Raw genomic sequence first — 72,089 nt, forward strand, 5'->3', positions numbered from 1 at the left:
TTTTGAACCAAAATTTTGCATTTTCATAAGAATAACAGGAAAATTTGCATAATACAATTTGTTGCTCAATTTTCCTGAGTATGCCAATACTCAATATGTGGGGAAAAACTACTGTTTGGGTGCACAGCAGGGCTTGTAAAGAAAGGAGCGCCATTTGACTTTTTGAATACAAAATTTTCTGGAATAATTTAGGGAATTTCATGTTGCATTTGTGTCTAAACAGTGGAAACTGCACACAAGTGACCCCATTTTGCAAACTAGACCCCTGAAGAAATGTATCTAGAAGTGTGGTGAGCTCCTTGATTCCCCAGGTGCTTTACAGAAGTTGATAATGTAGAGCTGTGAAAATAAAAATTCACATTTTTTCCACAAAAATGTAGTTTTAGCCCCAAATTATTATTTTCACGAGGGTAACAGGACAAAATGGATGCAAAAAATTGTTGTGCAATTTCTTCTGAGTACAACAATACCCCATATGTGGTCGAAAACTTGAGGTATAGTGAAAAGGTCAGAAGAGAAGTGCCATATTGGTGTTCAGATTTTTCTTGACTGGTTTTAGGGTGTCATGTCACATTGGCAGAACACCCTCCCTTACTATAATGACCTCATTTTACAAACTACACTTCTCAGCGAATTCAACTAGGGGTGCCTTGATCATATTGAAACCATGGGTGTGTCACAGAATTTTATATCATCAACCAGTGAAGAAAAAATTAATTACTTTTTTACCACCAAAATTTAGTTTTAGCTCCAGATTTTACATTTTTTTACAAGGGAAAATGGGCAAAAATGGAAGCAAAATTTGTTCCACAACTTCTGCTGAAAGTATAGATACCATGCTGCTTAGCCATATGGCGAGAATTTGGAGGGACAGGGTGCCATTTGCCTCATGGAGTGCAGATTTTCCCAGAATGGTTTGCAGATTCCACATTCAAAGCCGCTAAAGTGCTAGAAGAGCAGAATCCCCACTCAAGTGACCCCATTTTGGAAATTATACCCCTTTGGGAATTTATCCACAAGTGTAATGACTATTTTGAATCCATGAGTGTTTCCCAGAAACAAGCAGCAGTGGATATTGCTGAGTGAAAATTGCAAACTGCCCTTGTAGCGAACAGAACATTGTTCCCAGCTCATGCTTCTGGAGACAAGCACCTGTAAATTAAGTTGTCTCTCAACCCTACAGAAATGCCAAATATGTGGACGCTAAATTTGGCTTAGGCACACTGACGCTCCGGGGTCACACTGGCGAGGAATACGGCAGAGTGAGAGGCGCTAAAAGCACGCATTAGACACGGACCAATGATTCTCTATGGGGTCCCTCGCACCAGCCGTATATTTCTCATCCGTATTCTACGGTCCGTGCCAATCGCAGCATGCTGCGATTGTCAGCGTACTACACCCGTAGTACGCCAATGCAAGTCTATGGGTGCGCAAAAAACACGGATTACACACGGACCACACGTGTGACCTGCGCGAAATACGCACCAGGTGTCTTTTAGCAAAGCCGGCAATTCAGTGCGCTATACAGTAAACTCACACTGACAGTTTTAATAAAGAAACGAATTAATAGATATAGACACATAGAATACATATATATATATATATATATATATATATATATATATATATATGCATTCTATGTGTCTATATCTATTCTTTGGTTTCTGTTAGAAACCCTGTCATAGGGCTCCATTATATGTCCATTTTTCATGCCTGCGAGAAAATCTCGCCATACGGATTACATACGGATGCTGACATGCACAAAATACGCGACCACACCTTGATTACGGATGACATACGGAGCACTGTTTAGGGGCCATTCATCCGTATTACGCACGTAAAATACTGACCGTATTTTGCGTCGGTTAGTGTGACCCCGGCCTTAGAAGGGAGACAGGCAGTTGGATTTGGGAACACATTATTCGCTGGATTTCTTTTGGGCGGCAAGGAGCCATTTTGCTTTTCCAGAGCCTTTTTACTACCAGTAACGTGGAAGCCCCCTATATTTCCATGATGACGGACCTGAGTGAGGACTTGTTTGTTTTTTTTTTAGATTGATTTGAAGCTTTTGCTAGGAACATTTTACATAACATTTGGGATCACATTTATCCAGCACTCTATGCTGAACACTTACTTTGAGATTTCCATCTAAATCTCCAAGTGATCTGATTCAGAAGAAACCCCTGAAGGATTTTTTCACTAGAATGAGGCAGCAGTTACTCTGGACTCTGTCTGGCCTCTGTTCAGGGATGTCATTTTTTTTTCAGAGGTGCACAAAACTGTGGCAGACCACACTTTTATGCATGCCTAAAAAGACAGACACAGTCGGATCATAGGCCAGAAGATGTCCACAGTGCCTCCATCTGCCTCATTATAGGGAATGTCCCCCCTCCCCGGGAGTTCTGTCTAAATCGCTTGTTTCATAGATTTACACAGAAATCCAGTGTAAGCGCTCAGTGTATAGCACAGGATAAATATGCCCCGAGCCTTACTTTGGGAGGTAGAATGAAAAAATCAACAGAAGGTGAATAATTAGTTGTTTTATTTATTATTGACGCCGTTCCTTGTGCAGTATAAGAGATTAGTTGACTTTATTCTTTGGGTCGATGCGATTACAGCTATACCAGATTTATGTATTTTTTTTAATGTTTTGCTGCTGTCACACACTAAAAGACTTTTTTTTGTGTGCATAGCTATATTTTTTGAGAACTGTAATTTTTCCATATTTCTGCCAATAGAGTGTAGTAAGGATTTGTTGTTTGCTGGGCAAATTGATGTTTTATCAATATCATTTTCAGGCTCATGACTTTTTTTGATCGCTTTCTATTCCAATTTTTGTGAGGCAGGTTGAACAAACACCAGCAATTCAGGAATTCTTTTTTTTTTTTTATGTCGTTCTGTGTACAGTAAAATTGATAAGGCAGCTTTTATTCTTTAGTCAGTATAATTCCAGACATGCCACATTTATACAGTTGTTTCTTTTGTGTGTTTGTTTTGGCGCCTTAGCGCAATAAAAATTGCATCGCTTTATTAGAGCTATAACTTTTGTTTATTTTTCCGCTAATGGAACTGTATCGCAGCTGGTTTTTGCGGGACAACATGACCTTTTCAGCGATACCCTTTTTATTTGCATTCATCTTTTTTATCCTGTTTTATTCCACTTTCTGGTAGGCGGAATGATGAAAATGCATCACTGTTTGCTTGTTTTATTGTTTTTTTCGGTGTTCACTGAAGGGGTTAACTGGTGGGACAGGCTTTTTTAGGTCTGGTCATTCCGAATGCAGTGATATCAAATGTGTCCCTTTTTTTATTTTTTTTTTTTCAGAAAAATATTTATGGGTCCCACTTTAATTTTTTTTTCTTTATTTTGTGACATTTAAAAAACTATATATTTTCATTATTTATTTATTTATTTTTTTAACTTTCTTTGCTAAGTACCTCTATGGGATTTTCACTCTCTGCATTTCTAATGCATTACAATGCACCAACTTGCTAGTGCCTGGTGACCGGGATCTCGTCATGATGACATTAGGTCAACTTGGCAACAATCAGTCCACCGCGATGAAGTACAAGGGCAGGCTAGCCTGGAAGCAATTCAGGGCTCTCTCCCTCAGCAGATAGGTTGTGCAGTCTCCTTCCTAGCACTCACTTGAGGTACATCCAGTACTGAGTTACACTGGAGTTCCTCCTTATTATCCTCTCTCAGAATACCTCGTATGGCAGACAGCTGTAACCGCTATTTCTCTCTTGGCTCACACCGTGCTGTTGTGCCTCCAATCACCACTGGGAGGACTGGTCGACCTCCAACATACTTGGTTCTCCAGTTCTTTGGGATTGGGGATCCTATTCCTGGGGGCTGGCCCTCTGCCCCAGGGGTTGCTCGTTTAAATGACAGGACCTGGCTATGTGGCCTGTCCGGCGGCATTTACGACAGATGGGACGTCCGTCCTGGTCATAGCGGTCGTTGTTCCTTCCTCGGAGTGGCAGAATCCTCTTCTTCCAGAGCCATGGGACATCCTCTGGACTGGAAGCCAGCTGGACCTTCTCCTTGGAGGACACCTACAGGGACTGCAGAGTTTTAGTAAGTGCAGCCATTCCTTTGGTCAACTCCTGGACCTGAAGACGTAGATCTGCAGATGGGTCCGTATCAAGAGTCTCTGCATCAGCCTCCACAGGGATGGAAGGAAAAGATGTTGCTTCCTGGTGGTAGGTGATTGCTGAGCGCCTAGGGAGCGCTGGATGGTTGACAGTTGGTTCTTGCAGTACCCGAATAGCCCTGTCCTTGAAATCAGCAAAGTCCAGGTCAGGGTTTTGTAGGGTTATGATGCGCAACTGCGCTCTGTGGGTACTGGATATGAGTCCTTCAATGAACTGATCCTTTAACAGTTTGTCTTCCTCCTTCACACTGTCAGGATCAATTTGCTTAACTGCTCGCAGTGCCTCCTGCAGGTTAAGAGCATAGTCCCTTATACTGTCCTGCACTTTCTGTTTGCATCCAAAGAATCTCATCTTGATTTCAGCTGCAGCGCGAGTGTCAAAGGTGCTTCTCAGCTTGGCCAGAATCCTTTTAACAGTCTCTTTGTCAGCGTCCTGCCAGGCTTTTACTTCCATCTGTGCTGCACCTATTAGCTGCCCAATCAGGATGTTCACTTTCTGGCTTTCAGACAGAGGGTATACTTCAAACAAACTGCTCAGTCTCTCTTTGAATTCACTCAGGGTATGTGACTCCCCCGAATACCACGGTAGCCATGCTGCTCTCGGAATGTAGGGCATGGACAGCGGCATTATGGGGATCGCTATCGCATTATGGGCGCTATCGGAGCCGCAGCCATATTGGATCCATCATCTTGTTAACGTTAGCCAGGGCCGGGGGCTGAGCAAGCTTACCGGCGGCCGCTTCGCAGGCTCGATGCTCCGGGCTGTAGGCCTCAGCTCCTCCCACTTGCGCGCTTTTCCTCTTCCCGCGCGGGACTTCACTGCTTTGCGCTCTCCGGCAGGCTCCACCCACGAAGGCCCACCTGTTATGAGCTCATTTTCTGCTCCACCAGTTGAGAGTTCCCCTTCCGTTCTCCCTCTGGGGGTGATGGGAGGTGGTGAGGTTGGTTTGAGTGGTAGTGATCTGCCACCTGGTGAGGAAGATAGTGATTGGATCTCTGGAGTATCAGACTGGATATAAGACAGCCGACGCCCTATCCTGTTGCTGGTGATTCAGTCTGCTTCTCTGGTCTAGGACTCAGCTCTGTTCCAGTCTTCTCAGATAAGTTTGTTTTTTGCTAATGTTCACACTTGCTCTTGTTGGTCTTTTCAGTTTTTTGTGTGGTCAGCCAGCCCGGCTGGGCTGTGCTGAATTTCCACTCTTATTTGCCAAATTGCCTTTTTTGTCCCTTATTAGATTGGCCTCTTTTTGCTCTGTCTCAGAATATTTCAGAGTGCTGATATAGTGGGAGAAGTCCAGTGACTTCAGGGTTAATTTTACTATCAGTTGTGTTGGACATTTTGTAGGGGTTTTTGGCAGACTGCAGACAGTGTCTTTCCTTTCCTGTCCTTTCTAGTTAGTTATGCCCCATTGTTTGCTCAGCCTATTTTCCTGCCTTTGTTTGTGTTTTCATCTTTTTTCACCGTCAATACATGTGGGGGGCTGTCTCTCCTTTGGGGTCTGCTTTGGGGCAGTTTGTTTTCCTCTTTTCCTGCTTTAGGCTTATTTAGTTCTCCGGTTGTGATGAGGCGTCTAGGACCACTGTAGGAACACTCCATGACTGCTGCTAGTTCCGTGTTAGGATCAGGGGTCTGCAGTTTGCATAGTTACCAACCTCTTTGGTTTTCTGAGACTTAGCTTTGTTGTTTTTTATTTCCTCTTCGGCTACCCGTTCATAGCACCCACCTCTTTCATTTCCCGCTTGCGCCAAACAGCGGCATAATGGTGGAAATTTCACAAACAGTCTATAGCACAACACAGTCTCTGGCACACAGGACCCGGGGATACCGGGCTCCGTAATCCTGTTCATGACGCCAAGTTGGGTCGCCCTTCCAGGGCTGTGGGGTACTCGGTACCGGTCGGGTAACTCAGAGGGGAAGGTGTCACAGCAGCGGTGACCCGGTCCGTGGCACTGGGCGCCCAAGTGAAAGGGGATTTGCATTGTGGAATGTAGTTGATTAGATGAATAGTTTGTGACACCACCTGTGGTGTTCGGCAAGGGAGTTGTTAAGCCGACGCTGCATGCAGATCCTCTGGGACTGATGGTATGGTGCAGCAAAGATGTTAAAGCTCCCCACAGGTGAAGCTGTAGTCCGAGGGCAGTGTAGATGTGCATTGTGGGAAGGGTGCAGTGGTAGGCACAGGGATGTAGCGGTGCCGGGAAAGTAGCAGGAAGGATGCAACAATAGGGTGCAGTTTCTTTACCTTTTCTTGGCAAATGCAGTCCAGGGTCCTGATTACAGATGGTACAAGGGCAGGCTAGCCTGGAAGTAATTCAAGGCTCTCTCCCTCTGCAGATAGGTTGTGCATTCTCCTTCCTAATGCTCACTTGAGGTACATCCAGTACTGAGTTACACTGGAGTTCCTCCTTATTATCGTCTCTCAGAATTCCTCGTATGGCAGACAGCTGTAACCGCTATTTCTCTCTTGGCTCACTACGTGCTGTTGTGCCTCCGAGTCTTAGGTGGGAGTCGAGTATTTACAACTTCCTACTCCTCTGGTGTCTGCTGCAGGACAATTAGCATCCATACAACCATGGAGACCAGGCTCCAGATCATGCGCTGTCACTGGAGATGAGCCTTTCCTCTCTGCTCGATCTCCCAGCTCCTTCTCCACGTCTGCACACTTCACCCTCCTCACACTAACTAACTGTCCCCTTCCTGGCCCTCAGAGAGGACTCCTCCCCCAATCCTGGTTCAGAGCTCCCTCTGTTGGCCTGGAGTGGGAACTGTGTTGCATGTATAGATAAACTGCTGGAGAGACCCTTCCTTGCTTCCAAGCCTGACATCACCCTCCCAGGAGGAAGGCAATGCCATTGTGGCGACCATACCCCTGGGGGCGCCACACGAGTATGCTCGTTGCTCGGGTTTTCCCAAGTATGCTCGGTGATCTCAGAGTGTATGGAAGTGCTCGGAGATTTAGTTTCTACTGCCACAGCTGCAGGATTTGTAGCTACTTGACAGCCTGAATACATGTGGGGATTTCCTAACAAACAGGCTTTCCTCACATATATTCAGGCTGTCAAGTAGCCGCAAATCCATGCAGCTGCGGTGACAGAAACTAAATCTCTAAGCACTTCCAAATACTCAGAGACCACCTGAGCATGCTTGGGGAAACCCAAGCAACGAATATACTTGCTTCTCACTAGTGCTGAATAGAAGCACGCACAGTGTATTTAGTATATAGCATAGAGCCATCCGCAACACTGTTTATTCTTTTGCACTATTGTTAGGCAGAACTAAGACACTGTCCTCCTGAGTGATACTGCCTTGGTGTCTGCAGCTGGTGCCTATGGCCCTTATTCCTAACATCTAGACCAGTGTGTGAAGTTGGTCAATATAAAAATGCTGAAGTTTAATGATTTAGGAATCACCAGCAAGGAGTGAAGACTGACTGGTACTGCATGCTGGTTTCTACTAACCTGATGCTAAGGAAGCGCTCAGCACTGCCAACATCACCAGTGCCACAGGAGAGGTGAGTGTCGTGTTGATCCTGACATCTCTGAGCTCTGCCTGACACCACTTATGCCCTGAGTGCTGGTACTAGGCACAGACTGACTGCTATTGCCAAGAGCGCTGCCTCTGAAGAGTGCTGTCACTCAGGACATAAGCCACGTCAGCATCATGCTCAGCAGATAGTAGTCAGTCTGCGCCCGGTGCGGGCACTCGGGGCATTAGCGGCATTTTTTTTAAAACTTTTTCATTTGAAATTGCAATTTGCATCTCCGAGTTGGCGCTCTAGGTAGATGCCCTGCTTACACCTTGTCCCGCCCCTGCCTGAGACATCAGCATGGTGCTATCATAGACCTGTGTTCGATTCAAAGGGATTGTGCCAGCTGACTATTCCTCCATTTGTCATTTTATAACAACCCATACCTATTTTCCTATTTTTTTTTTTATCATTGAGCAATCTTTTTAAGGGCTTCTGTAGACAAGCATGTGAGAAATGATCTAAGTTCATGCAGAGAATTCACATGGTTTCTTTCTAATTTTCATCCGACTTTGATTTTCCATCCAACTATCATCCGTGTGTCTGTTTCTTGCAGCCATGTGATGTCCATGTGCAATTAGTTTTCATACATCTTCACTAAAATACAAGAGGACTTAAGTCGGCATGATCCTATGATCTGGTCAGCTTTACAACGGTACTTACGGGCTCTAAAACATGGAGCCTGCAAATGACACGCTCTCCTCTCCTAGGAATCCGGTCACTCGGTCTGCAAGTTGGCTGGTAACCAAGGCAACGTGTTTTAAACTACTGAGTTAAAAGTCCATGCGTTCTTGAATGATGTGGATTTTTAATAAGATGTAAACTATGAAATTGCTTATTTTTACAAGGACTTTGCAATTTAAAAGAAGGTATTCCCATCTCCAAGCCTCTATCCAAATATGTTGTAGGCGTAGTAATGTTAGCAAATTTCTCCAATTAGAAATGTAGTAGTTTTTCTGATTCGCTATGTCTCTTTCCTCATGTGCAGGCATTGCAGGACCTTGGTTACCCATGTTTCCATCCACTGAAGAAACTAGTTAGTTGCTAGTGGTCATAACCATTGATACCTAAGGTCCTGCAATGCCTGCACAAGAGGAAAGAGACTTAATGAATCAAAATAACTACTACATATGTAATTGAAGGAATTTGCTAACATTATTATTACACCTACTACATATTGAGATAGGATCGTGGAAATGTGAATACCCCTTTAAGAACATGAGACATTCACATTTAAGGTTTGATTAATAATTTTTATATTTAGATTTTTTTATGTTTTAGATATTGATGTGCATAAGGTTTCTCAATGTAACATCGTTGCTATAGTCTTCCTTATATAATATTTGTTGCCGCTCTACCAATGCAGAAGATTATGATTTCACTCATCGTAAAGAAAAATCCTGACCTAAAAATAAAAATGGTGAAAGCTAATGGAAAAGACAATATGTATTAAAAGGAAAAATGTCCAGATTAAATTGCTCTCGACGTGTACAACAATGATCCAATTTTGTGACCTTGAGGACAAATTCAGATCTGCATCAAGATTTCAGCATTGGCTGTCGGCTACATTTACATTATAAAATGTCTTTTTATGCATAAAGAAAGTAAAATGCTCTCGATAATAGCACATAGTCGATTTCCTTACTGACAAGATGAATAAATCAGAAGACGTTTACACTCTGAGTCTGAGTTTTGATACATTTTAGATATTTTTACATGTAATGTGCACAATATAAATGAATGACTCTTTATGTTTATGTTTACCCCCAGGAATACAATTTGTGAAGCTGATTTAGGAGCTTACCATTCCAGAATGTATTTTTGGATTATAACTGTTTCTGCCATGATTTTTTTTTTTTTCATTTCAGTGGTCGCTTGCTTTAGAAATCTCAAATAGCATATTTTTGGGGGTTTTTTTTTTGGTAAGGTTACTTGTAGAGTTTTCTACAGGTGTATAATTTAATTAAGGATTCTTGTGGTCTTTCTTTGGACAGTGTAGACATTTGATCTTTGATTTTAAGGGGTTGTCCAGGTTTGACACAAAAGTCTGCAGACTTGTGAGTCCTCACAGCGTGCATGGCACAAGCTGTCGGTATTCTCCATTGCTGACACAGAGACCGGATGACTATATGAGCCCAAGTATGCATACTCTTGGCCACATTACGACTAGACATGCGTTGCCTTGCTCCCTATGCTCTCACTCTTCAGATTTTTTTTGTTTTCCCTCTGGGCCCTTAAACGAGAAGACTGAGTCTCTGGCTGCACTAATGCAAGGCCTCTCGAGGAGGGAAGGGGTAAGCATTTAGGCTGAAAGGATAACTGTATTTTCAAGAAAACATTTTAGAATAATCAGTGTATACACATAATAAATAACGCTATTTCTAGTCATGATTTGTACCCTGACTTTTCACATGTTCTCACTTCTCTAAGCCTTCTTTTAATCTGCATTTTACTCTGAGCTGGTGGAAGGAGACAACCTAGTATGATTGCTCTCATACACAGTACAACCCACACAGATGGATTCCTGCTCAGTATTCCTTAGTAGGCACACAGAGAGAAGAGGCAGCATGGAGAAAACTGTACAGCAGTACTGAGCAGTGAAGAAGTGAATCAAGCTCTGGAGTGAGGTTAAACACTTGGTAAAAAGCTCAGCAGTGAGCTGGAATTTCGTCTTATCTGAACAAGACTGAAGTGAGCTGTTTTTTTCAGAGTAAATGACCAATTTGTGGCACCCCCAGGAGTATGGTCGCCACAGTGGCATTGCCTTCCTCCTAGGGAGTGAGATGTCATGCTTGGAAGCAATAAAGGATCTCGCTAGCAGTTAACCACAACACACAACACAGTTTCCATTCCAGGTCAGCAGAGGGAGCTCTGAACCAAAACTGGGGGAGGAGCTACTCTCTGGGGGCCAGGAGGGAAAATTAGGAGGGAGTTTGTGTGAGGAGGGCAACGTGTGTGAACGTGGAGGAGAAGAGCTGGGAGATTGAACAGAGAGTTCAGGCTCATTCCCAGCTATAGTGCATGATCTGGAGCCCGGTCTCCAAGGCTGTATGGACAATGATGGTCCTGCAACAGAAACCGGAGGAATAGGAAGCTGCAAATGCTCTATTCCCACATAAGACTCAGAGGCACAACAGCGACGTGTGAGCCAGAAGAGGAAGGCTACAGCTGTCTGCCATACGAGGGGGTTCTAAAGAGAATAAGCAAGTGGGACTTCAGTGTAACACAATACTGCAAATACCTACAAATAAGCGCTAGGAAGGAGACTACACAACCTATCTGCATAGAGAGATTCCTAAGTTGCTTCCAGGCTAGCCAGCTCCTGTGCCATCTGTAATCTGGACCCAGGACTGCATTTGCCAAGCAAAGTAAAGGTAAAGAAACTGCACCCTGTTGTGTCCTTGCCTTCTTCCTGCAACACCCCCAGCACTGCTACATCTCTGAGCCTGACACTGCACCATCTACGTTTCTCCCCTATCTCTTCACCTACACTGCCCTGGGACTACTGCCCTACCTGTGGAGGGCCACATCATTGCTGCACCACACCATCTGTCCCAGAGGATCTGTCTGCAGCGTCGGCTTAACATCTTCATTGCCGAACCCCACAGGTGGCGTCACGAATCATTCACTTATAAACCTTATTCCCTCCCTTAACCCCTTTTACATGGGCGCCCAGGGCCACGGACCGGGTCACTGCTGCTGTGACATTCCCCTTTGAGAGACTGGCCCGGTACCGAGTACCCCACAGCCCTGGGAGGGCCACCCAAGTTAAGGGGGAGAGGAAGAAATGTCTCCTAACTGGAGAAGGATGAAAACCCTTTTCAAGTAATGTTGTCATTGGGTGTTGAGCAAGCACTGCTTCAGAGAATGTCTTGACGCCAGCATCTGTCTGCAGAACAGGGCATGTGGTGTGCAGGAGTTGTCTGTTCACTTGTGACTTCAATTTTTTTTTTTTTACAGAAAAAGAATGTTTTATATGTCGGGAAACCGAGAAGGGACAAGAACGGCTAGAAAACATTTGTGATTGCACCGATTTATCTGTACACCACCAGTGTTTGCTGATATGGATACATAAGGTGAGCAATTTATTGGCATATATAAGAATGCACCTCTTTATGTGTAAAGATGCCAATATCACTTAAACTTCCAAACCTTGGTTGTACTATGAATGTGCCCTATGTAGAAGCAAAGTTACTCGATTTTAAACCCCAATCCCCCCTCAATATACATTAAACTAATGTCAACTTTACTTGCCAAAGTTGAAGGGTTCAGTTGCCACTGTAATGGGTTTGGGGGTGGGGTGGTCAACTGTTGAGAGACACAGTATGTCTATCTGGCACATCCCTTTTTTGTCACTTTGTTTTATTCTCCTGGAGATAAGCTGCCACTGGAGATGTTTATCAGCAGTTTTCTCCTATAGAGCACAGGAGCACCTGGCCAAATACATGCTGTTGTGGATGGGATCGCTGGCTGAAATTGCTGCTGGCTGAATGAAAGGCCAATGCATCTTTCCGATGTCATCCATCTAATGTGCATGGGGGGCTTTAACATGATGTCATAAGTGTTTTATGATGATAACCACTTGTTGGAGGCCTCACTAATTAATGGGTACAACTGTTTTCCTTGACTAGGTCATTTGTAGCCTTTTGGTGGCGGAGAATTGGCTAATCATTACTGAACACTAATATACAACAATGCTATCATAAAGAATGCAAATAACTTAGGCATGCAGTCCCCAAATAGTGCTAAATTATAAGAGAGAAGATAAAGGGAAGTTACTGTAGTAGAAGAGTTCTACAAAAGACTATGACAGCATACAACCTAGATTGGATGACACCTGGAGTGGCAGGGAAGACCAGGCACTTGTCTTTATAACTAGGTGTACAGTTGTGGCTACAAGTATTGACACCCCTGCAATTCCGTCAGATAATACTCAGTTTCTTCCTGAAAATGATTGCAAACACAAATTCTTTGGTATTATTACCTTCATTTAATTTGTCTTAAATGAAAATACACAAAAAGAATTGTCCTAAAGCCAAATTGGATATAATTCCACACCAAACATAAAAAAGAGGGTGGACAAAAGTATTGGCACTGTTCGAAAAATCATGTGATGCTTCTCTAATTTGTGTAATTAACAGCACCTGTAACTTACCTGTGGCACCTAACAGGTGTTGGCAATAACTAAATCACACTTGCAGCCAGTTGACATGGAATAAAGTTGACTCAACCTCTGTCCTGTGTCCTTGTGTGTTCCACATTGAGCATGGAGAAAAGAAAGAAGACCAAAGAACTGTCTGAGGACTTGAAAAACCAAATTGTGAGGAAGCATGAGCAATCTCAAGGCTACAAGTCCATCTCCAAAGACCTGATTGTTCCTGTGTCTACCGTGCGCAGTGTCATCAAGAAGTTTAAAGCCCATGGCACTGTGGCTAACCTCCCTAGATGTGGACAGAAAAGAAAAAAGACAAGAGATTTCAACGCAAGATTGTGCGGATGTTGGATAAAGAACCTCGACTAACATCCAAGCAAGTTCAAGCTGCCCTGCAGTCTGAGGGTACAACAGTGTCAACCCATACTATCCGTCGGTGTCTGAATGAAAAGGAACTGAATGGTAGGAGACCCAGGAAGACCCCACTTCTTACCCCGAGACATAAAAAAGCCAGGCTGGAGTTTGCCAAAACTTACCTGAAAAAGCCTAAAACGTTTTGGAAGAATGTTCTCTGGTCAGATGAGACAAAAGTAGAGCTTTTTGGGCAAAGGCATCAACATAGAGTTTACAGGAGAAAAAAAGAGGCATTCAAAGAAAAGAACACGGTCCCTAGAGTCAAACATGGTGGAGGTTCCCTGATGTTTTGGGGTTGCTTTGCTGCCTCTGGCACTGGACTGCTTGACCGTGTGCATGGCATCATGAAGTCAGAAGACTACCAACAAATTTTGCAGCATAATGTAGGGCCTAGTGTGAGAAAGCTGGGTCTCCCTCAGAGGTCATGGGTCTTCCAGCAGGACAATGACCCAAAACACACTTCAAAAAGCACTAGAAAATGGTTTGAGAGAAAGCACTGGAGACTTCTAAGGTGGCCAGCAAAGAGTCCAGACCTGAATCCCATAGAACACCTGTGGAGAGATCTAAAAATGGCAGTTTGGAGAAGGCACCCTTCAAATATCAGGGACCTGGAGCAGTTTGCCAAAGAAGAATGGTCTAAAATTCCAGCAGAGCATTGTAAGAATCTCATTGATGGTTACCGGAAGCGGTTGGTCGCAGTTATTTTGGCTAAAGGTTGTGCAACCAAGTATTAGACCGAGGGTGCCAATACTTTTGTCTGGCCCATTTTTGGAGTTTTGTGTGAAATGATCAATGTTTTGCTTTTTGCTTCATTCTCTTTTGTGTTTTTTCATTTAAGACAAATTAAATGAAGATAATAATACCAAAGAATTTGTGCTTGCAATCATTTTCAGGAAGAAACTGAGTATTATCTGACAGAATTGCAGGGGTGACAATACTTTTGGCCACAGCTGTACATGAAACCAATATTGGAGGGGACACCTTTACTGTGTGGGGCTAAAAAGTCACTAATGGTGTGGGCAGAACTCTCAGGTTGGGAGACCTAATTAGAGTGGGATTACTATTAGAGTGTAGGACACAAATGTAGCTATACCTAATGGCAAGCTGACTCTGCCAATTCATGATGGGTGTACCTACAACTTGAGGCCACCTTTTAATTTTATTTTTATGTTTTCCTTTAAGCTGACGAACTTTGAATCAGTAGGGGTCAAATGTGCCATTTCTTTTAAAGCATTGTCAATCATGCTGAAAAATCATTTCAGTGTACTGATACCAAAGTTAGATGGTGGTTTAATTTTTTTTTTTTTACTTAGATAACATGTTAATTGAGTGGACATCAAGGAAGCAGATTTTATGCTTAAACTAAACCGATGAACACATGTTATCTTCCCAGATGTTGCCTAGTGCATATGTATTCTAGCAATCTACTCCTTCATTAAGCAGCCACTCATAACGTAACGGACCCAGATGTTACAAGTTCATCTTCTGTTGGATAAACTACTGAAATGCTCATCCTTATGTCAATTCCAAATGTAAAGGTGATCCTTTTACACCTGTAGGAAACTACCATATAAACCCCATAGAGGGAAAATCGTATCTTGCATGTTTTAAAATGAATTTATTTTTGGTCAATATGGAAAACTATTTTGACATGAAAAGTCATATCTTCAATCCAACCATCTCACCTACCGTGTGGTAATAAAACTATTGGTGTCTAAGGTGACTTTGGGGCTTTAACACCTGCCCAGATGCATTAGCACCCCATGTGTAAAGGTTCTTTCACATTGCATTTGTGGTGGGACCATAGACTGTAATGATGCTGACAGAGCGAACGTGCTCTTTGACGTGTATCATTTTGTGATGCACATTCGATCTGCCATCGTCATTACAGTCGATGGCTCTGTTGGCGTTTTGAGGGTGGGTACAGCTGTATGCCCCAACAGGACATACAAATGTGAACGCACCCTAACTGCCACCTCTCAGACCCAGAACCTGCAAGATTTGTCATTAATAACTACTAAATAAGGTCCAACATTAATCGGACATAAAAAAAGTTAACTTGTACTATTTAATTCCATTCAATACAGTATATATTTCATAAGCGTTATTTTTTTTTGTATTTTAAGACACTTTAAAGAATATCTTGTTAGCTTTGCTGACGAGCAAATACCAAAGCAACATTTTGTGTGAGCCGTCTTCAATGTGATTCTTGGACCTTTCTCCAAAATGCCTGACCACAGTGAAGAGTCAGTTATCCATTTGACATGGTATATATTTATACACTAGATGTGTGCCCAATGCTATCGCATCGGGAGGACAGTAACATCACGATGGGGGTAGCTTTGTGGCGCTGGGGCCACGGCCCACCCACTTCCGTGCAGTTACATCCGGCAGGAAAGATGGCGTTTTGCGGCCTGTGCTGGCGATGGTGTGCAGCACTACCAGAGGGTGGCCGCACCCAATCTCCAGCACAAGCCTCAAGCTGCAGTTTTTCCTGCTGGCTGTGATTGCACGAAGGTGGGGGGGCAGGCAGCGGTGGGATCCGGCGTGTGTAGTCAGGTGGTGAGTCCTGGCGGGGGTCCGGCGGCAGCATCCCTCTCTTTACACCCCCTCATTACACCCTCTCATTATACCCCCTTCATTACACCCCTCTCGTTATACCCGCTCTTTACACCCCTTTCACAGCCTCGTGATCACAGCGGCGGCCTGGATCCGAGAGGCAACTGGGATCCGAGCGGCAGCTGGGATCCAAGCATTGGCCGGGATCCCAGCGGTGGTCGGGATCTCAGCAGCATTCGGAATCACAGCAGCAGCCTGGATCCGAGCGTAAGCTGGGATCCAAGCAGCGGCCGGGATCTCAGCGGTGTTCGGAATAGCAGCAGCGTTTGGGATCGCAGCAGCGGCCTGGATCGTGATCTCAGCGGCGTTCGGAATCGCAGCTGCATCCTAGATCCGAACGGCATCACTTGGATGTTCCAAAATGGCAGTCGGCGTAATTCCAGTGCGGCGCGGTGGATTGTGGGATTCGGGACATCCAGACAGAAGTGGATGACAGACAATTTAAGACAATTATATATATATATATATATACAGTATGTTGTTTTTTTTCTTTTTTTTTCTTTTTGCTGTATTAGCATTTTTTTTCAGTAGCCACTACAAAAATCCATGTTGGTTCCAAATTTAAGTATGGTACCTTTTTGGAAATTTTTGTTTCTATTGCATATAAAATGAATACTAGCATAATTGGATATTAATGCAATTGTCTGTTAACTGTAGAACATCGATAAGAGCATTTTGTAGAGCAAGTTGGCACCAAAAGTATGTTCTTGACCACTGTACCTATGATTGGGTCAGATCTGTGGACATCTGCAATGTTATTGATGCTTGAGAAAAGTAATCTAAATTTTGATAAAATATTATGATCTTGTTTAATTTACTTTTCCTATATCAGGCTGACCACATTTTGTGTACAAGGCTAGTACTGAAATGTAATAATGTTTCTGGGCAAGTGCTCTTCACATGCCACCAGGGAATACTTACAAAACAGATCTTTTTTAAATGAACTGAAATGACAGACACATTTTGGGAAAATAATATGTTTTGGTTTGCTCAAACCAATGGAATCTAGAAAACATGTTTTTGAACAATACTACTATAGATAAGTGATTATATAAAGTGTGTCATATTAACCCCTTAGGACCGAGCCACTTTGTACAATAATGACAGAGCCTCATTTTCCATCCCTGACCAGCGTCACTTTATGAGGTGGTAATAACTCTGGAACGTTTTAACATGTCGAAGTGATTCCGAGATTCTGTTTTCATTACATGTTGTTCTTTGGTTTAGTGGTAAACTGTGGTCCATATGATTTGTATTCATTTATGAAAATTGGACAAAATAATTGAATATTTTGCAATATTTAATTTTTATGGCCTTAAATCAAACAGTTATTCCACACAAAATAGTTAATAACATTTCCCATATATTTAATTTACATATGCATAATTTTTTTAAAACTTTTTTGTTAGGAAGTTAGTAGCGTTAAAACTATTTTTTTAGGGACCATATCACATTTAAAGTGACTTTGAGAGGCCTATTTGACAAAAAATAACCAAAATTGACACCCTTCTAAAAACTGCATCCCTGAAAGTGCTAAAATCACATTTAAGCAGTTTATTAACTCTTTAGGCTCTTCATAGGAATTAACCCCTTTCTGACATATGAGGTACTATCCCATCCATGTGCCTTGGGACGTAATTCCCAAGGACGGGATAGTACGTCATAGTGATCATTGGCGCCCCCCGGGGGAGCGCCGCTGATCACTAAAGGGTGTCAGCTGATTATCACAGCTGTCACCTGGCACTATGTGTCAGGGGCAGTCACGGACCCCCCGGCACATTAACCCCTGGCACACTGCGATCAAACATGATCTCAGTGTACCGGGGGCATAGGAGAGAAGCGTGCAGGGAGGGGGCTCCCTCCGTGCTTCCCTGCGACCCTCAGAGCAACACGATGTGCTGCGTCGCTCCGAGGGTCTCCTCTCTGCTGGCCCCCGGATCCAATATGGCCGCAGAGGCCTGCAGAGAGGCGGCTTCCACAGTGCCTGCTGAGAGCAGGCACGAGGAAGCCTGCAGCTGCGCCTGTCAGATCGCTAATCTGACACAGCGCTGTGTGAAGTGTCAGATCACCGATCTGACACCTTATAGTGATGTCCCCACCTGGGACAATATAATAAAGTTTAAAAAAAAGTGTAAAAATAATTTATAAAAAAATCCCCAAATTAAAAAAAAATAAAAAATTCCCCAATAAATTCTTTTTTTGTAAATAAAAAAAGATGATAATGCACATATTTAGTATCGCTGCATCCGTAACGACCCGCCCTATAAAACTATTCCACTAGTTAACCCCTTTAGTTAACCTCTTAAAAAAACAAAGCAAAAAACAATGCTTTATCATCATACCGCTGAACAAAAAGTGCAATAACGCGCGATCAAAAGGACGAATATAAATAAACATGGTACCGCTGAAAATGTCATCTTGTCCCGCAAAAATGAGCTGCCATACAGTGTCATCAGCGAAAAAATAAAAGTTATAGCTCGCAGAATAAAGCAATGCAAAAATAATTTTTTATATAAAATTGTTTTCATTGCATAAAAGCGCCAAAACATAAAAAAAAGACATAAATGAGGTATCCCTGTAATCGTACTGACCCAAAGAATAAAACCGCCTTATTAATTTTACCACACGCGGAATGGGGTAAATGCATCCCCCAAAAGAAATTCATGAAATGCTGGTTTTTGTTCATTCTGCACCTCAAAAATCGTAATATGGAAAAATTATAGCTCTCAAAATGTGGTGATGAAAAAACTATTTTTACAATAAAAAGCGTCTTTTAGCGTGTGACAGCTGCCAAGCATAAAAACCTGCTATAAATAGTAAATCAAACCCCCTTTATCACCCCCTTAGTTAGGGAAAAATAATAAATTTTTTTAAAAAAGTATTTTTTTCCATTTTCCCATTAGGGTTAGGGCTAGCGTAAGGCTGTGTGCACACGATGTGGATTCTGCTGCGAATTTTTCCCTGCAGATTTGGCTAAATCCGCAGTTCAAATGACCTGTGCTTTACCTGCGGATTTAGTGCGGATTAACCTGTGGTTTTCCCCTGCGTTTTGACACCTGGTAATGGAACAGGTGTCAAACCGCTGCGGATTCCGCACAAAGTGACATGCTGCGGATTTAAAACCGCAGCAAATCCGTGTGGAAAAATCGGCAGCATGTGCACTGCATTTTTCATTTGCCATTCAATATAAAGATACTGTACAATGCAACAGAAACTGCTGCGGATCCGCAGGGCCAAATCTGCTGCGGATCCACAGCAGAATCCGCAATGTGTGCACGTACCCTTAGGGTTAGGGCTGAGATTAGGGTAAGGGGTGTGTTGGGGTTAGAGTTGAAGTTAGAATTGGGGGGTTTCCACTGTTTAGGCACATCAGGGGCTTTCCAAATGCGACATGAAGTCCGATCTCAATTCCGGCCAAAATAGTCAAATGGCACTGCTTCCCTTCCGAGCTCTGCCATGCGCCCAAATAGTGGTTTACCCCCACATGTGGGGCATCAGCGTACTCAGGACAAATTGCACAATAACTCTTGGGGTCCTGTTACCCTTGGGAAAATAAAAATTGGGGGTGAAAAGATCATTTTTGTGGAAAAAATGTTTTATTAATTGTACGGCTGTACGTTATAAACTTCTGTGAAGCCCTTGGGGGATCAAAGTTCTCACCACATATCAAAATAAGTTCCTTGGGAGGTCTAGTTTCCAAAATGGAGTCACTTGTGGGGGAGTTTCCAATGTTTTGGCACATCAGGGGCTCTCCAAACGTGACATGGCATCCGATCTGAATTCCAGACAATTTTGCAGTGAAAAAGTCAAACGGCGCTCCTTCTCTTCTGAGCTCTGCCATGCACGGAAACAGTGGTTCCCCCCACATTTCAGGTATCAGCGTACTCAGGACAAATTGCACAGTAACTTTTGGGGTCCAATTTCTCCTGTTATCCTTGGTAAAATAAAAAAAATTGGACCTGAAGTAATTTTTTTTGTGAAAAAAAGTTAAATGTTCATTTTTTTTTAAACATGCAAAAAATTCCTGTGAAGCACCTGAAGGGTTAATAAACTTCTTGAATGTGGTTTTGAGCATCTTGAGGGGTGCAGTTTTTAGAATGGTGTCACTTTTGGGTATTTTCTATCATATAGACCCCTCAAAGTGACTTCAAATGTGATGTGGTCTCTAAAAATAAATTGGTGTTGTAAAAATGAGAAATCGCTGGTCAACTTTTTACCCTTATAACTTCCTAACAAAAAAAAATTTGGGTTCCCAAATTGTGCTGATGTAAAGTAAACATGTGGGAAATGTTACTTATTAAGTTTTTTTGTGCCATATCTCTGTGATTTAAGGGTATAAAAATTCATAGTTGGAAAATTGTGAAATTTTCAAAATTTTTGCCAAATTTCTGCTTTTTTTCCACAAATAAACGCAAGTTATATCAATGAAATTTTACCACTAACATGAAGTACAATATGTCACTAGAAAACTGTCAGAATCACCGGGATCCATGGAAGCGTTCCAGAGTTATTACCTCATAAAGGGACCGTGGTCAGAATTGTAAAAATGGGCCCCGTCATTTACGTGCAAACCACCCTTGGGGGTTAAGGGGTTAAAGGAATGTGGAAAGAAAAAATGAACATTTTACTTTTTTCACAAAAATTATACTTTAAGCCCCAATTTTTAATTTTCACAAGGGTGATTTGTTGTGCAATTTGTCCTGAATATGTTGATACTCCATATGTGGAGGAATACGACTGTTTGGACGCTCAGAAGGGAAGGAGCACAGTTTGACTTTCTGAATGCAAATTTGGCTATAATAAAGAACTGACACCATGTAATGCTTGGAGAGCCCCTGATGTTCCTTATGCAGTGGAAACGATTCCCCCCCAAGTGACCTCATTTTGGAACTTAGACCCCTTAATGAATGTATCTATATGTGTTGTGAGCAACTTAAATCCCTAGGTGCTTCAAAGAATTTTATAATGTTGAGCCGTAAAAATAAAAAAATCAAAATTTCCCACAAAAATGTTGTTGGCACAATTTTTTTTTTTATTTTCACAAGGAGAAAATAGACCATATAATTTGTCATTTGTTGTGCAATTTGTTCTGAGTACACCAATATCTCATATGTGATGAATTACTGTTTTGGATGCAAGGTTGAGCTCAGAAGCAAAGGAGAGCTATTTTGACTTCTGGATTACAAAATTTTCTGCAATAGCGGACACAGCATGTCATGTTTACAAAAGCCCCTGATGTGCCTAAACAATGGAAACCCCCCACAAGTAACCCCATTTTGGAAACTACACCACTCAAGGAGTTAATCAAGAGGTGTTTTAAGCACCTTGATCTCACAGGTGCTTTGCAGCATTTTAACACATTGGAGCATGAAAATTATTTTTTTCCCCCAAGAAATGTCGTTTTAGCAAAGCTATTGTGAAAGAATTATGTGGACATAATTTGTTGTGCAATTTCTCCTGAGTACTGGGATACCCGATATGTGCTCAGAAATTCTTGTTTGGGCACACGGCAGGGCTTGGAAAGGAAGAAACACTTTTTGATTTTTGAGTACAGAATTGTCTGGAATAGATTGTAGATGCCATGTAGCATTTGGAAAACCGCTGAGGTTCCAGAACACACAACTGACCTCATTTTGGAAACTACACAAAGAATACTCAAATAAGTCCTATAGAGGTTTAGTGAACATTTTAAACTTGCAGGTATTTCACAGAGTTGTATAACTGAAAATAAAAAGTTAAATTTTTTTTTCTACTAAAATGTTGTTTGAGCCCCAAGTTTTCAATTTTCAAAAAGGCTAAGTGTGTGGTGATTTTGACTCCTGGGTGTTTTCCAGAAACATGCAGCAATGGAAGTGGCTAAGTGAAAAAGCAAATATGCCATTGCGGTGCCCTTTCATTGTGCCCAGCTCCTGCTTTTGGAAACATGTACTTCATAAATTAAGTTGGCTCTCGTCCCTGCAGTAATGTTAACTGCAGATTGGGTACACTGTGGGGCTCAGGAGGAGAGGGCATTTGGACTTGAGGGTGCAGATTTCAGTGGATGTCTTTTGGTGGGAGCCACGTCACTTTTCCAGAGCCTTTGTGCTATGTAGCCATTTTGAAACTGCAGAAAGTTGCAGAGGTCCTTCATCTGTGCCCACTCTCCAAGCATGATTTGCATCATGTCCACACTGCGTTAGCTTAGGCTATGCAAAAAGGCACAGCATAGGGCTGCCACCAGGTTTGAACCGTGATTGCACACAGCCTACCCTGGCTGCAGGCTCAGTGGAGACAGCCATTGCGCTAACTCTGCCTGAATAGCTGTGTTTGCTCATCCAGGTGACTGTGGTGAAATGCATTCTAGCAGGCACAGATTTTCAGGGAATGGTTGGTTATCTGTGACATTTTGGTGTAATGTAGGAACAGCTTTCTTAGAGAAGTAATAGGCAACTGGTACTGGGGGACTGTGACTGCCATCAACTTTTGCAAACCGCCTGTATAATAATAAATAATACATTTTATTTCAATAACGCCGACATATTCCGCATCACTTTACATTTCAGAGGAGACATGTACAGACGATAGACTTTACAGCATAACAATAATCACATCGATCATAACAGATACCAAGAGGAATGAGGGCCCTGCTCGCAAGCTTACAGTCTATGAGGAAAGAGGTAGACACGAAAGGTGGGTGGTAACAGTTGCCCTGATTGTATGGACCAGCCATAATGTTAAGTGTGTAACAGTACAGACACAGAGGGCTAATGGATGCATAAAGCATGTGGGAACATGATGCGGGGAACCTGTTTATGGTAAAACTTTTGGCTGTGCCACACAGGGATAGATTAGGTTAATGTGTTGAGGCGGTAGGCCAGTCTGAATAAATGCGTTTTCAGGGCACGCTTACAATTGTGGGGATTGGGGACTAATCGTATTGACCTGGGAAGTGCATTCCAAAGAATTGGCGCAGCACGTGTAAAGTCTTGGAGACGGGAGTGGGAGGTTCTGATTAATGAGGATGCTAACCTCAGGTCATCAGCAGAACGGAGGGCGCGGGTAGGGTGGTATACTGAAACAAGGGAGGAGATGTAGGGTGGTGCTGAGCCATGGAGGGCTTTGTGGGTGAGGGTAATAAGTTTATACTGAATTCTGGAGTGGATGGGTAGCCAGTGTAATGACTGGCACAAGGTAGAGGCATCGGTGTAACGATTGGTGAGGTATATGATCACACTTTTGCCACAATCTTGACCTATGGTACTCAATGTGTGGTAGACTTTGCAGCAACCGTTATAAAATTCCGGATGTAAGACATTCAGATTCCCCTCCAGGATTTTACCACATAATTTTGCTCCCTGTTGCGGACTTTCTCCACAACATCTGAATTTTGTTTTGAGAAAATTTGATCATATCTTTTGTTTATACTGGTCAGCTATGAGGTGAATAAATATCCATGTGTATTCATGGAAGAGTATCTAGACCGATTTGAGAAAATGCTCAAAAAAAAGTAATAAAGGTGCCAACTGTCAAATGTGAACCAGATTTTGAAATAATAAAACATTCATTTCTCATTATTTCTCTGGCGAGATGCTTCTCTTGCACTGCCAGAAAAAGGAATATTTTTTGTATTCTTCCTTTCTACAGAAAAATGATTTTATGTATTAACAAGATGTTTCTTTAACAGGGATCCGGTAATGAAAATCGACAACAATGTAGTGCATGCACAGCTAAGGTAGGTGAAAAGTTCCTTTTTGTGAATGTTTACTTGGTTCTATTTCATTCTAGTCTCCTGTATTATTGAGCGTAAGGCAATGTGATAACTTTAGTCTCTAGTGGTCTCATACTGGAAATGTTGCACCTGGAATAAAGCTGCAGAAGAAATGGGTTACCCTGCCAATGTCTGTGTTCTCCAGCCTAAAACTGTTGCCATCTCAGTTTTCGATATCCTACTGTAACAAAAACAAAGCTGGCCATACACTTTAAATGTCGGCTGAACATTCGCTCTCTGCTCATGAATCTATCCAAACTAGGGATGAGTGAGTAGTGAAGTATTCGGACTCGCTGTACTCGTTAAGAGTACCTCTTAATACTCGGGTACTCGTACCGAGTAGCGAGTCCAATGTAAGTCTATGGGAAATGTGAGTAATGGGCTGTGTGTGCTGGGCTGGGCGGGGACTGTGCGAAGACTGTGCCGGGCTGTGCGGGACTGTGCTGGGCTGTGTGAAGGCTGTACGGGACTGTGCTGGCCTGTGCGGGGACTGTGCCAGGCTGTGCGGGACTGTGCTGGCCTGCGTGAAGACAGTGCCAGGCTGTGCGGGACTGTGCTGGCCTGTGTGAAGACTGTGCCGGACCGTGCTGGCATGTGCGAAGACTGTGCGGGACTGTGCTGGGCTGTGTGAAGGCTGTACGGGACTGTGCTGGCCTGTGCGGGGACTGTGCCGGGTTGTGCGGGACTGTGCTGGCCTGCGTGAAGACAGTGCCAGGCTGTGCGGGACTGTGCTGGCCTGTGTGAAGACTGTGCGAAGACTGTGCTTGGCTGTGTGGGACTGTGCTGGCCTCTGCCGGGCTGTGCAGGACTGTGCTGGGCTTTGCAGGTACTGTGCGGGGACTATGTCGGGCTGTGTGGGACTGTGCTGGACTGTGCCAGGATGTGGTGGGCTGTGCGGGGACTGTGCTGGGCTGTGTGGGACTGTGCTGGCCTCTGCCGGGCTGTGCAGGACTGTGCTGGGCTTTGCAGGTACTGTGCGGGGACTATGTTGGGCTGTGTGGGACTGTGCTGGACTGTGCCAGGATGTGGTGGGCTGTGCGGGGACTGTGCTGGGCTGTGCGGGGATTGTGCTGGGCTGTGCGGGGATTGTGCTGGGCTGTGCGGGGATTGTGCTGGGACTGTGCGGGGACTCTGCTGGGCTGTGCCGAATATTGCGATGCGAGTAGTGAAATACTCGCCAGGATTCGAGTACTGCATTACTCGCCGAGTACCGAATCCTAACGAGTACACTCGCTCATCCCTAATCAAAACCCTTATGAGTTCTCAATAGGTAGACGGCATACCTTATGGTGGCTTATCACTCTCAAAGGGAATCTGTCACCAGAATTTTGCTACCCCAGCAGCCTAATGAAGGGAAAGAGACCCCGAGTCTAATGATGTATCACTTAGTTTACTTTGTGCAGCAGTTGTGACAAAATCGGGGTTTGCGCCGCTGCAGATGTAGCAGAATTCAGAAAGTTAACCCTACTCACACCTCCGCTTTCTATGTACATATTAATTTGCTTATTTTCCTCACTTATATAGTGCCATTAATTCCACATCACTGTCCCCATTGGGGCTCACAATCTAAATTCCCTATTAGTATGCCTTTGGAGTGTAGGAAGAAACCGAAGTACCTGGAGGAAACCCACACAAAAATGGGGAGAACAAACAAACTCCTTTCAGATGTTGTCCTTGGTAGGATTTGAACCCAGGATCCCATTGCTGCAGTGCTAACCGCTGAGCCAGAAAGATGCATAAGATTGTTCCTGTCTGTGGCCACCACTAAGGGGAGCTCCCTGTATATAGAGAAACATAAGATTCTGTTTGCAGCCACCATTATGGGGAGCTCCTTTGACAGTAAGCTTGTAGTCAATGGTGGGGGTGTGGTTGGAGCAGGAGACTGCTAATCTGGTAGTGATTGTGTTTTTATCTCCTGCTGATAAAACACTTATTGTATTCAAACAGCATACAGCCTAATAAGTGATGTATCTCAGAAATCAGTGTCTTAGCCCCCACCTCATGGTTACCTCAAATTAAGTGGCAAAAACCTGCTGACAGATTTTCTTTAAGAACAAAAGAAATAGACATGTTGAAATTCAACAAGTTCAACTCTTTATCTTGAGAGCTGCAGGTTCAACTGACTCTTACTGAAAAGTTGAAAAGCAATGGCCACTTGAAGAAAACACTCTCATTAACTTTTTTTTTTTAAACCTGTGCATGCATGTACTGTCTGAATGTTAATATACAGTAGGGAAAGTAAGTATTTGATACACTGACAAATTTTCAATTTTTCCCACCTGCAAGGAATTGAGAGGTCTGTAATTTTTTATCGTAGGTACATTTTAACTGTCAGAAACAGAATCTAAAAATAAAAATCACATTGTCTAATTTTTAAAATAAATAAATTGCATTTTATTGCAAGAAGTATTTGATTACCTACCAACCAGTAAGAATTCTTGCTCTCACAGACCTGTTAGTCTTTCTCTAAGAAGCCTTTCTACTCTGCACTCATTACATGTATTAAATTCACTGGTTTGAACTCATTACCTGTATAAAAGACTCCTGTCCACACACTCAATCACACTCCAACCTCTCCACCATGGCCAAGACCAAAGAGCTGTCTAAGGACACCAGGGACAAAATTGTAGTCATGAACAAGGCTGGAATGGGCTACAGGACAATAGTCAAGCAGTTTGGTGAGAAGGCAACAACTGTTGTCACAATTATTAGAAAATGGAATAAACACAAGATGACTGTCAGTCTTCGTCGGCCTGGGGCCCCATGCAAAATCTCACCTCTTATGGTAAGGATGATTCTGAGAGAGGTCAGGAATATGCTCAGAACTAAATGGGAGGACCTGGTCAATGACATGAAGAGAGCTGGGATCACAATCTCAAACATTACGGTTAGTAACACACTATGCCCTCATGGATTAAAATCCTGCAGGGCACGCAAGGTCCCTCTACTCATGCCAGCACATGTCCAGGCCCATTTAAAGTTCAGCAATGACCATCTGGATGATCCAAAGGAGGTATGGGAGAAGGTTATGTGGTCAGATGAGACCCAAATAGAACTTTTTGGTATTAACTCCACTCGCTGTGTTTGGATGAAGAAGGATGAGTACAACACCAAGAACACTGTTCCAACTGTGAAGCATGGTGGGTGAAACCTCATACTTTATGTTGCTTTCCAGAAAAAGGGACAGGATGACTGCACTATATTGAAGGGGGGATTGATGGGGTCATGTTTCTCAAGATTTTGTCCAACAACCTCCTTTCCTCAGTAAGAGCATTGAAGATGGGTAATGGCTGGATCTTCCAGCATGACAATAACTCGAAACACACAGCCAGGGCAACTAAGGAGTGGCTCCATCAGAAGTATTTCAAGGTTCTGGAGTGGCCTAGCCAGTCTCCAGACCTGAGCCCAATAGAAAATCTTTGGAGGGAGCTGAAACTCAGTGTTCCCCAGAGACAGCCACAAAAACTGAAACATCTAGAGAAGATCTGTATGGAGGAGTGGGCCAAAATCCCTGCTGCAGTGTGTGGAAGCTTGGTCAAAAACGACAGGAAACGTCTGACCTCTGCAATTGCAAACAAAGGTTTCTGTACCAAATATTAAGTTCTGTTTTTCTATTGTATCAAATACTTATTTTATGCATTAAAATGCAAATTAATTATGTAAAAATTATACCATGTGATTTTCTGTTTTTAGTTTCAAGATTCTATCTCTCACAGTTGAAGTGTAACTTGATAAAAAATTACAGACCTCTCCATTCTTTGTAGGTGGAAAAACTTGCAAAATCGTCAGTGTATCAAATAATTATTTTCTTCACTGTACTCAGCTACTGCCGGTCTCTACGGGATCCAGCGCCATTTCATTTCTATTCTGCGTCTCCTGAGTCGTGCAGTGCCCCATCAGACTCTCCTGCTCACTCTATGCTTTATATGTGAGCAAGAAGCCTTCTTTACAGTGTAAGATTATGAAGCCTTATTGTGATGCTCCATGGGCTTAGATTGTAGAAGTCCCTTCCGAGTCACACAGAGGGAAGCGTGATGAGGAGAGTGGTGACGTCACAAAGAGGCACAACTGTGCTGGAAGCTAGCGAAGACTGCGGTAAGGGAGTATAGTAACATGCTGTGTGAGTGATTTTGCCCTCACTTGGATTAAAGTGGACATGTCTGTGTTTTTCTGTTTTTTTTTTTATGTACAGTCTGCAAAAAAAAAAAAAAAATGGACGCACTGTCAGTGGAATCCGTGGTGCCAATATATAGGTTATTGAGTGCATGATGTTCACTCACATTCGCTTAGATCTCAGCTAGAACACTCCGGTCCCAGGAACTGAACCTGTATTTCTATGACTAACTGGGCAGAACCTAAAAGTCAACGAATTCTTTCAAACTACCTAAGGTACTGAGCTAATTATAATATATCACTGATTTAATAGCCAAAGTAAAATGCATAATCTGTTCCCCTTCTCCTGAAAAGTTTTTTCCCTGTGTAAGTTATGAGTTATATATACCATATTCCTTTTTTGGAGACCAAGAGTGCATGTTATTGGTTTTAGCATGACCTTAGGACGTTAAACTGTTAAATTAACTGTGAATGATATACTACCTAATTATTTGTGCATTGCATTGTTATGAGCATTCATAAGATGATCTAAAGTTCTATTTTAATTGTATAACTAAGCCATTCTGATGGGTTGATGATGGTCATAAACAAGAGATTTGGCAAGAGGATCTGTAAGGAGTGGTAATGTGATGATGGCCAAGCCTGTATAGAATTCCTGTCTTTATATATATATATATATATATATATATAATTTTTTTTTTTTTTTTTTTTACAAAATAAATAGCAATTTCTTGCAATATATTTAGTTTACTTTGGTTAATCTATGTAAAATTTAAAAAAAAAAAATGAAGTCCTGGGTTACAGTAAATAACTGATAGTTCAAACAAAGCATTTATTGCCTTATGCATTTTGAATGTTTACATTGTATTAAATGTAAAGGCCCCGTTACACATAACGATGTCCCAGCGATCCCACCAACGATCCGACATGATGGGATCGCTGGGACATCGTTAGGCTGATTGCTGGTGAGCTGTCACAAGACAGCCCCTCCAGTGATCAGCGACGCTGGACGCTGGTTTGCAAGGTAAACATCGGGTATCTAAGAGCCACGCGGCTCCTGGATACCCGATGTTTACATTAGAAACCAGCGTCCAGCGTCGCTGATCACTGGTCTCTCGCTGCCACACATAGTGATGCGTGCTGGGCAGCGGGAGACCAGCGATAAAAAAACAGCCCCCGCCGATCAAGCATGATCAGCGATACCCGGCAGGGGGGCCGGTCGCTGATCCCCGTCACACACAGCGATCTCTCTGGCGAGATCGCTGTGGGTGACGGGGCCTTTAGATTCTCTGGAATTACACTGGATGTGATACTGAAGCGTTCCACATAATTCCTCTTATAAATAATAGATAGTGGTTGCCTGACCACAAGAGGTAACAATTATCGATAAATAATAATTTAAAATTGGGCAATACATTTCTCATGAGTATTGGCAATCCTAATTAACCACTTCACAACCGATCACATATAGGTATGTCATCAGTAGTGTCCCTGTATTTGTTGCAGGCTCCAGCGCTAAGCCTGCATCTTCACCGTCACATAACAGTTGATCAGATCAGCTATCACGATCCACCCGCGGCTGTTGACAAGTTAAATGCTGCGGTCAATCTCTGTGATCGTGGCGTGCAGATGGCTTGTCGTGACAGTGAGGGGTCTGCAGGAACGACCTGTGCCTGTGATTGTAAATCTCCTATGAACGCTGGCCTGTGGCTCCCCCTGAAAAATATTTAGTGGAGTAGGCAGGTTCCAATATCCCAACTTTTATAACTGGGGCGAGGGACCTATATTGTGGCATGCACACAGTATATATACCCTTATGAAAACCCCTTTGTGTTCTCAACCATGATATTCTATAATGGCCATGATATGGAAATGATGTCCCCCACACATACACATAGTATGATATCCCCACAGTTAATTCTTTCCCTACAGCCTAACCACATGTACATTATGAAGATTGCATAGTGCCTCCAACAAAGTGTATAACCCCCAGATTTCATCAATTTCCCCACATCATGTTGCCCCACACACTATCATGATCACCACATAGTATGATGACCCTATTTTGTTTGATATCCCACACAGTATGATGCACCTACAGCCCATCCTCCACTCAGTATGGTGGACACCACAGTCCATTACCTGCTCAGTAGGATACTCTCAACCCCTTAATCAGTATGATAGACCCCACAAATAATGACCTTTAAAAAGAAATAACTGCTCCTTGCATATCACTGTTTTCCCAGTCATTTTACTCTGGTTTGTGCTGTGTGAGAACTTGGGCTCCATACTGCAGGCGCACTGTAATGACGTCATATTGCCTTCTGCTTGCCAAGTCTGACTTGCAGGTGCAGACTGAATGGAGGATCAGGGAACCTTCTGGTTTCTTGATTCCTCATTGTTTTCAACAGTCTCCGTATCCTGAGGATGTGGATTTGCTGAACTTATTATGGGTGGAGAGATGGGCCCAGTGGTATAGGGTTGCTTAGGCAAGTGAACTCTGAGTTAGCCACATGTAAAAAAAAAATCAGTCTTTCTCATAGACTTTCAGCCAGTGGCAGATTGATGTGTCTGATCACAGAAGACTAAGGTTATGTGCACACAATGTCTATTTCAGGTTGAAATCGCATGGATAATCTATGCAGAAATACTCACAAGAATGGATATAAACACACTGTTTACTTCTGGCTGCCAACTGTTTCCCCTTAGCATTGGGGTACCTTGACCTTACTAAGGCCGTCTTCACATTTGAAGAGCCCAAGAAGTAGAATACAGTCCTAGCAGAACAATGAGGCTTCACGATATTAGGATTTTTAACAACTGTATTCTGTGCAAATTTAAGTTTTTATTACCCCAACATTTCTTTTTTATTTAAAACTGTGCAAACCTGGCAAATATGAATTTCAAAAGGTTTGATAATCTCTATTTTGCTTGGTGTACAGATATGTACTCCCTCACCTTTTGGACTTGGCTCAATATGCTGTATCCTATCTTCAGGTTAAGGCTCTGCCACCTTCCTTCTGGCTGCTGGCCTTTGCTGTACTTTACATGGGGTATTACAAGTGGCCCAATGTTCCTCATTGACAACATACCCCAAGATCCTTTAAGGCCTAAATAGAATTGACGCTGTGTCAAAGTAATGACTTCAAACGGCAACTGAACACATTTCATCCAGTGGATCCTGCTGCCATTATCTTCTGAGACTCCTATGATTTTCGATTGTTAGTTTGCACCTAATAATCAAGATCTACTAGATGACCAATCGTTTGTTGTATGCATCTTGAACTTCTTAGACCGTTTACATTATGCTGAATTCTTCCATGCAAACTCCTGTGAGTTCAATAAACCCTCAGACCTGTTGGTTAACCTGTCATTTGCAGTAAGCATGACAAACTTATGAGAGTCTGTTCATATTAAGATATAATCTGTTGTGAACTCTGCCGTCTTATCTATGTAATATATTAGACAAAGTCATTTTCTTCTACATACAGTTAGGTCCATATACATTTGGACGGAGACAACTTTTTTCTAATTTTGGTTCTAGACATTACCACAATGAATTTTAAACAAAACAATTCCGATGCAGTTGAAGTTCAGACTTTCAGCTTTCATTTGGGGGTATCCACATTAAAATTGTATGAAGGGTTTAGGAGTTTCAGCTCCTTAACATGTGCCACCCTGTTTTTAAAAGGACCAAAAGTAATTGGACAGATTAAATAATTGTAAATAAAATGTTCATTTCTAGTACTTGGTTGAAAACTAGAGATGAGCGACTTTTTTCCTTTTTTTCAGGTCGAGTCGGGTTTCATGAAACCCGACTTTCTAAAAAGTCGGGTCGAACTAAATCGGCCGACTATAGGGAAAAGTCGGGGTCCAACTGAAACACGAAACCCTATGCAAGTCAATGGGGAAGCAAAGTCGCCAGGGAGTGGAGGACAGTAAACACACCTACTGTGTCCATTTCAATGCCAACTACATCAATTCTTATTACTTAAGCTTGGCAACCTTAATTTACTTTATAATAATAGTTACGCATTGCAAACTGGGGGTTATTTGGCTAAAGTTGTGGGGGGGTCGGGCTGGCGTCAGGTTTTCGTGTGCCCTGGGCCAAAGAGTGTCAGTGCGCCCTTTTAACACATACCACAATTCATAATGCTCCGATACGGCACAGAAATATAGGTATAGTACAATAAAAAATACTTCGCTGCTTACATGACATGACTGATATCTATTTTAAATTCTACAATAGCTCAAAAACCGGACAGTATATTACTCCATACAGTATTATGGCCATCACCTAGTGCGCCATACTAAATAATGAGGCCCATATATTTCTCCATACAGAATAATTGGCCCCATATAATGTTCCATACAGTATATGATGAGCTCCACATAATGCTACAGTATATGTTGGTCCCTATGGATGATGCTCCACTGTCTTATGGGCCCAAATAATGCTCCATATATAATGGGCCCCATTTCTAATGCTCCAGTGTATAATGGGCCCCGTAAATGCTGCTCCAGTGTCTGATGTCCCCCACTTGGAATGCTCCAGTATATGTTGGTCCCCATGGACGATGCTCCAGTGTGTTATGGGCCCAAATTATGCTCCATATATAATGGACCCCATTTCTAATGCTCCAGTGTATAATGGGCCCCGTAAGTGCTGCTCCAGTGTCTGATGTCCCCAATTTGGAATGCTCCAGTATATGTTGGTCCCCATGGACAATGCTCCAGTGTGTTATGGGCCCAAATTATGCTCTATATATAATGGGCCCCATTTCTAATCATCCAGTGAATAATGGGCCCCGTAAATGCTTCTCCAGTGTCTGATGTCCCCCATTTGGAATGCTCCAGTATATTATGGGCCAAATGGATGATGCTCCAGTGTATGATGGGCCCCATATATCATTCTCCAGTGTATATTGCTCCCCAAAAAATGATCCCAACACTTAAAAAAATTAAATACCTCTCCTCGCTGGCACTGCTCTACTCTAGACTCCTCAGCATTGCCATTTTAAAGCTCTCTGCACTTGTACTGTTTCGGTAGAGGGCATACAGACGTGATGTCATCGCGCTCTGTAACCTGCATGTCACTGTCAGGAAAGGCGGAAGACGTTATGGCGGTGGAGCAGGGAGAGGTAAGTATTGCAAGTGCTGTGGCCCTGAGCTAGCATGAGGGGCCCACTCGTGGGCGACGGCACTGGCACAGGGTGAGCAATCGGGTCATCTTGTGCACAAAACTTTACAGGAAAAACTCAGAAACTGCACCCAACTGTGTCCTTGGTGGCTTTTACAACTCGCCTGGTACACACGCTACACTCACCATCACCGTCAATGGCTCACAAACACCATCTCAACTGTCCTGGGACACAGCTCTGCCCGTGGAGAGCTTCATCATCTTGGCTGCTTTAACACCGGCCCAGAGGATCTGCATTGCAGCGTCGGCTACACTAGCCGAGTACCACTGGTGGCGTCACGATCCCCCTTTTCCAAATTAATTATCATACCATCTTCCCCCTCATCTGAACTGTCATCTTCTTTATTGGACACCCAGGGCCACGGACAGGGTCCCAATCACCACCGTGACATACTTCCCCCTTAAAAGAGCCTGAAAGGCCTGGTACTGAGTAACCCCTGGCCCTGTGTGGCGTTTCATTTTAACACCAGATAACTGGGATATATTGTATAGTTTCAACATTATAAATCTATGTATATATTTGAGGAGGCAGACACAGATGCTGTCATGGCCATTATGGATTCAACAACATTCTAAAAAGTCAAAAAAGGGTACAGTATCACCAGATTTAAGGTATATATAGTATAGTTTCAACATTCAAAATCTCTGTATTTATTTCAGGAGGCAGACACAGACGCTCTGAGGCCCAGTATGGATTACACAATATAAAAAGTAGTAAAAGGGGAATGGATCCCAAGCATACTGCTGTATACAGTGTTGGGGTCATTTGGCGATCTACATATATATTTCAAGAGTAACACACAGCCTCTCACAGGCTCAGTATGGATTACACAAGAAGATAAAAATTTGAAAAAGGGTAATGTTTTACAATCATTCAGCTGCATACAGTGTTGGTGTCATTTTAAATCTCCTTATATTTTACCTGAGTAAGACACAAATTCTCACAGGTTCAGTACGGATTACACCCGAAAATACAAATGAGAAAAAGGGAAATGTATTCAAAACGTACACCAGTATACAGTGTTGGAGTACTTTGAAATCTTCGTTTATACTTCAGTGTCAGTCTGCCAATCCAGACTCTCCGCTAGAGGAACCTAGATGGATAAAAGTACAGAGATAAAGTCGAGTGATTTTAGATGTTTTTGAATTAGTAATCACGGGAAAACCTCCCGGGAGAATTCGCAGAGGCGATGCTGATCCTCAATAACTTTAACTGTGGATACAGCTAAAACGCAAATTAGTGAAGAAAGGGTTGCTGTATCGCAGTTGCGTTAATCCCATCACAGTAACTCATCTCCATCAAATTGTGATCACAGGGAGAGCTGTAGACATGGTCCTCACTGCCTATCATGATCTGTCTGGTCACTTTGGAGTGCAAAACACACAAGTCACAGGCCGTAGGGGATTCTATTGGATTGCCATGAGAGGAGACATTGAAAAATGTTGGCAGGAATGTCACACGTCAGTGACTATGAAATGTGAAAGGTGATCATAAAGCACCACTGCATCGGATTGGGAGCTGACATCCATTACAAATGTTAGCCATTGGTAATCTGAAGGCAGAGGCCAGCAGCACAGGACATAGCTACATCTTAACAATCATGGATCGTACACCAAATTTGTAGTGGCCGTCCCTGTGATGGATTTAACTGCCCAGACTACACAGCGGTGAAGCATGGAGAGGTAAGTATTGCAAGTGCTGTGTCCCTGAGCAAGCAGGGGGGACCCACTCATGGGCGCTGGTACTGGCACAGGGCCCCTCATAGTACGCCAGTGTGTCTGACAGCAAGTGGGCCCCCCACCGTCAGAGACACTTTATTGTAGACTGTAAGCTTGCGAGCAGGGCTCTCATTCCTCTTGGTATTTGTTATAATCTATGTGATTATTATTATGCTGTAATGCACTGCCAGTGGTGGGTGGAGGAGCACTTTCTGGCAAATCCACATCCCTCCAGTCACGTACAAACCCTGTACCTGACCTTGGCAAGCCCACATGTTCTCTTGCCCCCTGAGAAGCATCCTCCTCCCCAAAATAATCATCCCCCTCATCCTCCTCCTCTTCTTCCTCCACCTCATCCACGCCAGTTCCCTGACCAGACAATGGCAGACTGTCATCAAGGCTTCCCTCCTCCTCCTGTTGCTCCTCAGCTGCAGACACCTGATCCTTGATGTGCGTCAAAGTTTGCATGAGCAGACACATAAGTGGTATGCTCATGCTTAGGATGGCGTCGTCTGTGCTTACCAGCCGTGTGCATTCCTCAAAACACTGAAGGACTTTACAGAGGTCTTTCAGCTTTGACCAACCATGTGCATGGTGGAGTTCCATCTTGTAGAAACGTCTATGATTAGGCGGTGCTTGGGGAGGTTGAGTGATCGCTGCAGCTTCTGCATACGACTGGAGTGGACGGTTGAGCGACGGATGTGCTAGCACAGTCTTCGCACCTTATGAAGCAGGGCTGTTAACTCCGGATAATTATTAAGGAAGCATTGCACCACCAGGTTCAAGGTGTGAGCCAGGCAAGGTATTTGTGTGAGTTTTGAAAGGGCTATGGCTGCCACAAAATTCCGCCCATTATCACCGACTATCACAGAGGCTGGACAGACATCTGACTGGGATGATTTAGGGAATCCTGCTTTGAGCAGGGGGTTGGACCAGATGGCCCAGGAGGTCCCTTCCAACTCTACAATTCTATGATTCTATGATTCTATGACTACCTTGCCTGGCTCAAGATGTAGACTGCCCAGCCATGACTCAGTTTGTCGATGCAAGTAGTCGGCCAGTACCTCCGTGGTGTGTCTACTGTCGCCCAAAGACATCATTTTTAAAACAGCCTGCTGCCGCTTGCCACTAGCTTTTCGATAGTAGAACACCTCGTGTGCATCACTGACAGATGTGGATGGAGTGCTCGTGCGACTGCGCTCTGTCGACGAGCTTTCGCTTCTGGAGGAGGAGGAGGGTCAAACGCCAACTGTTTCCTATACTGTGGGCTAGGCAGCACTGTTCCACCGCCGCTGTCCCCTGTGGAGCCTGCATCCACCACATTAACCCAGTGCGCAGTGATGGACACGTAACGGCCCTGGCCATGCCTACTGGTCCATGCATCTGTTGTGAGGTGCACCTTTCCATTCACTGATTGTTTTAGTGCATGGACAATGCGGTCTTTCACATCCCGCTGGGGGCAGGGATGGCTTTTTGAGAAAAGTGCCGACTGGGTAGGTCATAGCGTGGGACAGCGTAGGCCATGAGCTCTCGGAAAACTTTGCTTTCTACCAAATGGAAGGGCATCATCTCTAATGAGATCAGTTTGGCAATGTAGGCATTCAAAGCCAGTGTACACGGATGAGAGGATGAGTACTTTCTTGTCGGAGCAGGTGCACATGTGCTACCTGAGCTTTTGTAGTCAGTCAACGCTTGCAGTGCATGTTGGTTAAATGTCTAAGCATGCAACTGGTATTCAAATTTCTTAGATTTTTCCCTCTTCTAAAGGTCCTTCGGCACTTCTTACAGATAACCATCTGGCCAAGCTGTCCTGCCACTCTTTTAGTTTTCTTGCCAAGTTTTTTGACAGATACGGGCCTGCCGGATAACCGCTGCTGCGATGACGATGCCTGCTGCGGATCCTTCTCCTGTTCTGACCTATTGTCACCGGCACCCTCTTCCCCCAATGGATGCCAATCCAGGTCAATAATTGGGTCATCCATGACCTCGTCTTCAATGTCATCTGCACCTTCCTCTGTGTCACTGTGTAAGGTGGTATAGTATGCGGGAAGGGGCACCTGAGCTTCATCAGGGTCTGATTTGGGCTCAGTAGACTGCGAGGGCAATGTAGCGCTGTGGGTGAATGTACCAGCAGATTCATCTAGCAGTGGCTGTGCATCAGTGCACTCCATGTCAGATTCATCTTTGACTGGGAAATTCAGGATTTGACTTGATAACCCAGGAATGGTATGTGAAAAGAGCTCCATGGAGTAATCTGAAGTGTGTGCTGCAGCATCCGTCACTTTTGGTGTGGATGAAGGACACAACAAAAGGTGTTGTTCCTGACTAGAGGCCTGCACTGACGACTCTGTGCTTGCAGTTTTTGTAACTTCAGAAGAGGATGCAATAGAGCTGGAGGCTGTTTCGGCAATGTAAGCCAACACCTGTTCCTGATGATCCGGCTTTAAAAGAGGTTTACCTACTCCCAGAAAAGGGAACCTTAAAGGCCTTCTTGTGCCAGATGATGATGCAGGCTCAACACCTCCTGCCTTTGCTGCTATTGTGCTTTTGTCAATACCAGCAGATGCACCACCACCACCATCAGTACCAGCTGCGCCTCCCCGCCCACGTCCGCGGCCTCTTCCACCAGACTTCCTCATGTTTGGGAAAATGTACCAAAAATACCAGCAGAGAAATGGTACTGTATGAGGAGCGTACAGCTGTGTAAGGTGTATGTAAAAAGTGAAATCTCCGTATATATTTTGGGAGTCACAGACGCTCACCCAGTATGTATTTGACTGTAATCCAACAAGCAGATATACGGTACTGTATCAGAAGTGTACAGCTGTATACATTGTTGGTGAAAATGTCAATCTCCGTATATGTCTTTACGGAGTGTTACACACGCTGACTCTGTGTAGATGTGCACTGACCGTAATAAGAACACCAGATATCTGATACTGTTTGATAATCGGACAGCAGTCAACACGGTGGTGTATGGAGAAATGGAAATGTCCGTATACAGTCATGGCCAAAAGTATTGACACCCCTGCAATTCTGTCAGATAATATTCAGTTTCTTCCTGAAAGTGATTGCAAACACAAATTCTTTGGTATTATTATCTTCATTTAATTTGTCTTAAATGAAAAAACACAAAAGAGAATGAAGCAAAAAGCAAAACATTGATCATTTCACACAAAACTCCAAAAATGGGCCGGACAAAAGTATTGGCACCCTCAGTCTAATACTTGGTTGCACAACCTTTAGCCAAAATAACTGCGACCAACCGCTTCCGGTAACCATCAATGAGTTTCTTACAATGCTCTGCTGGAATTTTAGACCATTCTTCTTTGGCAAACTGCTCCAGGTCCCTGATATTTGAAGGGTGCCTTCTCCAAACTGCCATTTTTAGATCTCTCCACAGGTGTTGTATGGGATTCAGGTCTGGACTCATTGCTGGCCACCTTAGAAGTCTCCAGTGCTTTCTCTCAAACCATTTTCTAGTGCTTTTTGAAGTGTGTTTTGGGTTATTGTCCTGCTGGAAGACCCATGACCTCTGAGGTAGACCCAGCTTTCTCACACTGGGCCCTAAATTATGCTGCAAAATTTGTTGGTAGTCTTCTGACTTCATAATGCCATACACATGGTCAAGCAGTCCAGTGCCAGAAGCAGCAAAGCAACCCCAAAACATCAGGGAACCTCCGCCATGTTTGACTGTAGGGACCGTGTACTTTTCTTTGAATGCCTTTTTTTTTCTCCTGTAAACTCTATGTTGATGCCTTTGCCCTAAAAGCTCTACTTTTGTTTCATCTGACCAAAGAACATTCTTCCAAAATGTTTTAGGCTTTTTCAGGTAAGTTTTGGCAAACTCCAGCCTGGCTTTTTTATGTCTCGGGGTAAGAAGTGGAGTCTTCCTGGGTCTCCTACCATACAGTCCCGTTTCATTCAGACGCCGACGGATAGTACGGGTTGACACTGTTGTACCCTCGGACTGCAGGGCAGCTTGAACTTGTTTGGATGTTAGTCGAGGTTCTTTATCCAACATCCGCACAATCTTGCGTTGAAATCTCTTGTCAATTTTTCTTTTCCGGCCACATCTAGGGAGGTTAGTCACAGTGCCATGGGCTTTAAACTTCTTGATGACACTGCGCACGGTAGACACAGGAACATTCAGGTCTTTGGAGATGGACTTGTAGCCTTGAGATTGCTCATGCTTCCTCGCAATTTGGTTTCACAAGTCCTCAGACAGTTCTTTGGTCTTCTTTCTTTTCTCCATGCTCAATGTGGTACACACAAGGACACAGGACAGAGGTTGAGTCAACTTTAATCCATGTCAACTGGCTGCAAGTGTGATTTAGTTATTGCCAACACCTGTTAGGTGCCACAGGTAAGTTACAGGTGCTGTTAATTACACAAATTAGAGAAGCATCACATGATTTTTCGCACAGTGCCAATACTTTTGTCCACCCTCTTTTTTATGTTTGGTGTGGAATTATATCCAATTTGGCTTTAGGACAATTCTTTTTGTGTTTTTTCATTTAAGACAAATTAAATGAAGATAATAATACCAAAGAATTTGTGTTTGCAATCATTTTCAGGAAGAAACTGAGTATTATCTGACAGAATTGCAGGGGTGTCAATACTTTTGGCCATGACTGCATGTATTTACGGAGTGTCACACACACAAGCTGACTCTGTGGAGATGTGACCGTAATAACTAAGAACACCAGATATCCAATACTGTTTGATAATCGTACAGCAATCAATATGGTGTAAGGAGAAATGGAAATGTCCATATATGTATTTACTGAGTGTCACACACACGCTGACTCTATGGAGATGTGACCATAATAAGAAAGAACACCAGATATCAGATACTGTTTGATAATCGGACAGCAGTCAATACGGTGTATAAAGAAATGGAAATGTCCGTATATGTATTTATGGAGTGTCACACACACACGCTGACTCTGTGTAAATGTGACAGTAATAAGAACAGCAGATATCCGATACTGTTTGACAATCGGACTGCTCAATACAGTGTATAGAGAAATGGAAATGTCCGTATATGTATTTATGGAGTGTCACACACACACGCTGACTCTGTGTAGATGTGGCAGTAATAAGAACAGCAGATATCCGATACTGTTTGACAATCGGACTGCTTAATACGGTGTATAAAGAAATGGAAATGTCTGTATATGTATTTATGGAGTGTCACACACACACGCTGAATCTGTGTAGATGTGGCAGTAATAAGAACAGCAGATATCCGATACTGTTTGATAATCGGACACCTCTATACGGTGTATGTATGGAAAAATGTTAATCTCTGTATATTTTTTTACAGAGTCACACACATATAGCATGTATTTGTCTGTGATACCAGCTGGTACACGGTAGTGTGTGAGGTGCGTACACCTCTATACGGTGTGTGAAAAAATGTACGCTCAGTATCTACTGTGCAGAAAAAAAGGAATAAAAGGATTTTTGCTTTTAGAAAAGCAGTCTGCACAGCAGTGTGCAAACAGCAATTCAGCTATCAGGGAGCCTATAAGGCAGCATAAACACCAACAGAGCTGCTGCACAAAAAAGTGTGAAAAAATGAAGAATTGGTAACTGTGCAGAAAAAAGGAATAAAAATATTTTTGCTTTTAAAGAAGCACTCTGCACAGCAGTGTGCAAACAGCAATGCAGCTATCAGGGAGTCTTATAAGGCAGCCTAATAAGCAACAGAGCTGCTGCACACAAATATATCCTCCCCTGTCACTGCACACTATACTGGTGTGTTTTACAGTGACATTCGCTATCAGCACAAGCAATTTTTTTTTCTTTTTCCCTGCCTAAACACTTTCCCTATTGAGAACGATCAGCAGCAACCTCTCCCTATGCTAAGATCGGCAGAAGAAAGATGGCGGTCGGTGGTCACAGCCTTTTATAGGCACTGTGACGCCACACAAAGCCAGCCAATCACTTACGTGCCCTTCTCTAACATGGTGGGGGCCGCTGCTGACGTAATCACGTTGCCCACAGTGTGTGTCCTTCATGATTGGCTGAAAATAGGCGCTGGAAGGATTGAGGGAAACGCGACTTTGGCGTGCAAGTCGGAGACCTCATGGCCGACCTCACGCTATGGTCGGGTTTCGATCGGCAAAACCCGACTTTAGCAAAAGTTGGCGGATTCTGAAATTGGCCGACCCGTTTCGCTCAACTCTATTGAAAACCCTTTGTTGGCAATGACTGCCTGAAGTCTTGAACTCGTGGACATCACCAGACACTGTTTCCTCCTTTTTTATGCTCTGCCAGGCCTTCACTGTGGTGGTTTTCAGTTGCTGTTTGTTTGTGGGCCTTTCTGTCTGATGTTTAGTCTTTAACAAGTGAAATCCATGCTCAATTGGGTTGAGATCAGGTGACTGACTTGGCCATTCAAGAATATTCCACTTCTTTGCTTTAATAAACTCCTGGGTTGCTTTGGCTTTATGTTTTGGGTCATTATCCATCTGTAGTATCAAATGACGGCCAATCAGTTTGGCTGCATTTGTCTGGATCTGAGCACACAGTATGGCTCTGAATACCTCAGAATTAATTTGGCTGCTTCTGTCCTGTGTCACATCATCAATAAACACTAGTGACCCAGTGTCACTAGCAGCCATGCATGCCCAAGCCATCACACTGCCTCCGCCGTGTTTTACAGATGATGTGGTATGCTTTGGATCATGAGCTTTACCACGCCTTCTCCATACTTTTCTCTTTCCATCATTCTGGTAGAGGTTGATCTTGGTTTCATCTGTCAAAAGAATGTTCTTCCAGAAGTGTGCTGACTTTTTTAGTTTTTTTTTAGCAAAGTCCAGTCTAGCCTTTTGATTTTTGATGCTTATGAGTGGCTTGCACCGTGCAGTGAACCCTCTGTATTTACTTTCATGCAGTCTTCTCTTTATGGTAGGTTTGGATATTGATATGCCTACCTCCTGGAGAGTGTTGTTCACTTGGTTGGCTGTTGTGAAGTGGTTTCTCTGCACCATGGAGATTATTCTGCGATCATCCACCACTGTTGTCTTCCGTGGGCGCCCAGGTCTTTTTGCATTGATGAGTTCACCAGTGCTTTCTTTCTTTGTCAGGATGTAACAAACTGTAGATTTTGCCACTCCTAATGTTGTAGCAATTGCTCGGATGGGTTTTTTCTGTTTTTGCAGCTTAAGGCTACCTTCACACTTGCGTCAGCGCTCCCATAGACTTTAATGTGTTTTTTGGTGAATTCCGTGCACATTGCGTGTGCATGCGTTTTTTTGAGACAGGTTGGACGCACAAAAAAATACAACAGGTTGCATTTTGTGCGCCTGGGCACACACTACAAAAGATGCATTCGCATACAAACATGTACAAACGCATGACAATGCGCACCCATATTAAATATAGGGGAAAAAACACATGCACACGTTTACGCAAAAACGCAGCGCAAAAAAACGCAAGTGTGAATCCAGCCTAAGGATGGCTTGCTTCACCTGCATGGAGAGCTCCTTTGACCGCATGTTTCCTTCACAGCAAAACCTTCCAAATGCAAGCACCACACCTCAAATCAACTCCAGGCCTTCTATCTGCTTAATGGATAATGACATAACGAAGGGATTGCCAACACCTGTCCATGAAATAGCCTTGGAGTCAATTGTCCAATTACTTTTGGTCCCTTTAAAAACAGGGTGGCACATGTTAAGGAGCTGAAACTCCTAAACCCTTCATCCAATTTTAATGTGGATACCCTCAAATGAAAGCTGAAAGTCTGAACTTCAACTGCATCTAAATTGTTTTGTTTAAAATTCATTGTGGTAATGTCTAGAACCAAAATTAGAAAAATGTTGTCTCTGTCCAAATATATATGGACCTAACTGTATGCCTGCCTGGCATCCATAGCCTGGTGTTCCAATCTTTGCACAGTGGGCTGGAAGAGACTTTAGCTGTTAACTCTCTGAGTATGTGTACACCATGACCCACGTCTTCATGAATCCACCTCACCAGGCGAGACTGACAAAATAAAATGTAATTTTGAAGAAAAAAAAATTGTGATTGCGATGTCATGAGAAGATGTTTGTGCAGCCACCATGTGGTTGTAATGTGGATTGTAATCTGTCAACGATTTTCCTGGTATGTTGTGATAATTTTTTGAACTTGCACCTTCAGAAATTGGAGCCCTTCACCAAATTCAGGAAAATAATTTACAAGCCTAATTTGGATCTGTTGTGAAGAAGCTAATGAAGAATCTCAAGAGCACCTCTCTTCTTGTGATCATACTCCCACTTTCTTTATGTATATCAGCAGTTGTCTTCTAGTTTCCTATGCATTTCAATACTTTCTATAAAAGCCACTAGTAATAGTATAAAAGCAATTATATAGAAAAGCCAATTAAAAAAAAAATGTCATAGCAGTATCACATAATATATAAATAGTACGCCTTTTAGTCATATTTTAGCAAATTATTATTTCTCATTAATGGTTGTACATGGCTTTTCCCATCAAATTGAAACCTATTGCCATTTTATTTTTTACTGTAGTTTTCATGAAAAGTGGGACACTATGTAAGAGTCAAGTTAATGTGTTAGGGCAATGAATACATTAATTTCATTAGAGAATGGCCTGAAAGCAATAATTACCAGTGTAGGTGTGTCAGAAACAATCATGTTCAGTTTTGCCAGTTAATTATTAAGATTTTGTTCAGAAGGACCCAGATCTGACATCAGGCTTTTAATTTAGCTGTAAATAAAGTCTACTATGCAGGGAGAGAAAACTCTGCCAAGAACTTTGCTTTGCTCTTGGATTTCTGCTTTTATTTATTTATTTTTTTCAATCTTGACTTCCAATAAGATGCCAAAATAATTAGTGTCAGTGATGTGAAGTTTATTGCATAGCCCCAAAAGGGCACATTATAATAAAAATAGCAATTTTGTCTTTTCAATCCTCTTGTCTCTCTTTAAGTTACAGTATATAAATTTTCTACTGGAAATGCTAAACTTGATACAGCATGATCTTAAAAATAGAAGTTTATGGGTCGGAAGGTTTTTTTTTTCTCTTGTTTGTAAACTCTTTCTTAATGAGTTTTAAAGTTTTTTATTTGTTTCTTCTAACCAACAAATTATTGGCAGCTCTTCCTAAAGTGATACTTTCCTTTAGGGGGTTTATGTCTCAACAGCCTACCCCCCGCATAAGACATTTGTTTCATAAAGGTCAAATGTATTTTCAAGCTAAAGGTTACTGTGGTGAATTTCCAAAGGAGGCAGACATAGTATTATATATTTTTCTTTTTTTCTATACATGCTAAAATTGATTAAAGCTAACCTTCACCCTCGGAAATTAAAAATGATGATATATCTAACATATAGTCACCCTACCTGGTCAACAACTCGCCCTTCAAAACCTCCATTTTCCTCTCATTGCCATTCTTGCCATCAAGATGGCCTTTGTAATAGCATAGGAAGTGCAAAACAAAGGTCTAAACCGCACCCACCTTCTGCCGATCATGTGCTGTGACATGGGAAAGGAAGAGTAGACATAGTTTCTGCACTCCTCGTGCCATTCTGATGGACATCTTGGAAGCGGTAGGAAAGGAATATCGATCTAAGCAGAGGGGGCAACTAAAAGCAAGCGAAGGGCAACAGATTGGGTTACTATACATGAGAGTTCTCAGTCTCATAGTTTAGGGTTCATATTAACAATTGAAATATAAATGTTAAAAATACTTGAGATACTAAACCCTTAAAGGTCCTGTCACACTAAGCGATATCGCTAGCAATATCGCTATAACGTCACTGTTTTTTGTGACGTTATAGCGATATCGCTATGTGTGATACTTACCTCCGACCGCTCCCCTGCTGGTTATCGCTGATCGCGCGAGAATGTCCTGGGCCTTTTCTCGTCATCAGCTTCCTGCTGGGGATTCCTGCTGTGACGACGAGCGACGCGTGGACGCGGGTGGGAGGACGTCTTCATCGCCTCGTCTGACAGGTAAGTAGCGACCCCCATCCCCAGCGATGTCGCTGGTGAGATCTGCCTGTGTGGCAGCTCACTAGTGACAACTTAGCGATGTACCAGCGATCCTGACCGCGTCATATTACTGGTCGGGATCGCTGGTGCATCGCTAAGTGTGACAGTACCTTAAGTCTGTGATTGCTTCTTAATTCATTACTTGTTTGCTTGGATAGTGCTCCAATCTACTGCCACCTATTGATCAAGCTATTTGCTGCTCCTGGGATTTAGTGAAATCATCACACATTACCTGCAGTGGTCGAAAATGTAGATCACTTACCGCTAATTAAAAAATTAATTATGATACTTATTACCGTAAATGCCTAATCTTCTTCATATATATAAAAACACATGGTACACTTCTGGCTTTTACCCTTTTTTTGCCAATAGGAGCAATCTTCCAAATCCTGTTTTGCTCTTGTTCTTGATTCAGATGATACTGTTGGCTCTAGACAAGATAAGCAAAATTGTCCTGAAATCTACTGTCTTTATAGTAATTTCTAAAAAAAAAATAAGGGCAGGTACCACATGGCCATGCACTAGAGATTTGCCAACAAGTTTAAAACGCCATGCAGAAACTAGGTAATCTTTTTAGACTTGCTAGTTTTAACTCCTTAACCTTAGACGTATAGGTACGTTCAAGGTCATCTCCCTGAATTTGATGGAGGCTTAGACACTGAGCGTGCATCTTTCCGTGCACTTGACAGCTGATCTGATCAGTTGTCATGTGCCTTTAACAGCCACGGGTGGATCTGAGATCCACTTGCTTCTGTTAAGTTAAATCCCGCTGTCAATCTCTAACAGTAGCATTTAACATGCGCTAACCAAAAGCGTATCAGAAGTCCTGCCCATCGACACCCCTGTCACTTGATCGTGGGGTGCCGATAGGTTGTCTGCAGAAGATCCCCATGCATGTCATTGTAAATCTCCTAAGAACACCGATGCGCGCATTGATGGGAAATCATGGTTTATGCTACACATAGCGGGGATAAAGCCCTGCTATGTGTAGCATAGGCGATCAGATGATCGCAGCTTCAAGTCTCCTAAGGGGACTACTGAAGACAGTAAAAAGTTTTAAAAAAATACTTTTTTTATTTAACTAAAAAACACAAGTTCAAATCACTCCCCTTTTGCCCCATTCAAAATCAAACAATTATCAAAAAACAAATAAATACAAGTTCGGTATCGCTGCATCAGACCTATCAGAAAAATAAAGTAAATTCATCCGATCGGTAAACAGTGTAACAAGAAAAAAAATAACTCCGGAATTACCATTTTTTTTTTTATTTTTACCACCGAAACATTGTAATAAGATGCAATCAAAATGACGTATCTATCTCAAAATAGTAGCAATAAAAATGTCAACTCAGGGCACAGTAAACTCAAGGCACAATAATTGCTCACACAACCTCAGATCCCGAAAAGTAAACGCTACGGATCTCGGAAAATTGCAACTTTTTTTTTTGTTCCAAATTTTTGGAATTTTTTTAAACAGAAAAGAACTATGAAGGGATAGTCATCATTCATTTGATTGGGTCATGGGGATCCACTACTTAGTCTAGATAACATTACATAAAATCTAGTAAAGGGTTTCAGTTTATTAAACACTTTTAGTCAATTCTTGAGATATCTAAGCATTCCTAAAATCTTAATTTTATGGCATGAGTTTTGGAAATGTTAAACTTCTGCAATAGTTGTATTGGTCTTCTTGAGAAATATGGTGGCCAAGTGGAGGATGAATCATTGCGAAGAACTGAACCTGCCAAGGTATGCACAGATGCTTTTATCTACTGTAGAAGATTTGAGAGGACACCTATTACATCCATAATACAGATGTATCCTGACGATGGAATGTTCTCCACATCTATTTGCACTATGTAATATATAACTTAATGATACCATGAAAACAAGCAGTTTACAATTAATATTTATTGGAGGTGTTAAATATTTTCTGGCAACATTTTTAAGTGTCTGCTGCACTTACAAACAGAAAACAAATCGGCATATTCACAATGTCCTGAAAGCCCCCATTATGTGAATTTGTGGTGTAATCTTTCAGTAACCTTATTAAAAACATTAGAATGATGCATACCATCCCATCTGTTTTATCTGTGAGTCAGCAATGAGTTATTTTTCCATCGTTGCATGCAACAGAAGGTTTAAAAGTGAATGCTACATAATTATCAGAGAAAGGAAAACTTTTCTAAGTTGATTACTTACAATATATAATCATGGAGACAGTGTTTGAGTTTCTAGTATTACGTCTTTGCTATATATACTCTTCAATTTGCTGCTGATGGAGGAGCTCGTGACCAGACCTGTCAGCCTCTTCAAGGGGCGCAACTATTAGGTGCATGGGTGGCAATCGCACTGGGGCCCCAGAGCCTAAATGGCCCAAAAGGTCCCTTTGGCCCGTATGAAAAGACTATCAATATTGAAGACCTGCAATCGTTGGGGAAGCTTCCCTACATGCAGTCTTTTTTTTCCCTTTTGAAGAAGCTAATAGTTAGGTCTGGTCACATGTTCTGCAAATGTGATAATAGCCACTTTCTTCTATTAAAAGGGTACAGTTTCCTCTTGTTGAGTGCCCAGTTGGTGTAATGAGACTCATGGGTCATACAATGCTCATCTGGGAGTTTTTAAATATGCAAGTAGCCTCTTCAGAGAGGAAATGGAAGGGAACTCTAGTGCCACCTATTTGAATTGTTAAATTCAAAGTTCCTATTCTCTTTGAAGAAGCACTTTTGCACGTTTTAAATTTTCAGAGTAGCAATGCATGGCCTTTAAGTCTCCTTATGCCGACTTGGCAATCTCCACAAGGAGAAACTTTAGATCATGAATATCCAAGGCCTCTCACCCAGCCAAACCTGCTCTCCTGCTTTGCACTGATGAAGAGAAAACAGCCCAACACAAGTGTCTGTAAGGGTAGACTTTGGTTTGGCTTCTTATCCAAAGTCTTATGGCAAGGTCTTTTTTAAAAAGGTTGATATTGGCTTTTAGGGTTGCTACTTCTACAATGTGGTACTGGATTTTTCATCCTCCTCCTGTCTATTTGAAGGTTTTTTACATTATACCACTGACTTTAAGAAAATTTTCTCTGCGTGAACATGAATTATCTGCAGAGAAAATAGACAAGTGACGTGGATTTGAAATCCGCAACAAGTCATTTTGTCCTGTGAATGTCAGTGTGCTTTGTTCCTTTTGGTGAAGATATTGTAAAAATACACTACAAGATGAGAATGTACCTTTTAGGCTGGGATAAGCATGGTGCACCTGACAGACAGGCCCATCTTCTGCCATGAACGAGTGCAAGATTTTGTGGTAATATGACATGTCAATTGCTCACTCTTGTGGTTCTTTGCCCCTGTTGGTATGAACACCGCCCTAGAATCCAAGTTTTATTTTAACCAAGGACATTCAATACAAAGGCTTAAAAAACAATAGAAAAGTCCAATGACTAACTGATTTCTTGTTTTTAAAGTTCTGCTAAATGTACTTAATTCAGTGCCCCCTTGTTAGGGTAAGTGAGTGACTTTTTCCTACATACCTTATTCTAAGACTTGCTTTTATCACCAAACACAAGAGACAAACTGCATGTAGGAAGATGAGATTTCAAATTATCCTAGCGGCATTAAATTGCCCTTTATATTTATGGCTTTAAGAAAGTTCATAATCCAAGTGTTCCCTGCCAGTTAATTTCCTGCTAATGAACATTTTACAGGTTCTCTTTTGAAAGTGCTGCTCTCCTTCCTAAATCCTGTGTCTGTTCTTTATTGCTTTTGTTATTAAGCATAATATCTTGCCCACTATTTTCTTTGATTTCTCCAGATGCACTTGACTTAGGAAAGTCTGACTGACGGCTTCACTGTAATGACCCCTCCCAAAACCCACACTTACCCCTTCTTAACTTAAATAAGACACGACTGCGTGACATTGGATGTAAAAGGCCACAGCAGCCCCGTTTATTAACACCAAACAAGCAATAACATTTTATCCATAAACGTAGAAATATTCAATAAACATAACCACCAGCAAAAGGAGGGGGGGTAAATGAAGAGTCCATTGTACATGATTGCAACACCAGCTCCACCACGTGCCCTCAGCCGCACCACACCGGCTCGAGGACACCCAGCCGAGTGTTGCAAAACCCATTGTACATGATTGCAACACCAGCTCCACCACGTGCCCTCAGCCGCACCACACCGGCTCGAGGACACCCAGCCGAGTGTTGCCCAACCAATGTCCTGCTGGGACCCAGCCCAGCAGGGACCCACGTTAACATGCCCCGATGTGACCGAGCACAGCAGGGTCCCACGTTAACATGTCCCCCTGTGACCCAGCACAGCTGGGACCCACCTTAACCAAGTATACCATTGCACCACCAGGGGTAACCCGCTCCTGCACTGGGTTCACCCCCCCGCTCTTTGTGCAATCCACTGACTTCAAATACCCCCCTCCTTTCCGCCGACTGCTGCGACAACGTCAAACCTCTTCTTCTCTTCACCATGTCGATCTCCAGAAGATCCTAAAATTAGGGCTGTTTTACCCAGAGTGCCATGTTTATTTTGTTCTTAATCCTTAGTTTATGCCGTACTTAATAAACCAAGTGCATCTTTCAAGTTGTAGTGTTCCCAAGTCGACGTCCTTGTGCAGCCCAGTGAGCCGATCTACCACAGAGGGTAATACAATAATCCTATTTAGGTGTCTCTGCTACTTCTCCTTCCTTGGTAGTTTAGGGAGACTGCCTCCACCTGCTTCCTGGAGCCTAATTTCCAGGTTCCTGGGCTGTAAGTTACTCTGCTTCCGGTAGTGCCAGAGCCATATAGAAATATGCAACATCCCCCTGTGTTACCTGCACCATCGGTTGCTCTTGTATAGGATTTGGGGAAACCCATGGACAGTATGCTCTCTTAAGAGTGGTAGTTGCCCTGTCTCAAGCCACATCAAGGAGCCTCTCCCAGTCCCGTTCATTCCTCAAGAAGCGTTCATCCTGCTAATTTCCTTCTGGGATAATACTGCATACTAGGGATGTTGGCCTTCCATTTTGAGGAGTTTGACCCTTGTTCCAGCCATCAGCCTTTGCAGCATTCCATCTCTATTACCTGATGGTTGAACGAGATGAGAGGAAAGGTCCCATACTCTTCAATGGACCCCCCTTCTACGCTAACAGTCATAAGTAATGACCACCCCCCTTGGGATGCCAACTCTCAATACCTTGCAGCTAGCGAGCACTATAACCTTTCTCCAGATCTGGCCTTGGCTTGCCTCCTTGTCTCTTCTGACCAGCCTAGGCCTCGCAGTCGGCTCACCAGTTTATGGATTCTGGCACTCCCATCCACAGTCTGCAAGAACCCCAGAGGTAAAGGATGTGGCCTAGGTTCTGGCCTTGGTGGATCCTGGAAATCGGCTATATCCAGAACACAGGCTCTTGCCACTTCTGCTGTTTCACCAGCTTTCTCTGGCTCCAGTATTCATGGTCACTCTCTCAGGAGTCTCAAGTGATTTTGCCTTCTTTGTCACCCACGTTACACTGTGTCTATGACTAATTGAATACAGCAAATAATTTTAAAATTTTTTTGAGTGTTCTATACCACTGTAAGGTACCCCAGACCACTGAATAGTGCATGGGTGAGTAATTGAAACCAGAAAAAAATTTCAACACTTTTTTGGAGTGTTATAGAACACCAAAATGTACAACAAAGCATGTAATACTCTATGGATCACACAATATATTAAATTTAACAAAAAAATGCTGCAGCTATATATCTTGCAAGGGACTGCAGAGCCCTAATCTTTGTCTACAGACTGTATTCTGCCACTTTCCATGTCCCTGCAACTCTCTCTCCCTTCCTAGAATAAACGCAGAATATATGTTATACAAACAGTAAAGCAAAAGGAGTCCCTAGAAGGGCTCTTGGTATGGTGGTTCAGCTTCAGCGACAGGATCAACACTACAGGTGTCATGGCTCTGTTGTCGAGTGTACCCGGACCAGTGGCTCATTCCCTGTCCTTAACGTTAGGGCCTCCCTAGCTCGCCCTGCTCCCTGGAAGACTTCTGATGGGGAAGACGCTGGGGCCACGTACCTTCCATTAGCTCCTGAATCCGTCCTCCATCTGTACCATTCCCCACCTAGGGAAGAGAAGAGTAGTAGTGTATCATAGTACAACAACAAGACTAGCAAGATAATATGAACAGAGGCAATATAAAATACCAAACATACACATATAACAGATGAATGCACTGGGGAGTAGAGGATGGGGTTAAACCAAAGTAGGAGGGGAAAGGGAATTATCACACACTTAAAACCTAGCAACAGTTACAGATAAATCCACCAAATGCCTTCTTCAATAATAACCAACAACAACCTCCAGCCATACAGCATAAGCTATCTCTGACAATTAATGCTAGCCAGGACCCAGTTTATATAGGAGATGAGAGTGGTTGTGCATAGCTTAAAGCCTAAATGCTCCAGGAGCTCTCAACTGTTCAGATTAACCCCTGCACTGCTAAAAGAAACTTACACCGTTTAATATGAAGGTGAATTTCTTCTAATCAGTGCAGGAGTAGATGAAATCAGAAGCTGCGGTCTTCTAGCTCCTCTCTGTTGCGGTAAACCCGTAACAATAGGACTCTTATTCATTATACAATATGCACACACCTGGACAAGCACTCTCTCCCTCCAATACGAACTGTCACATAGCTGTGCAATGACGTCAATGTGCCGTACCTGGTCTGTTCTTTGATACCCCCTGATTATGTTACAAGGTCAGCCAATCATAGTAATGCTACTACCGATATGGATATGGCATTACAGTAACATGCAGGCAATCCCAGCATGTTTATTGGCTGTGTAACAGGCGCTAAACATTTGTAGCAAGGATTCGAGTTTTAAATCGAGCTCCGCCCAATGTTCGTCGAGTAATGAGCGCATCCAAGTACTCAGATACTCGAGTGATATCTGAGTATCACTGAGCACGTTTGCTCTTAATGGCCTGTCACACTAAGCGATATCGCTATGTGTGATACTTACCTCCGACCGGCTCCCCCGCTAGTTATCGCTGATCACGCGAGAACGTCCTGGGCCATTTCTCGTCGTCAGCTTCCTGCTGGGCTTCCTGTGGCGCGACGAGCGACACATGGACGCAGGCGGGAGGACGTCAGGGTCGCCGCGTCTGACAGGTAAGTAGCGACCCCTGCTATGTCGCTGGTGAGATCTGCCTGTGTGGCAGCTCACTAGCGACCACTTAGCGATGCACCAGCGATCGATATTGTTGTCGGGATCGCTGGTGCATCACTAAGTTACCTATCTGTCTGTGTTAGCAAAAAGATGGACAGCCATCAATATCGATAGATGACAGTTAGTGCTCATAAACTTTTATGTAGAACTGTAACTGCCGCTTCAGAAGAACTTGTGGCAGAATGTCGCTTTGCCTCTAGTTCCTCCCATCTCTATAGAATGTTAAAAGCACCAACTGTCATTCTGGATTTTAGTATTGCGAAAATCTGTAGTTACTGAAGACATATTACCTGCAAATTGAGAATTTTGAGACTTAATCATCAGTCAAGGAGGCAAAAGAAGCAGATTTCTCCAATAAGATATATTACATAGTTTCTAATTTTCATGTCCACTGCTAATTTATGAGAAAGGAAAAAAATAAAACAGAGGTTACTTTTCAAGATCCTGTGCAGATATGAAGATAATGGAGCATGGAGTTTTGTTTTTCTGATTTGGTTCCAATTTTTCTAGACTTGCATTGTAAAACCTAATATTTAACCAACACTAGGAGGGAGAAGGAGGGCTCAATAATATGCTGTAATCTGCTATACTGCCCCCTAGTGGCAGCTCGAAGCAGTCAGTAATGAGTGTTTTACTGATGCACATCTCCAAATCCACTGCTATAAATTTGGACCTAAGAATGACCTATTAGAAAGTGGGCATTGCACGTAAAATCATGTTGAGATATAACTTAAATCTGACTATGTAAGCTGCTGACTTTATCTGACACAGAACAAGATGAGTTGATCGGAGAAACCAAGGAGCACAAAAGTACACAAAAGCCTCTAATGCAGACTGATCGCCCTAATCCTCATATGAGTATTTATTTCAGATAATATTGGCTGTTCTGAAGATGGCAGTAGCAGGTAATCAATGTCACTGAGGTTTTTTTTCCCAGTTATGAAGCAATTACTGAGTATTTTAACTGAAAAATCCCAAAGGCATGTGTGATTAATAGCCAGTCTGTCTAAAAGGCAGAGAGTAATTATTGCTGCGGGTTAAACTAGGGCACGACCCTATATGAGTCACATGTAGATGCGTCCAAAAGGTAAATTTAAGGTTAGTTTATAAGCTGTGTAATAAAGGCAGGATAAAACGATACATGCATGGCAAAATCATGTCCAGGTTGTACCCTGGATTATGTGATGCACTGATTTTAAGCAATGCTATCTGCAGTTCTGATAATCAAAGAATATATATTTAGCTCTGCTGAAAGTTCATAAAGGGAATCTGTCATCAGATTTTCCCATATAAATTAGGGCCAGCATCTATAAGCCCTCATATACAGCATTCTAGTATGCTGTATGTATGACCCCAATGTGCCTTCCATAATACAAAATAGCTTTTATTATACTACTGGGCGGTCCGGTCTGATGGGTGTCGCTGTTCTTGATCCGACGCTTCCTCTGGTATTGCTTTGTGTGGATGAACCATTCTACGTCATCTGCACCGTGTCCTCAGCATCTCACTCCTGCACAGGCTCACTTTTGAGCTCTCGGGGGCAGAGCAATGTAGTGAAATGCGCATGCACAGGGAAAGGCCAATTAGCGCAAACGCATGGGCACTACAATAGTTTGCTTTGCCCTTTGCTTTTGCATTGTGCAGAAGCGTGACGACAAGGATGACTAAGAATGCATCATCCATACGAAGCAAGAAGACAGCAGGTATTGGATCAAAAACAGCGACGCCCATTGGACTGGACTGCACCGTGAGTAAGTGAAAGCTATTTTTTGCTATATAGAGAGCACATTGGGGACATATGGACAGCATTTTAGAATGCTGTATATGTTGGCTTACAGGTGCTGGCCCTACTTTATATGGGAAAAAACTGGTGGCAGGTTCCCTTTAAAGGGGTGTAAGACAGCGCTTACTCGCTTAGCAACGGGATGAAAGCACACCGGAACGTTTTTCTCACAAAACAGTCTTATTATGGTTTATTTAACTATCATAAACCACACCATGCATAGTCCATTACACTTCATCATTCATGGCTTAACTCACAGTCCCTAAACACGCTGGACTTCTCACTATTCAGTTGCCGTGGGTGATCACACGCCGAACAGTCCAGTAACCTTCATGGAACGTAACACGCACCAACAGTCTATGGAGTTACCTTACAGGAGCTCCTGCTCCATACACTGACTCCTTGTTAGTCCTCACTCCTGGGAAAGCTGCCTCACTGGGATCACTGTCTTTGTGACCAGGGCACTCCTGACAGTCCTGACCCCCACAAGGACAATAACTTCCCCAACGCAGTGCCATCAGACTCTGCACATACACTGCCTCTGTATGTGCTCTTCAGGAAGTCATCCACTCCTAGGACCTTCCAACACACACAGGCCTTCAGGTCCAAGGCCTCTCCATATGCTATTCAGGAAGCTAGGACCTTCCACCAAACAGGCCTTCCTGGATCTTACACACTGACCATTCAGGTTCATACACTCGGTCCATGTGATCCAAACCATAGTCACACTATGTAGCTGTAGCCACTCCCACACATGGGTGGTGTATGTGTGGTTAGTCAGTCCCACCCAGCTCTCCAACTAACCCTGTAAGCCCCCTAGTAAACAAACACAAACACTTGTGGAACTACAAGTCCCAGAGCAACAACATTCAGGCTTACAGCACAGACTTCCTCTGCGACACATACCGGCCATTTACAGTCATTCCTGTTACTGTCTCACCATCACAGTTACACCTCCGTGCATATCCTGAGGAGCGCATACAACGCCCCCTAGCTGTAACAGCGGTCACTGCCTCACAGGGGTTATACATGCACAATGCACTGATGTCATATTTATTGGATAGCTCGCCAATATCAGACTGGTGGGGGTCTAATACTGAACCACCCCACCAATCAGTTATTTTGCTCTGGTGGTGGCTAGATGTAAATATGTGGGACAGAGCTGCAAAGCACATCTGACCTGGTACAGCACAACCACTCATATCCAACAAATATGACTGTTAGGGCTCATTCACACATCGGTTTTGCACATACACATGCTAATGTTTTATTTTATGGATTGCAAAGTATCGGACCCCTACCAATTCAAAACTGATGACCTATCCAATGAATAAATGTCATAACTAGCTCTTGCCCAGACAATCCATTTTAAGGTAAATTAACCTAAACCAATATTTTCAGTTGTGCATGGTTACTAAAAAATGGTGACCTCAATGGTCCTTTTGTCCTCTGACTTAATGTAATAATCTCCTCCTGTTGCATTTATCATCAGTCTGAGCTCTGCAGCACAGCTGGCATTTTGGAGCACATACACAGTAGCAGGGCAGCAGCAACTTTGCATAAAACCTTGGTCTGGTCTAGTTTAGAAGTTCAGGTATTTTATAGCACAGCTTTATACAGTTGTGGCCAAAAGTATTGACACCCCTGCAATTCTGTCAGATAATACTCAGTTTCTTCCTGAAAATGGTTTGAGAGTCCAGACCTGAATCCCATAGAACACCTGTGGAGAGATCTAAAAATGGCAGTTTGGAGAAGGCACCCTTCAAATATCAGGGACCTGGAGCAGTTTGCCAAAGAAGAATGGTCTAAAATTCCAGCAGAGCATTGTAAGAAACTCATTGATGGTTACCGGAAGTGGTTGGTCACAGTTATTTTGGCTAAAGGTTGTGCAACCAAGTATTAGGCTGAGGGTGCCAATACTTTTGTCTGGCCCATTTTTGGAGTTTTGTGTGAAATGATCAATGTTTTGCTTTTTGCTTCATTCTCTTTTGTGTTTTTTCATTTAAGACAAATTAAATGAAGATAATAATACCAAAGAATTTGTGTTTGCAATCATTTTCAGGAAGAAACTGAGTATTATCTGACAGAATTGCAGGGGTGTCAATACTTTTGGCCACAACTGTATACGCGCGCGCGCGCGCGCACACACACGTGTTCTCATTTCCTAACCTTTAAAATTACTTTTTTTGTGTTTTGATATGTATTGTGGATATAAAAAGTCTACACACCTCTGTTAATATGCCAGGTTATTGTCATGTAAAAATATATATTAATTCCAAGAAGAATCATTTCAGAACTATTTCCACATTTTAATGTCCCCATAATCCTATACAAATCCATTCAAAAGCAAACTGAAATCTTTACGTCTTGAAATAGAAAAATGAAGAACTAAAATAATGTGGTTGCATAAATATGCACACCCTTAAATGGGTTGTTCTGTCTAAATTGGTAAGTCTGCAGTTACTCTGTGTGAATGCAGACTTACAATTCCCCCACACATGCACTGTGCATTGCGAGGATTTGCTTGTTTCCATACACTTTTCTTGTGACCCGTCTAGTGAAGCGGCTGCCTAGTGGATGCAGCCTTGTCCAATACAGATGTAAGGTCGAGAGTATACGTAGCTCATACAAACCTGCCGGTACTGGCTCAGAAACTGCTGAGTCCTTCCAGCGAACAGTGCATGAGCTGGGGGAGATTCATAAGTCTCCAATCACAGCAGACTTATCAAGTTAGACCTGACAACTGCTCTAAAATAATACTTTGCTGAAGTACCCCTTAAACTTTATAACAGAATTTGGTCATTTTGGGTTGGTTGTCTATGATCATGCTACATCGAGAATTAGCAATGATTGTCCATTTTTCCTTGCAATAGCTCCCAAATCTGTCAGATTGCAGGGCAATTCCTGTGTACAGAGCCCACCCACCCCCTTTCAAGTTAACCCACAGATTTTTAATTGGATTCAGGTCTGGGCTCTGTCTGAGCCATTCCAAAACCTTGATCTTATGGCAAAGACACTCTTCTTGAATGTGCACTTGTTTATTCTTTTTAGCAGAGACAGGAATGCTTTGATGCAAAGTTGACTGACAATATACATTGTTCATAGTTCCCTCTGCCGTTGCATAAAACACCCCAGTTATAGCTGCCAAAAGTAAAAACCCAAAGCTTAATGCTGCCTACATGGTGCTTCACTGTGGGTATGGTGTTCTTTTGGTTATGCACAGTGTTGGAGTTGAACCATACATACCTTTTAGAACTCTGGACAATTAGTTTAATATTGTTTTCATCAAACCATAACACGCTTTCCCACGTGCTTTTGTCAGGCTTGATCTAGGTTTTGGCAAAACGTAGCCATGCTTGGCTTGGATGTTTTCCTTTGTAAGAAAAAACTTCTGTCTTGCCATTCTTCCCCACAAGCCAGACTAATTAAGAATATGACGTGGCAGGATGTCTTTTACATTATTTTGATCAAAATTATGTTTACTAAATACCCTTATAATGATTATTACCTTTATGCATTATTTGCAGTTTATTTTTTACTTTTTAGTTCAGGATATTTGTGTTTTTTGCTTTCTGTTTTCTCTGGTTAATGGTCTTGTGTTAATATGCACTTACATTGTGCATACACAATAACTTACTTTTCTCAGTTCAGATTAGTTTTTTATTCATTTCATTGTGCATTCAGTGCATATACTGTATGGGTGTGACCGCCCTCTCTTTCTGAGCTGGGAAAACCATCCTGTCTGGCCTAAGCTGTTACTAGTGGTTCAGCCGCTCGATCCTTGTTCACATTCACGTCACTTGGCAAGTGAAAAGTTTTTAAATACTAGAGTAGGACTGTCCCACAAGGGTTGCCGTGACGTGGCGGGATGGCTTGTACATTATTTTGATCAAAATTATGTTTACTAAATACCCTTATTATTATTACCTTTATGCATTATTTGCAGTTTATTTTTTACTTTTTAGTTCAGGATATTTGTGTTTTTTTGCTTTCTGTTTTCTCTAATTAAGAATATGGGAGATTTTAGTGACATGCAGCACACAACCAGTACTTGTCAGATATATCTGCAGTTCTTTTAATGTTGCAGTGGCGGCCTTCCAAACCAATTTTCATCTTGTCTTGCAAATTTTTGAGGGACATCCAGCTCTAGGCAATGTCAATGTTGTGCATAATTTGTCACCTCTTGATGATCTTCTTCAGTATCCCATCGTATATCTAATGCTTTATAAAAAATTTGTACTTTTTCCTATCGCCACGACAGCACCCTACTGAGAGAGGGAATCCATCCACCATCAGGACCTACAGGTTAAAAAGGGGGCGGTTCACCTCATCTCCTCAGTTGGGTTCCTGTCCTGAAGAGGGAACATGCGGGAAGCAAGCTTACCTGGGTCCAATCAGTATCTGTGCAGTGTCTATGAGAACGACAGAGCTTGGGATGCCAGAAGCAGCGTCGGGGGTGCTCTGCCTGTTCAGATCCCTCCTCAACTGATGCGGATGTTGCGATCACACGGTACGGATGTTCATACTCCCTGTGTTCATCCGGAGGTGGCATCAGCCGGCTGGCACCGCCTGTGGGCATTTCTGGTCAGCGCTTATGGAAATGCAGTAAAGCGCCCGTAACCGAAATGCCTGTGCTGGACTTCCTGGGGGACCTGGGAGGTACATCATAGGAAGGGGCATGGCCAGGTCGCCTTAAGCCGGCACCTGGCAGCAGCGGTGTGCTGCGAAGATGTCTTCCACGGGGGATATTCAGGAGCTCCTACCACCTGTAGGAGGTGTTGCCCGAGCAGCGCAAAAGCAGAGGCAAAGGCAACAGTAGCGGTCGCTCAAGAGGGAGCGGTACAACTGATGTCAGAGACGATAGAGGGCGGCAAGCATCTATGACCCCCTACATCGGGTGCTGGATCGCCACCTCCTGAACTGCTAAAACAGAGCTTCAGATGGTGAGTGCATGTATGGTCACCTGCTAAGCTGAATCCCCTCTTCTGTTCTGTATGTTCCCAGGTGAAGAAGTCTGCTAAATCTAAGCCCATGCAGTGTGCTTTGTGCACAATACCCCTGCCTGATGTCTATGATAAAAGGCTGTGTCAGTCTTGCATTCGCCAGACCCTGGATGAGGAAGCTCCTATGCGTACATCTGATCTGTCTTTGCGAGATGCAATGTCCCTGCTGGGTTCTCTGATGTCTTGTATGCCAGCTGTACAGTGGGCCCAATTTCACACTAGGACACTACAGAACGAGGTGCTTGAGGCAGAAAGGAGGCTGCGAGGCCACCTCGGAAGGAGACTGCAATTGTCGGTCGCCATGGTCATCAGTTTATCCTGGTGGCTAGACCAGCTACATCTGTCCAAAGGGGTGCCCTGGGGAATAAGAGCCAACAGTATAGTCACGACAGATGCCAGTCCCTTGGGGTGGGGAGCTCACATCGTTGACCGTCTATCCCAGGGGAAGTGGACGACCAGGGAGGCACAGGGTTCCTCACACCTGAAGGAATTAATGGCGGTGTAGTATGTGTGGCGCCTCTGAGGGTTCAGTCACCACAGAGGTACTGCACCTCCTCCTGAGGTGTGGTACCCCACCATTCAGGTAAGGTGGAGACACCTGACCACACTCAAACACCTGCATCCCACACAACATAGTAGTGTAGCAAAGCACCTTTGGTGGCTCCCTGCTTGGAACATGAAGAGTGCTGGGAGGTGGGTGGAGCTTAGTCTGCACAAGAGAGCGGGAGATGATTAGGACTAGGTCAGTCTGTGAGAGAAGATCCCCGGAGTGGGATGGATTGAAGGAAGTGCTGCAGCAGACCTCAGTGACCTGGGTCTGCTGGCACAGGAAAGAGATATTCAGAAAGCCTAATTCTCCATAAGAAAGATCGATTTGACCTGGAGGACACAGCACCAAGTTGGGCACCTGTATGCACAACAGACTGTGAGTAAAGCTTTGAAACTACATGCCCTGGTGTCCTCCGCTTATTCCTGCGCCAACCCACTCAGCACTGCTACATCTCTGTGCTTAACACTGCACCATTACGCTCTCCTCACTAGCTCTTCATCTACACTGCCCTGGGACTACAGCCCTGCCTGTGGAGGGCTACACCATCATTGCTGCATCGCACCATCTGTCCCAGGGGATCTGTCTGCAGCGTCGGCTTAACACCTTCATTGCCGAACACCACAGGTGGCGTCACGAATCATTCACTTATAAACTTTAATTGTCAGCCACACTATTTCTTTTACATGGACGCCCAAGGCCATGGACCGGGTCCTAGATACCTGATGTTTACCTTGGAACCCAGGGTGTACGCCGGTTTCCAAGGTAAACAGCGGGTATCCAGGAGTCGCGCGTCTTTTGGATACCCGACGTTTACATTAGAAACCAGCGTCCGGCGTCGCTGGTCCTGATCGCTGGGGCTGTCTAGCGATGTCCCAGCGATCCCATCATGTCGGATCATTGGTGGGATCGCTGGGACATCGTTTAGTGTGACGAGGCCTTTAGATCGGACACAATAACAACTTTCCCAGGATCCCCTGGGGCTGAGTTAACCACTCCATGTTTGCTATAACCATTTTAACCCTTATAACTGCAGGATGATTCTAAATAAACAGTGCCGTTTCTATCTGTCACATAACTTTAGAATAAACCTAAAAAGGCACCCCAATTACAGACAGTCCCATGATACGAGACATATAATACAATTTATACTTGCTCTTACACTTTATCTGTAGTATTAGTTTTTTATGCCCTTGTATCTGTGTTAAAAACAAAGCCAGCCACCCCTTTGGTAGAATAGCAGATGGATCATGACTTAATTCATGTTGAACTGATTTTTGTCATATATAGTCATATATTATTTTTGTTCCGTCAACGTTGGTCAAGCGTGTTGGGCATATATATATATATATATATATATATATATATATATATATATATATGTATATATATATATATATATCATTTGTCACTCTCTTTCATCTCTAGGCCTGAATTTGTTAGTGGTGGAGGGAAGAAGGACAAATTATAAGATATGACTGGGGTGACTAATGAAATGACATGGTATCAAGTTTGCTATAGCAAAGCCACACTATAAGTAGTTACAGAAGGCCTTAGAGCATATGATGCCAATACACAGCCAACTAATAAAATGTTTGAGTGCAGTGGAGATGGGAGAGCAAAATGCTTCAGCCAATATACACTGGCCTAAGTGAACAGGGGCACACTATAAGAGTGCAACCTACGATGTGGTGTTGCAGAAATCGTTTAGTAGTATAGGATGCATCCCTTGTGTGAGTTATTAATGTAATGACACCTATTGTGTCACTGAGGAAACCTAGGGTCGCCAGCAGGGGGCGCGGGTCTGAGCGCAGGGAGTGAAAGAACTAAAGCACGCAGTGTGCACAGGACCTGAGACTAAGCAGTCACGTGATTGCAGGGGGCGGAGTCACTCCACATGAAAACAGGGAAACAGCCGAGAGCCGCGGATACAAGGCACAGAGCATTAACATAGTCAGTGGGGAGCCGAGGGTCAAAAGCCAAACAAGAGCGATGTACCTAGGGATAAGACAGAGAATAAACCAAGAAGAGCCAAGGGGTTAGAGAACCAGGAAGGACAGGCAATGCAGAGCAGGAGACAGGCAGAAGTCAGGGGACAAACCTGGTTATACACAGCAAAGCTCACATGCACAGAGGCCCAACGATTACAGATGAGTAACCTGGGTCAGCTACCTCTAACTGAATACACGGAAGTATCACCGGCACCAAACCCAGCAACTACCAACATTAAATAGCCGCCCCAGAACCAAAGAGAGGCAAACTAGAATTAACCCTGAGAAACTGGGTCTAAGCTGAAAAAGTAAATTAATGTGTATGCAAAATGTGAATGCATATGAACACATGACCTTTTCACAGAGAAAACAAAACACAAAACAAATATCCTAAAATAAAAAAGTAACAAATAAATTGTAATAATTGCATGAAGGTAGTAATAATAATAAGGGTATTTAGCTAACATAATTTTGATCAAAATAATGTAGAAGCCATCCCGCCATGTCACGGCAACCCTTGTGGGACAGTCCTAACTCTTGTATTTAAAACCTTTCCACTTGTCAAGTGACATAAATGTGAACAAGGACAGAGGGACTGAACCACCAGTAATAGTATAGGCCAGACAGGATGGATTTTCCAACTCCGAAACAGGCCGGTCACACCCTTATATGCACAGAATGCACATTTGAACTAAATGAGGATGGTTTTAAATACAAGAGTTAGGACTGTCCCACAAGGGTTGCCATGACATGGCGGGATGGCTTGTACATTATTTTGATCAAAATTATGTTAACTAAATACCCTTATTATTATTACTACCTTCATGCAATTTTTGCAATTTATTTTTTACTTTTTTATTTTAGGATATTTGCTTTGTTTTTGGTTTTCCCTAGAATTAACCCTGACCTGACCAGGATGGAGGCAGAACCATACCATCCAGAGTCATGACAATTAGCACTTGAGAGGAAATGCAAGATGTTGCAGAGGCTTGTACCACATGTATTTCTATGCAGCTGCACGCTCCGCTCCCGAGTGCTGGTGGCAATGTCGGGTATTAAGATGCGAGACTCGTCCGAGTTTCTCGCATGTGTGATCCTGGCCTTAGAGAGCGAAGTGAAGGTGGCCAAATCGATGTCTGGTGTGGTAGTTTTTTTTTCTATTGTAAAATTCGAGTGGTTTTGAATTTCACTTGACTAAATTTGCCCATCTCTATTGGGAGTCTGATGAAATAAAAATAGTTATATTGAATGGTGGACCATAACTGCACATGGATATGTAATGTACAAGAGCCCTGAGTGTATTTTGAGTCATTTCAATGGAACACAAGTGTAAAGATATATATTTTTCACTATTAAAGCAGTTACCCAATGCTTTTTCATTGGTTTTAGAGTATTTGCTTTGTGCCTTTTTGAATATGTTTATCACACTTTTAAAAATGATTTATTGCAGGCCAGTTTACTTCGGAAAGATAATTCTGTTTAGAGGTCATTTTATCCGTTTTATAAGACTTTTAAGAAAAATTGGTCCTAAGTTGTTGTCATTTTGATAAGAAAACGAACCATTTATGTCACAATTTGCCAAATCTGTTTGTCTGATAAAGTGCCTCCAGTGTGCAGCCGTCAAGCCTCTCACCCAGGGTGTTCCATTTTTCATAATGTATAAAAAATATTTGATTTCATTTTTTTTTTCTGTTGTCTTTATTTATATCATCTGACAAGTATAAATTCATCTTGTTAATCTGTCTAATAATCAATCATAACTGAGTATTTTACAAACCTTTTGATAGAATAACCTTTCAGAAAGAACTCCCGGTGGTAAACCGTATTGTAGAATAGAGCACTTTCTGTTTAAACCAGTCAATTACAGACCTTTCTTAATGCTTCCATTACGCGCCCATTTTTATTAAGATTGGGTACAGACCCTTCTTTTTTTGTGTAAGTTGTGTGGGTCACTTTATTTTTTCTATTGATAAATCATAATTTACTATGATCTTGGTATCACCATGTGACAGATTTTTATTATTTCTACCTTTTATTTAGACATCATTAAACTATATATGCCACCTCTTCATATGTGAAATGTCAGCTTTAGCCTTTTCTGTTAGGTTAAGTTCCTCTGATGAGTGTTTCGTGATTTGAAAATGGGTATTTTCACTGCGCAAAAAGTGCATCTTATGGTTCCAGAAAAGTAGATGGGATTTATAGAAATCGCATTCCCACTGTTTTTTTGTTTTTTGTTTACATGCTATGTAAACTGATTTGCGTTGCATTCAATCCACAACATGTAATTTTTTTTTTTCTTGAAGGTTTGTGGAGTTTTATGCGCAAATATTCCATTAGATGCAGAAAATCTGCAGGTAAAAATAAAAAAACATTTTGTGGTTTTAGCACCTTTCTGCTGCGGGAAACGCACTAAAACATTTGTAATCCACACCTGACTTTCAATAAAGTTCTGTCACATATAAATACCAGGGAATATCAAACACAAAAAGCTTTATTTGAAAAATAACATACCAAAAGGTAGCAAAAACTGCAGCATCATGCATAATAAATGCATGTAAAAAAAAGTGCCCGCAACATAATTTTACCTAAAAGGTACAGAAAATTTGCAACATCCAAAACTCGCCAAATAATCACTGTGGGAACATAGCCTTATTTTCAGGGACTACAAATACTATGGATCCAGATAAGGCTGTATTCACACATAGATGAATGTTTTTATATATATATTATATCCGTATTGAATCCATTTTTTTCTCATCAATTCTTAAAAACTTAGAGGTAAACTGTCTGAACTTTTATTTATTGATTCTTAACAATGGATAAATGGATGGAAAGCTAAAATACAAAGTCTTGTTTCCGTGTTTCATCCATGTCTAAATGGATTCCCATAGACTTTAATAGCTGAATAAGACATGCTTCGAGCCTTGAGGATTGAATACATGGATCCTTGAAAATGTTTGCGTTTATGGATCAGTGAAACTCTATGGGTCAGTGTGTAGGCCAAGAAAAAAACAGACCGGACTAGGATGTGTCACACGGATGTGTGACTGTAGTCTAAAGATGAAAGTCGTTCTCTTGCTTGTTGTGGCTGTTGTTTTGACCTTAATGACTAAGCCAAATTTTACAATTCTAACCAGTGTACCTTTATGTGATTATAAGTCTGGAACGCTTCAATGGATCCCACTGATTATGAGACTGTTTTTTGTGACATACAGTGGGGGGGGAGTATTTAGTCAGCCACCAATTGTGCAAGTTCCCCCACTTAAAAAGTTGAGAGAGGCCTGTAATTGATATCATAGGTAGACCACAACTATGAGAGTGAAAATGAGAAAACAAATCTCAATCATCTCAATATTTTGCTATACTTCCTTTGTTGGCTGGCAATGCCATAGGTCAAACGTTTTCTGTAAGTCTTCGCAAGGTTGGCACACACTGTTGGTGGTATGTTGGGCTATTCCTCCATGCAAATCTCCTCTACAGCATTAGGTCCCCGTGTAGTTCTGGGATTTTTGATCACTGTTCTTGTGATCATTTTGACCCCACGGGGGGAGATATTGCGCGGAGCCCCAGATCGAGGGAGATTATCAGTGGTCTTCTATGTCTTCCATTTTCTTATTATTGCTCCCACAGTTGATTTAATCACACCAAGTTGCTTGCCTATTGCAGATTCAGTCTTCCCAGGATAGTGCAGGCTGCAATTTTGTTTCTGGTGTCCTTCGACAGCTCTTTGGCCTTCAACATAGTGGAATTTGGAATATGACTGTTTGAGGTTGTGGACAGGTGTCTTTTATACTGTTAAGTTCAAACAGGTGCCATTACTACAGGTAATGAGTGGAGGACAGAGGAGCCTCTTAAAGAAGAAGTTACAGGTCTGTGAGAGCCAGAAATCTTGCATGTTTTTAGGTGACCAAATACTTATTTTCCAACATAATTTGCAAAATAAATCTTGCCAAATCAGACAAGGTAATTTTCTGGATTTGTTTTCTTATTTTGACTCTCATAGTTTTGTTCTACCTATGATGTCAATTACAGGCCTCTCTCATTTTTTTTTATGTGGGAGAACTTGCACAATAGGTGGCTGACTAAATTCTTTTTTCCCCACTGTATTGTACTTCATGATAGTGGTGTAAATTTTTTTCAACATGGTTTGCGTTTATTTATGATTTATGAAAAAATTGGAAAGTTGGAAAAAACTTTGAATACTTTTCAATTTTCAAACTTTTAATTTTTGTGCCCTTAAATTGGAGAGTTAAGTCAAACAAAATAGTTAATAACTAACATTACCCACAGGTCTACCTTACATCAGCACAATTTTGGAAACATTTGTTTTTGTTAGGACGTTAGAAGGGTTAAAAGTTGACGAGAATTTCTCATTTTTCCAGCAAAATTTACAAAACCTATTTTTTTAGGGACCACATCGCATTTGAAGTAACTTTGAGGGGCCTATATGACAGAAAATATGTTCAAAACCGAATTCAAGAAGTGTATTAAGGAAAAAATGAATATTTATCGTTTTTCACAAGAAATTTACCTTTGGCCCAAACTTTTTAATTTTCACATGGGCAACATGACAAAATGCACCACAAAATTTGTTTTGCAAGTTCTCTTGATACCCTATATGTGGGAGAAATACGCCGGGCGCATGACAGGGCTGGGAAGGAGCACAGTTTGACTTTTTGAATGCAAAATTGGCTAGAAGTGAGACCGGATGCCATGTTGTGTTTGGAGAGCCCCCAATGTGCCTAAACAATGGAAACCACCCCACAAGTGACCTCATTTTGGAATGCTTACAGGTGATCTGTTTATTTGTTGTTCTTTTTGAATGTGGTTTTATAAAAAAAGAGAAATAATAACAATATTGAAAAGCATTAATTATGAAATTTATCTTGATATTGATAAGAGGTCTGAGCAAGGAAGTTCAAATACAAAGCAAAACTTTGTGTTAAAACATTGGCTGCTTTGTCTATGAATTCACATAAGACGATATGTCCCGAATTTATTAGGAGCCCTGTGCCCATTAATAAAACTGATAAAATTGATTTTAACTGCTAAATTAGAATAGCGTGAAAACCCTGCCACTAAAATATTCCTCCAAAACCAGCTTCTTCTCATCGTCAGTGTTTGCTTGCTGTTTTATAATTCCTCATTGACTAGAAGTATGTTAAGGCATGCTAAGATTTAGTAGTAAAATGTCAGCTGTTATATTTTGTATTGTGTCAGAAAGTGTAGAAATTTATTGTCTAATTTAGAAACCTGAGATGTTACCGGGAAGTGCTGTGGGGTGCGTTATAATGAAAATACCAATCCACATTAGACATGGTTGCCATAAGCAAAAATCGTAATATCTTAGCTAGACGCTAAGAGGAAAAAAAATCCGCAGTTCATTGAAAGGAGTGCAAATCATTACTTTGCAAATATTTGCAGCTTCCTTCAACTCCAAACGGGTTAAGCCTGATTTGTAATAAACTTGCATTCCTAATTTTCCAAGCGATGTGCCAAGTTAAGTACTATGACGGCCTTTGGACAGATTTATATTTTGTCTTCTTCTGAATTAGTGATGACTGACAAGAGGACATTGTTTTATACGCAGCTATTTAAATAAAGGCCTGCAGGGTGTTTCTGTGATGTTGTCACTTCAAGTCCCAACTGGTAACCAAGAGATGTGTATTACGGAGTAATCTTCATTAGCTTTTATGATTTTAATCTACTTCAGAGAAAGGATTGCTTAGATGGCAAGACATTTTAATATATATAGACAGCTCAGCCTTTGTTTCTGACAAAAGCTACGTCTTCATGTTTTATTTTCTCTCGCTAAAACCTTTCAAGTTCCAGATAAGTTGATTTTATTTAGCTGTGGAAAGAGTATTTTAATAAGTTTTAAAACTTTCTGCTAAGATAAATTTAAAAGGATGTTGGATTTGGAACAAATCTCCTTTATGTATTCCAATGGCTTCATTGTTTTTAAAACCCTAATCATTATTTATTTGCTTATTTTATTTAAAGACGATTTCCATTATTAGGCAAAATTTGCCCATGAAGGATAAATGGGAGAGATGGGGGAATAATAAAAGACAAAGAACTCACCTGTCAATTCCCCCTGTTATTCAAGCACTGTCATTCTCCACACCTCTCACTATTTAGGTATCTGTTTCTTTCAGGTGTCTTTTTTTTTTACCTCATCGATTTTCATGAGTGTTTGGTCCGTGCGATAGATTTTATCCAACCGTCTTTCTTCTGATACGCAACAAAAAAATAAAATAAAAATTGCAAAGCATTCCTCCCTTTACGATGTGTTCAGAACCACATTTTATGGTCCATATCTGGGATGCAATTTCTCACTGCAGGTCTCTCGTTCTGAACTAAATCCTCATTGGAATATATGGGGCTGTTGGCTGAGTTCAGAATACTCCTGCAGAGGCATGGAATTGTAGCCCGATGACTGACTGTAAGTAGTCATGTGACTGCAGCATAATGCTATGTTCCCATGATGAGTTTTAGGTGAATTTTTCATGCTGGTATTTTCAAAAACATGCAAGTAACCCATTTTACTTAATGGATGCAAAAATGGTGCAGAAAATCTGCAAAATTAAAATCGCCTCATCGTGGGAACGTAGCTTAAGGCAAATTTTTCCAGATGCTAAAAACTTAGTTCAACCTAAAAATGGAAATGAAACAAGGTAAAAAGAGAGATTAAAGAAACATTGAGTAGGAATTCTCCAGGAAGGTTTCCCTTCTCTTTGCTGAAGTCACTGTCAACCACAGGCAACATGAACTGGTGCCCAGCTCAGTCGTTTCAGTCAGGTATGTTTTGGGGTTGAAACTCTTCAGCATTTTAGATAAAACAAACATTTAAAAGCTGGCTGGAGACCATGATGTTTGGGTGAGCAGTCCAAGAGGTCGGTCCTCAGCAGGTTCTCTCCCTGTTCCTGTGAGTGACAGATCCTCATTCCACCCCTGCAGTGTTCTCTAAGTACTAGACTATATCTTGGACATTACTAGGAATGGCAAGAAATAAACCTGGAGCTTTTCTGCAAAAATTCTTAGAAATATCTTCAGCAGTTATTTCTGAGAACCCTTGCAGGCAGCTCAAGAAAAATGGCCCATGATTATTTCCTCCTGATCCTACTGATCCCCAAAGCAGCACTTTAACCTGGTTCTTTGGGAAAAGGTCTATGGTAACCGCTCCAATTACAAGCATCAAAGTGCTTTGTGCCTCTAAAGGGGGTTTTACACATAGCGATATCGCTAGCAATATCGCTAAAACGTCACTGGTTTTGTGACGTTATAGCGATATTGCTAGCGATATCGCTATGTGTGATACTTACCTCCGACCGGCTCCCCCGCTGTCCATCGCTGATCGCGCGAGAATGTCCGGCTCCATTTCTCGTCAGGCGCTTCCTGCTGAGACTTCCTGCTGTGACGACGAGCGTGGACGCGGGCGGGAGGACGTCTGGATCGCTGTGTGTGAAAGGTGAGTATCGTGCGCTGCGTCGCTGCTGCATCGCTGTGAGATCTTTCTGTATGAAAGCTCACTAGCGATCATTTAGCGATGCACCAGCGATCCTGACCGGGTCGGATCGCTGGTCGGATCGCTGGTGCATCGCTAAATGTAAAAGGGCCTTAAGTCTTGCATAACAATCTTCTTCTTACCTGTGATTGAATTGGCACTGAATCTGCTTGCTATCTAATATATACTTATCTTGTAATGTCTTCACATCCTGTTCCATCCAGATGTTTCCGGATCCCAGAATTACAAGCGGCGGAAGTTCACTGACCGCCATATTAGGACACCCAAGTGATGGATGTCTGAATATGGAAACTGTTGGTGGTACCAGCCTCTTGCGTGGTACCACCAGCGGAACACCGTCGCACCACACACACACACTGTATATGCTGTATGCACTACACACACTGTATACATCATATGCACCGCACACACACACACTGTATATGCCATACACACCACACACACACTGTATACGCCGTACTCACCACACACACACACACACTGTATATGCCAGGTCAAAGAAGAGATGACATGAAAGGACAAGACATGAGATGGGGGAGAGAGAAAGCACACAGGGGTGAGGGAGACAGAGCACAGGGGGGAGACAGCTCAAACGGAACAGCACATGAGGGGAGAACACACCATGGGAAGAAGAGAGGCAGCAGACAAGGGGGATAGCACATGGGGTAGACATGTCAAAGAAGAGAGCACAGACGGGAGAAGTCAGCACATGGGGAAAGAGAGAGTGGATAGGTGGGTGAGCACATGGGGGGAGAGATTCTCAGCACTGCAAAGTCCCTGCCCCCATTGTGACATTACCACCATCCCGATGCGATAGCATCGGGCCTCCATCTAGTATTATATTTTAATCTATCAACAAAGCTCCCTTTCTTCCTTTTCCATTGCGTATGTGGTGCCCCTGAGGCTCAGTCACCATAGAGGTACTGCACCTCCTCCTGAGGTGTGGTGCCCCACCATCCAGGTAAGTTGGAGGCTTCTGACCACGCTCCAACACCTGCATCCAACACAACACGGTAGTTCAGCAAAGCCACATTGCGGCTCCCTGCTTGGAGTGTAGCAGAGCACCTTTGGTGGCTCCCTGCTTGGGACACGAAACGTGCTGGGAGGGGGGTGGAGTTAGAATACATAAAAGAGCGGGAAGGTTTAGGGGCAGTCGGTCAGTCAGCCAGAGAGTCACTCAGAGAGGAGTGAGGAAAGAAGATCCCTGGGAGAGGGATGGAGGAAGGAGGTGCTGCAGCAGATCTCAGTGACCTGGGTCTGCTGGCACGGGAAAGGAAAGAAGGAGAAAGACATTGAACCGAAACCTGATCTTCCATAAGAAGGAAAGACTAGTATGGAACGTAGGAGTAAAAGGGAACAGAGGACGTGGGTTAGAGGAAGAACCCTGCCTAGAAGTTCTAAGCGCAAGGCTGGGGCCCGGTCCCCGAGGTTGTATGGATACTAATGGTCCTACAGCAGACACCGGTGGAGTAGTGGGCTGTAAATGCACTACTCCCATCTAAGACTTGGGGGCACAACAGCAACATTGATAGTGAGCCGGGACTCAGGAGTAAGGAGCCCCCGAAATAGACTACAGCTGTCTGCCGTACAAGTAGTGTTCTTGGGAACATCTGTCAGGAGGCACTCCAGTGTAACTCAGTACTAGGAGTACTTCACACTTAAAGGCGCTATAAGAGGAGACGTTCAGAAAGGCACATGTTGGCGGAGTGTTGGAAGGGAGCATTCCATCTGGCCTGGAGGTTGATTGAGTCCCTGACCTGGAGGACACAGCACAGAGACAGGCACCTTTGTGTACTACAGACTGTGAGTAAAGCTTTGGAACTACAAGCCTGGTGTCCTCCATTAATTCTTGCGCCAACGCACCCAGCACTGCTACATCTGGGTACCAGCTTCTACACCGCTTGTGCCTCTCCTCTACCCCTACATCTACACTGCCCTGGGGCTACAGCTCCACTTGTGGGGAGCTTCACCATCTTGGCTGCAACACACCACCAGCCCCAGAGGATCTGCACGCAGCGTCGGCTCAACATCTCACTTGCCGAACACCACAGGTGGCGTCACGAACTATTCATTTACATTCCATCATCTCCAATCTCCCATAATACTTGGGCACCCAGGGCCACGGACCGGGTCACCCCTGCTGTGACACATCCCGCTGACACCGACCCGGTACCGAGTACCTCACAGCCCTGGGAGGGCGACCCAAACTTGGCATCACAAACAGGATGACGAGACCCGACGCCATCGGGTTCTGTGTGCCTAAGACTTAAAGTTTTTGAAGATGTGCCGAAGACCCAGTTTAATAGACTGTAAAATGAACATTAAAAATGGCCGCTGGCACGGTGAAGAAGGGCGTGACAACATGGGAGGTCCTAAGAAAAGACTGCGAACTGTCCTGGGCCTCCCCTGCCTGAATTACTATGCAACGGCAACATGGCCCACCCCCCGAGGGGTTCGTATACTGGCTTGGTATGAAGGAGCTGGGAGAAGACGCCGCCCCAAGAAGGAGGAGCGGAAGCCAGTGTCGGGAAAAGTGCCGAGTCAGGAAGAACGCCATATTGGAAGGAGAAGGGAGGAGGCCTGCGGAGCGCGAGGAGGTTATGCTGGACCTCCCCGGCACCATGGCTGAAGGCTCCAACCCAGTGTCCGAGATGAACCGCCAGCAGCTGGAGGACGAAATAGCCCAGCTGAAACGCCACCTGCAACTGAGGCAGGAAGCGCTATGGACCTTAAAGCTGCGGCGTGCCCAGGAGGGGCCTACACCTGCGGTACCCGCACCACCGGTACCCACCTCTGCTGCACCGGAATCTTTCCAGGCAGACTCTGTGGAGCCTGTGACCGATGCCATACCACTGGCAGCATCCACTGTCCCCTCTCTGCCGGTACCACTGGAGGAGTTGTACACGGCCCTGTGAGCCGAAGCGGTGGAAGAGAAGCCCCCATCTGGACCTGACACGGCCTCGCAGGTCCCTCCAGAGACCCCTGCAGACCAGGAGCCGCCATTATCTCCACCGCCATCCCCAGCATCCCAGCGAATGGCATCCACCACCACTATGCCTGCACTGGAGCAGAGACTGCACCACCAGGAGGCCCCAGGTATGTCTGAAGCCCTTACACCTGGGAAGGCCCTGAGGTGTACCGCGGTCACGGCGGACGGCCAGGTCGTGTTAGATCTGGTCTAGGACCGGGATACCTGTCCCTGGGGGGAACCATCTGAACCCCTGATGGTGGTGCAGCGGTACACCACGAGCCGAGATCGGTCTCGGGAGGAACGAGAAGAAGATGAGAACTGGGCTGGCTGCCAAGTGACCATCCGACAACTGGCAGCTGAACACCGAGAGAGAGAGCAGCGAAG

The sequence above is a fragment of the Dendrobates tinctorius genome, unplaced genomic scaffold, assembly GCF_039654945.1.
Source record: "Dendrobates tinctorius isolate UK_male_01 unplaced genomic scaffold, ASM3965494v1 ptg000029l, whole genome shotgun sequence".
NCBI classification, from domain to species: Eukaryota; Metazoa; Chordata; class Amphibia; order Anura; family Dendrobatidae; genus Dendrobates; species Dendrobates tinctorius.